The 72,089-nt window shown below is 38.3% G+C and overlaps 4 protein-coding genes and 1 long non-coding RNA gene across 6 annotated transcripts; 4 read left to right on the top strand and 1 right to left on the bottom strand.

Annotated features, from left to right (window-relative positions):
* Window positions 1–2,411: 2,411 nt before the first annotated feature.
* On the top strand, window positions 2,412–3,508 carry LOC119998565 (ubiquitin-like-specific protease 1A). Its single transcript, XM_038845913.1, has 4 exons — window positions 2,412–2,441; window positions 2,516–2,611; window positions 2,909–3,285; window positions 3,373–3,508. The coding sequence occupies exons 1-4, from the start codon at window positions 2,412–2,414 to the stop codon at window positions 3,506–3,508; spliced, it is 639 nt and encodes a 212-aa protein (XP_038701841.1).
* Window positions 3,509–32,808: 29,300 nt separating this feature from the next.
* Window positions 32,809–33,693, top strand: LOC119998566. Its single transcript, XM_038845914.1, has 2 exons — window positions 32,809–32,829; window positions 32,959–33,693. The coding sequence occupies exon 2, from the start codon at window positions 32,977–32,979 to the stop codon at window positions 33,691–33,693; it is 717 nt and encodes a 238-aa protein (XP_038701842.1). The 5' UTR covers window positions 32,809–32,829; window positions 32,959–32,976.
* Window positions 33,691–34,462, top strand: LOC119998424. The gene is made up of 2 exons (XM_038845754.1): window positions 33,691–34,044; window positions 34,164–34,462. The coding sequence occupies exons 1-2, from the start codon at window positions 33,709–33,711 to the stop codon at window positions 34,167–34,169; spliced, it is 342 nt and encodes a 113-aa protein (XP_038701682.1). The 5' UTR covers window positions 33,691–33,708; the 3' UTR covers window positions 34,170–34,462.
* Window positions 34,463–36,284: 1,822 nt separating this feature from the next.
* LOC119998425 lies at window positions 36,285–45,026 on the bottom strand. Of its 2 annotated transcripts, none has more exons than XR_005468244.1 (2): window positions 44,728–45,026; window positions 36,285–36,554 (listed from the first exon to the last, which is right to left on the bottom strand). XR_005468244.1 is itself a non-coding variant. In XM_038845755.1 (2 exons), the coding sequence occupies exons 1-2, from the start codon at window positions 37,032–37,034 to the stop codon at window positions 36,451–36,453; spliced, it is 306 nt and encodes a 101-aa protein (XP_038701683.1). In that variant the 5' UTR covers window positions 37,035–37,066; the 3' UTR covers window positions 36,285–36,450. The 2 variants fall into 2 exon arrangements, 1 of the variants encoding a protein (XP_038701683.1); XM_038845755.1 differs by lacking the exon at window positions 44,728–45,026 and adding an exon at window positions 36,833–37,066.
* Window positions 45,027–45,633: 607 nt separating this feature from the next.
* Window positions 45,634–47,615, top strand: LOC119999031. The gene is made up of 4 exons (XR_005468334.1): window positions 45,634–45,758; window positions 45,851–46,014; window positions 46,116–46,178; window positions 47,392–47,615. It is a non-coding gene; the product is annotated as an uncharacterized LOC119999031 (long non-coding RNA).
* Window positions 47,616–72,089: the final 24,474 nt, after the last annotated feature.

Consider the following 72,089-nt stretch of genomic DNA (forward strand, 5'->3'; position numbering starts at 1 on the left):
ATGGATGTGATGTTCGATTGTTCAAGATATGTTCGTAGATCCGTAGTTTTTGTTCTCTCTTGTGATTTTGTGATAGTTATGCTTTGGGTATCTATAAATGAGTATGCTATTACTGTGATTGATAGACTTAGAGTCTGAATCTTATTCGATAACTAAGTTAAGCCCCTAGCGAAACATTAATTCATAATATATGGTATGTTGTGTTATAAGCATTTCATCGATGGTTTAGAGGTCTGATTCGGCATGTTTGTATGAAATTAGTATGGTGGACATCCATGGGAAGGACTAGAAAACTTTAAAAATTATAAACAAAATATTTTTTCAGAACTACTAAACTTGCGTCAGGTATAAGTTTCACCAAACACCTAAAAAACTTATTCACAGTTTATAGTCTGACTTATTTTTCACAGTTTATAAGGTATCTTATTTTGACAACTACCAAACTGAGTCAATGTAAGAATGCTTTTTTCTAACGACCAATAAAGTTAAGTTCACGATTTAGTTTCTATGGCATGCTTCTATTGACTCTAAATAATAAATATTGACGAAGAAGAAGAGAAGTTCATAAATACCCCGCGTTAAACACAGACTATGCATCAACAAATTTTGCTGCTTTCCTACCATGAATCCAATCAATTATCATTAGCCCAATGTGGGCTTGAGCCAAGGGTTTTTGGAAAAGTAGCACCTCTCAATAACACATTTGGAAAACTAACCCACTTTTTTAAAGACATGAAATCCAACACTTTCTCCAAATGAATTGACACAAATACCCTCAAGACATTGGAACAACATCGTTTTGGTTCAAAGGCCGGCCTTCACTTCCCGCGACATCCTTCACCTTCTTCTTTCTTTTTTCACGTTCTTTTTCGACGATTTCCGATAGTCTCCATTCTCGAATACACTGTCATATACGATTTCTGCCACATTCGACCTGGTACAGCATGGGTATGTTATGTATTATTTAATGTTGTATTTGTGGTTCGTTCCAGTAAACAGTGATCACGGTTTGTGTTTTTTATTTTAGCAGTGGTGGGTGCTTAGGGTTTTAGTTTTTCCTGCTATAGGGTTTCCATATTTCATTAGTGTTTATGGGTTTAGGGTTCCAGTATGTTGTTAGTGGATTTGGGTATGATAGGTTGGTGTTCGAGTTTTATGGGTTGATGTTCTGAGTTTTATTGGTTGATGTTCGAGTTTTCTGGGTTGACTGTTCGGGTAAATAGATTATCCTGTTCGAGTATTTTAGTTTGATTATTTGAGTAAATATGGTTTGATTGTTCGAGTAAATATGGTTTGATGTTCGAGTATTTGAGTTTGACTGTTCGAGTAAATATGATTTCCTGTTCGAGTATTTTAGTTTGACTGTTCGAGTAAATATGATTTCCTGTTTGAGTATTTTAGTTTGACTGTTCGAGTAAATATGGGTTCCTGTTCGAGTATTATTAATTTTGTGTTTTAATTAATTATCTCATGTAGACTATCTGATAAGTGAGGAGCAACATTTCCCCGCCCGGGTAACCACCTTTTCAAACATATCAGTTGTTACCACTTCAATTAAATTGAAGTTGAATGAGGAGCAACTTGAGGTTTTTAGGCAATCATGCTTTGGCATGATGCTTGATGTACATGACATCAGTTGTTCTTCACAACTGATACACCAGCTTCTACTACGTCAAATTGTTTCTCCCCAGGGTGATTTTGGAGAAAGATTGCATTTCAATATTGGTGGAAAGAAGTGCACATTTGGTATTGAAGATTTTGCGATTATCACCGGACTATTATGTACTGAATCTATGCCCGATGTGTCAAGTCTGGTTGATACATCTGTTAATAGGCTAAAATCCCTTTATTTTGAAGAAAAATGTGGAAAGGATGACGAGGGTGAAAAGGATGATGAGGGAAAGGATGATGAGGGTGAAAAGAATGATGAGGGAAAGGATGATGAGGATAAAAAAGAGGATCAGGAGGGAACGCATGATACAGATAAAGAGGAGGAGGATAATGAGGGAAAGACAGTTTCCCCTGTTAGACATGACGATGATGTTGAGGATGCAGCCGTAGTTGCTGGATTGATGGATCTCACAGAACAAGTGTTTGAACAGCCAATGATAGACAAAAGTTCAATTGGAGTTGAAGAGATTCCAAAAGCCAACTACACATTTACACGGAGAACAAAAAGAGGTTCCACATCGAGACGTGCAAATATATATAATCCAATGCGAAAAGAGTGTCAATCACAAGAGAGAAGCACCAACAAAAATATTGATGGTCCTTGGCCAATCAATTTAAAGAGGTCGTATTCGAATCTTTGGAGACAATGATTGGAAGCATGGGTAAGAAACAGGGATGAGGATACATGTTATTTGGTTGTTGGTGGAACGAAGTTATACAAAAATTGGTTTATCACCGCAATGACACCCGATTACTGGTTGACAAACCAGGTAACATATATATAACCATATGAAAAAAAAAATTTATTCCTAATAGTTACTTATAGTTATCTTTGATTATGTAGCATATGGACGTGGCAATGTACCTCCTCATGAAGACGATCAAGCAATACCCTGCCATATTCAATAAGAAGGTTGTGCTACTGGACACTATATTCACTGTAAGTATTTATAGGTGTGTTCGTGTATGTTTGTTTGATGTTCGAGTTGTTGAACTTGATGTTCGAGTATTTTAGATCACATGTTCGAGTTTTTTAAGTTACATGTTCGAGTATTTTAGATCACATGTTCGAGTATTTTAGTCAGATGTTCGAGTATTTTAGTTCACATGTTCGAGTATTTTAGTCAGATGTTCGAGTATTTTAGCCAGATGTTCGAGTATTTTTATTTCACATGTTCGAGTATTTTAGTTCACGTGTTCGAGTATTTGAGAAAAAATAATATAGTACATTTTACAGGTATCAGTTGAATCCCACTTTAATGAGTTCATTAAAGATCCTCATAATGTTGGAGAATGGGACAAACATGAAGTCTTTGAGCACTATATTTCTGGAAAAAACCCTAAAGGGTCCATACCATTGAATGGTGTAGATTACATTTACTTTCCCATGAATTGGAGAAATATCCATTGGGTTGCAATTGAGGTTGAAGTTGGCAACAAATGGATCAATGTATATGATCAAAAAATTTCAATCACCAACAAGGAGGATTGCAATAATCATATGAAACCCTTGAGGACTATGTTGCCATACATCCTTCGTATGGGTGGGATTGATGCAGGAGTCGCCCCATGGCCTGCTCATAGATTGCAAGATGTTCCTCAGCAAGAGACCGGGTAAATGTTTCCAGTGTTAGATAAATTTTTCATGGTGGTTAACGTTTATATATTTTTGTAACATATATGCTATCTTATTTTTTGCAGGGGAGATTGTGGGATGTTCACAATAAAATTTATAGAGGTATTAAGTGCAGGAATGCCAATACAACTTATTAATCAGAAAGACATGACGTTTTACAGGAAGAAATTCACAGTCGAGTCATACGGACAACATTTTTAACATACTTTTGTAAATACTTATTTCTATCCTATTAAATTGTATATAACTCAATGTAATACAAATATTGGTTCGAGTAATACAAGGTACATTTGTTCGAGTAATTATCTTGTATGATCGAGTAATATACTATAAGGTATATTTGTTCGAGTACTTTTCTTATTTGATCGAGTAATATAATATTCACATGTTCGAGTAACCGATTAAATGATCGGGTAATTGGTGTGTTGGTTCGACTAAATGAATAAATGTTGTTCGAGCATTTGTTGAGTTTATTCGAGTATTTAGGTGTACCATTTAGCGTATTTGTTGGGTCTATTTGAGTAATTGGTGGCCCATTTCAAGTATTTGTTGAGTCTATTCGAGTAAATGCTGGCCCATTTCGAGTATTTGTTGATTCTATTCGAGTAATTGGTGGCCCATTTCGAGTAATTGTAGAGTCTATTCGAGTATTCAATCATTAATGTAGAGTCTATTCGTGTAATACATTTAACCGTTTCGAGTAATACATTTAACTATTCGAGTAATACATTGATTCTGTTCGAGTAATACAGTTAACTGATTAATGAATTTATCAAAACTCATAACATTAATGATTTAATCTTCAAAGCATGTTACATCTATGATGTTGGAGTCAATGCGATTGGCTCTTTGCATGTTTGACGATTATGACCTCGCTGTCGACATCGGGAACATATCCTCACTGCTACAGTTTCACCAGAGGATGGGATCCTTCGTTGCCTTGGCCTCCCCCCTTGACGTCTAGTCACCGGCTGGAGCAATACGTTGTCCTCGCTAACTTTGCGTTGATCCTCAATAGTTACTGGCTATATAAGTTCAGCGTAAGCTAACATTAGGGCCTCATTCGTATAGTACGGAGAACACAAGGAATTAAAAGATATGTTCCGAACTCGACATGCAGCCAATGCGTGTACACAAGGAAGTTGGTCAAGATCAAACACCCGGCATGAACAGGTCTTGTTTTGCAGATCAACCTGTCCATCTTGATCACCATCTCGTACATAGTACTCACTATGGCTTATCGGTTGAACATTTAGTCACTGTGACCTATTGCTTCTCTTTCTAACTTCCTTGTCACACTTGCAACATAGGTAAGACGTGACAGATGCTGTGTTATTATGACGATCACTGAACCATTCCTGCAGTTTGGCACGCAACTGTTCAACTAGCATTGTAATCGGCAAAACGCGTGGGAGACATTTGATTTCTATGCTTATCTTTAATGGTTATTAGTTGAGATTTAATGTTTAATATTAATTATGACGTTTCGATTTCTGAGAAGCATTAAATACAGTGGAGTTAATACTTAGGATTATTCCTATATATATAGCACTATCTATGGGAAAGATATACATCAACCGAAAAGAGAAATCTCCTTTTTGTATAATATGACATCCTCTCGGAGTGTTGTCAACACCTTGAGGAAGGAACTGGAGGAGGCATATGAAGACCTGGAAGATCACGAAGCTAAGATTGCAGAGCTTACTAAAGCTCTCCAATCTGCTGGGAGTTCATTGTTTCAGCTCCATGAGCTAGCTGAGAAGAGAGCTATGGAGCAGGACACCCATAAACTCCAGGACTCCCTCCTTGATCTATCTGTTTTGATCAAGGAGGTTTTAGATAAAATAAATGAAAAATTGAACATCTGGAGTTAGGTTGTAAAAAAAATTTTATAAATAAAATTTCTATTTCCGTTACATTATTTGATTCATTTAATATCTGTTGAAATATTTAATCTGTTGAAATATTTACAATTACACGAATACTCGAACACATATCAATAATACTCGAACATATATCCAATAATACTCGAATAGATATCACATAAAACTCGAACACATATCCAATAATACTCGAACAGATATAAGTAAATACTCGAACATATGTAACAAAAGACTCGAACATATATCCAATAATACTCGAACATATGTAACAAAATACTCGAACATATATCACATAAAACTCCAATAGATTAAATAATAATACTCGAACATATATCAAATAATACTCGAAGAGATATAAGTAAATACTCGAACATATATCCAATAATACACGAACATATGTAACAAAATACTCGAACACATATGCAAAATACTCGAACATATGTAACAAAATACTCGAACACATATCCAAAATACTCGAACATATATCACATATTACTCGAATCATTTAAGTTCAAATTTAATTCCTAGAATTTTAAGAGTTCGAGTAGTAACCGTTTTAGCTTCCCCACGTTCTTTTAAAATAACTACCCACTTATTAGAACGTTGTTCCTTCAACTATAAATAGGACATAGGAAGAAACTATTTAAGGTCATCCTTTATCCTCTTAAATCAAAGATCACCCATCTCGATCTAAAATGAGTTCTTCTCATCCAACTCCTTCAAATAGAGCAATAAATGAAGAGGAAGGCCCAATTCCTCTAAAGAGAGCAAAGACTGAAGACCCGTCTTCTTCAAAGAAGACAGGGATCCAAGAGAAAGGTTCCACTTCGACGAACAACGAGGAGCCTCAAGACCCTATCGTCGACATATTCACTGTATCTGAGGAGTTATATAGAGAAAACCCTGAGAACTACATTGAAGGGTTGAAAGAACTACTGAAGGAAGCCAAAAGCAACCTTCAGAACGAATATGAATGTAATCAGTCCTACAAGAACGTGCTCCGTTCAGCGAGGGATGCATTGATCAGAATTCGTGATAATGCATGGGGTCACGCTCGCGGCCAAAATGTTTATCGGCTACAAGAGTCCCTTTTGGACCTTGCAGCCCATGTTGGAACTGCAATGAATGCCATAAACGATGTAATCCTTACATGGGCACGTTAGAGTTTATTTCATTTAATGTCAATTTTTATCAAATATTTCCTTTATCATTCTATGAAGTCAACAATACTCGAACATCAATAAACAAAAACTCGAACAACTATCGGTAAATACTCGAACAGATCTCAACAAATACTCGAACAGATCCACAAAAATACTCGAACATATCTCAACAAATACTCGAACAGATTTACAAAAATACTCGAACATCAATAAACAAAAACTCGAACATCTATCAGTAAATACTTGAACAGATCTAAACAAATACTCGAACAGATCTCTCGGTAAATACTCGAATAGATCTACAAAAATACTCGAACATCAATAAACAAAAACTCGAACAACTATCGGTAAATACTCGAACAAATCTCAACAAATACTCGAAGAAGAACATAAACTGAATCAAATGAATATGGTGTGTCTACTATTGAATGCAAGGTAAGAGAGTTCTAACGAAGCCTATATACCATGCGAACTTAAAAATCACTCACTTGGGGTTATAATGTCGATATAGAGCAAGAATGACGACAGTGATGGGAACGCCGATAAGGCTGAAGAATGCCCAAGCTATAATGAAACGCACCCTAAACTCCAGACCTCTTGAAGAAACACCAGAAGATTTGGTGCGGCAAAGAAACACCGGTAAATGTCAGGAATGGAGTTTCGGTAAATCGGGTTTTGGTTTTTCTCGATGGGTTACGGATATCTCTGTCTGCTGTGGCATGTGAGGGGCATTGATGTGTATTGTGGTATGTGATAAGGGTATTTCAGTCAGAAAAAAGCAAAAAAGTGTTAGATTTCATGTTTTTAAAAAAGTGGGTTAGTTTTCAAAATTGGGTTTTAAAAAGTGTTACATTTCCAAAAAACCCTTGAGCCAACAATTTACATCGGCCCAATATATACAATATATGGATAAGAGAAATAATCGTATCTAGAGAAATAATTCATGTGGAAGTTGGAGACTAAGTTCTAGATGAGTTAGAACTCTTCTAAGAGTTCTAGTAGGACTCTCAATCTCCACACTATAAATAGGGGGTTGCAAAGGGCTAAAAATTACACACATAAATATTCGACAACTCTTAGTCTTTTACTCTTCTCCTACTATTATTCTGTTCTTGGTGAAACGAAAGCTTAATCTTGCAAATCAAGAAGGTTGTTGTGCTATGAATATTTCGGATCCAATCTAATACCATATCCGAGACCTGGGCGATCCTGTTATACAAGAAGATCAATTCCGCCGGTGGATTTCTTGTATTGGTAGTATGGTATTCTTTATTATATTCTACAATATTCAAATTGGGTAATTGACAATGGTGCATTAGAACATATATAGTTTGGATGCTAGATCATTGTCATAAATATGAAAAAGTGCATACCTCTTTTGTGCTGATGGAACTATACATGAAATTAGCAACAGAGGTGATGTCAAACTGAGAGATAATTTGACTTTAATAGGAGTATTACTGGTGAAAGACTTCAATTTTAATTTAATCTCATCAAGCAAGATGTTGATAAACAAAAATTATGCACTGGTTTTCACCCATAATTCTAGTCAATCGTAGGATATAACCACTCTTAAGAGAATTGGGATGGAACCATGCATTATGGCACAAAAGATTAGGGCACCCCTCAGCTAAAGTCTTTGAAATGCTAGGGAATGAATTTTTAGAAGATTGTCATGAATGTAATGTTTGTAAGTTAGCTAAGATGAACAGAAAATCCTTCTCTGTTGGTAAAACTAAAAACTTAGCTATTTTTAAACTCCTCCATATTGATATCTGGGGTCCTAACAATATTGTATATATCAATTGATGGATATAAATTTTTTATAATAATAGTGGATAATTTTTGTAGAATTACTTGGATCTTCTTGATGAAATATAAGGGGTCCTCATAATATTGTATATATCAATTGATGGATATAAATACTTTATAATAATAGTGGATGATTTTTGTAGAACTACTTGGATCTTCTTGATGAAATGTATATTTAAAGTGGGAAAACATATTGAATGTTTCAACAACTATGTTAAAAACTAATTAAATACAATCATCAAAGTGATTAGGTCAGATAATGAACTAGAATTCAATACAAATGAATTATACAATAAGGACTTATACATCAAAGAACTTGCCCATATACTCCTCAACAAAATGGCATTGTTGAGAGAAAATATCAATATATTTTAAATGTTGGTAGAGCAATTAGAATCCAATCTAGAATTCCATAACAGTATTGGAGCTTCTGTATACAGACTGCAGTCTCCTTGATAAATAGGCTCCCTTTCAGAATTTAAGACAAAACAAGCCCCTTTCATATTCCAGATGATAAACAACCTAATTATGACATCCTAAAGGTATTTCGATGCTTCTGTTATGCTAAAATGCTTAGACAACATTAATCCAAGTTTGACAGTAGAGCTAAGACTTGTATTTTCTTAGGATATCTTGCCAATGTCAAGGGGTATGGACTGTTAGAGTTGGATTCAAATGAGATCTTTATATCTACGGATGTAATACTCAATGAAGACTGAATCCCTTTTAAGGAAAATAGTTCCCAGACTCAACATTAAGAGTTCAGGACCAAGGAAATGCCATGATAGTTAAGAAAAAAGACTGATAAAACTGATACATAAAATGTTGTGCAGAGATAAAAATATGTCCAAGAAAACCCCTGTTTACTTGAACCAATATGAGTGCAGTACTATTATGAACTCTAAGCCAAAACAAATTGACTGCATACCACCATATTTGCGTTATGTGAAATTTGAGGATTTCTTAGCTACCATAACCTCTCACCATGAACCCAAAAATTACATAGAGGCTTTTGAGAAACCTCATTAGTGTGAAGCCATGAAAAAAGAGATTGCTCCTTTAAATGATAACAATACTTGGACTGTAGTTCCATTAGTTAAGGGAAGCAAAATAATAGGCTCTAAATGGATATAGAAAATAAAGTTTAATCTAGATGGATCTGGTGAAATATATAAAGTAAGATTTGTAGCTCAAGGCTACAGTCAAACCTTCAGTTTTGATTACCAAGAGACCTTTGTTCCTGTGGTCAAAATGGTGATAGTTAGAACCTCTTGGCTTTAGCAGCTGCTAACAAGTGGATTGTTCACCATTTGGATGTGCAAAATGCATTTCTCAATGAAGATTTGAATGGGGATGTTACATGGGAGTGCCAAATTGTTAAAAATTCACACCCCCATTCATATCATCTATATTGTCCGTTTTGGTCTATACATTGGGCCCACACGGCTTCGTTTCTCCCTAGCTAGCAAGTGGGCCCATATCTTTTTCAATGTGGGACTTCTAACATTCTCCCGCACTTGTTAGCTCGGTTATGCGAGACCAACAAGTGAACTGGACGGGTTAGGGTCCATATGTGGTACCCTTCACCATATAGGTAGTCCATATCCGAAAGGCCTACAGGTGATCCAAACGCCATCGGATGGAGGCCCTAAGGATTGAGGAACCTGGCTCCGATACCATGTTGAAAATCCACACCCCTATTCATATCAACTATATTGTCCGTTTTGGGATGTCCGATTCTCGTGGATACGTCGGGTCCGCATGGCTTTGTTTCTCCCTAGCTAGAAAGTGGACCAAGGCCCAACTCACTTAACTAGGGAAAAGGCCTAGTTGATATGTTACGAAGTGGATTTGTCTTATAAAGAATGAAATGTCCGACATCTTTAACAATGTGGGACTTCTAACACAAATAGTTATGAAGCACATAAGCATATCGTGCATGAAAATTAAACAAATATCTCTATGGCCTTAAACAAGCTTCTAGATAATGGAACATGAAATGCGAATAAGCCTTACTTAAGTTTGATTTTAAACAATCTAAATGTGATTATTCTTTATTTATCTATACTATAGATTCTCAAAGGTTTATGTTTAGAATTTAGGGTGTAAAGTTTATGATTTAAAATTTAGGGTGTAGGATTTAAGGAATCACTTAGGTAATAGCGTAGTTGGTGAATCTCTCTAGGACCATACCATATGGACTTGAGAAAGTCTTGAGTTCGATTCCCAGTGGAAGCAACCGTGTAGCCATACGTTGAGCTTTGACCTAACTTATCTTGTCGTCAGGTGAGAAACTTTTATGCGCGCAAGCCTGATGGTCTCCATTTAGGACTATAATAGGAGTGTTTTTTTATTCCGGTGTCAGTCTCCTATCTCCTACTTTTCTAATTTGACACAATAAATTCTAAGTCCTTTTCTAGGAAGGCGACCTCAAATTAGAAGTTTATGTTCTCAGACTACACACAACTTGTTTGGTGACAAGTCAGATTTGGTGCAATCTCATATCAAAGTCTTTGGACTAATAGCAAGTCCTGGCACATGATGCAATTACAGCGTGATGGTGATATTCAAACCTGTTGATCCGCAAGCGAATACCAGGGTAAACCCACTCAATTTCGTTGATCCAATGGATGCCGAAATCAAGCCCTCAATTCTCGTTGAATTCTAGGAATGCCCAAGAATTGGATAGAAAAACTTGTATATCAAGTCTTATTATTTCATTCAAAAACTGCCTCTACCTTCTGGAGGCTACATGCATAAATACTTGAGCATATGAGGTTTTTTGGAAACAAGATAATAATGAGCCAATAATGGCCAACAATAAAGGAATAATAAAATGCTAAATTAACGAAAGAGACGTAATGTAAATATTCTTGATCCCGTGATTCCATTAATAGCCTTGCAGTCTGCTGAATTGAAGGGATAGCTGATCCCATTCTTACTTCATGTGCCTGTCATATCTCTCCATGAATGCGTGGGCCATATGGGCTGCATCATCCTCCCCTGGTGAGACAAAATTCGACCCAGAATTGGAACTATGTTCTCCTTCAGATGAATCATCTTCACTGGGCCATAAGTGCTTGACATTGAAGACATCAGAAGTGCGAAGGTGGCTTGGTAACTTGAGGCAATAGGCATTAGAATTTATCTTCTCAAGGACTTCAAGGTGGCCAACTTTGCGTGCTGATAATTTGTTATACTCGCCTGGGGAAAAGCGGTCCTTTGTTAAAACAGCACACACGAAATCTCCAACTTCATAACTCACCAGACGTCGCTTACGGTCAGCCATTTGCTTATACTTTGTAGTGGACTCAAGCAGCCGTTGTTGTGTACTCTGATGCAACTGTTTTAACTCAGTAATAAAATCTTTAGCTCGACCATGTGGACGCTTCTGATCTGGGACAGCAGCTAAGTCCATTGGAGCTCGGGGAACCATGCCATAGACAATATAAAAGGGCCTATACCCAGTGCTGTGATTAACAGAGTGATTATAGGCAAATTCAGCTGGACTTAACTTCTGTTCCCAAACCTTCAGATTATCGCCGACAAGACATCGTAACAAATTTCCTAACGAACGATTGAGCACTTCCGTCTGCCCATCCGTTTGGGGATGGTAGGCACTACTAAAATTCAAATCAGTATTGGCGAGGCGCCAAGTGTTGCTCCAAAAGTGGCTCAAGAAGCGCGTATCTCTGTCAGACACAATTGAAAGGGGTAACCCATGCAAACGGTATATTTCGCGAAAGAATATACTTGCGACGCTGCTCGCATCAGTTGTCTTCTTAAAAGGGAGGAAGTGTGCCATTTTCGAGAAGCGATCAACAACAACAAATATGGCATCATATCCTCGTTGGGTTCGAGGTCAGCCTAACACAAAATCCATACTTATGTCGGTCCATGGTTGCGATGGGATTGGAAGGGGCATGTATAGGCCAGCATTAGTAGGCGTACTGATGGAAACCAAGTTTATTGAATCTTCAAGATTTGGTTACATTAAGACCCTAGTAATAAATCTAGCCACTCATGGAAGCAAAATACATCATTAAACAAAGGAAATCAACCATAGAAACTAGGATAGAAAAGGAGAGAGAAAACCCCCTTGTAGACCCTCTTCTTCTCCAAGCTTCAATGGTGGCTCCAAGCTCTCCAATGGTGGTAGAATGAAAAACCATCCAAGAACTCCCCCAAAACCCTATTTTTTTGCCCTTTTATACTTCCTCAAACTCTTATGTCGTTTTCAAAACAAGTTGGGGTCGTTTTGGCTTAAAAACAAGTGAATTCGGAACTTTTTCGCGAAACTGCGCGTGCTGTGAATAGTACCTCCGATCGATCGGAACAGTGTTCCGATCGATCGGAAATACAATCTGTCTCCATGAATTCAATGCTGTTTTGGCAGGTCCGATCGATCGGGAATGGCTCCGATCGATCTGAAATCGGTTCTGGAGTAAAAATCTTCATTTTGCACTCTTTTCCTTCCTTTCTTGCCTTGATACCTACAATATGCAAATATAACTTTCTTAGGCAATATCAACTCTTAATCAACTCAAAATGGGATGAACTTATGTGTAAAGGATGTGCAAATGTATGTATATATTTGGCACATCACGTACCCTTTGAAACTTGGCAGACATGGCATCCCTCCACAAAGTGGTTAATCTCGCGTCGCATACTAGGCCAATAGTAGGAGGTGGCAACAAGGTGATATGTCTTATCGCGGCCCACGTGGCCTTCTTGATGAGCTTCTCGAATAATGAGTTCGCGAAGGCTGGATGCCGGTATACAGAGTTGAGCACCCTTGAATAAAAATCCATCTTGCAAGTAAAATGCCAAAGGTTCATGGGCTGCTATTTGAAGGAGGATTGGTGCAAAAAATGGATCCTTGCTAAGCAAATCTCTGATGGAGTCAAACCCCACTACTTTGTTTTGCATTATCGACAATAAACAAGACCGGCGACTTAATGCATCCGCAACACGGTTTTGCACTCCTGACTTATACTTGACTACAAAGGTAAACTGTTGCAAGTAGTTGGCCCAAGCAGCATGGCGAGAGGATAACTTAGACTAGCTATTTATGTGCTTCAATGCCTCATGATCAGATTAAAGTATAAATTCATTATGAACTAAGTAACAGTACCAGTGTTGCAAAGCCCGGACTATAGCGTAGAACTCAGTATCATATACATTATAGTTGAGCTTAGCTCCCCCTAATTTTTCACTGAAGAAGGCCACGGCTCTACTATCTTGACTCAATACGGCACCGATGCCAACCTTCGAGGCATCACAATGCAACTCAAATGGCCTCGCGAAGTCCGGAAGCACAAGAACTGGAGCACTAGTTAAAGCTTGCTTTACCTCCTCAAATGCATTTGTAGCTTCTGGAGTCTATGTGAATTTACCACCCTTCATGCAATCCGTGATCGGTGCCACCAGTGTACTAAATCCAGCAATAAAGTGGCGATAAAAGGAAGCGAGTCCATGGAAGCTACGCACTTCAAAGAGTGTCTTGGGTGTTGGCCAATTGTGAATGGCCTCTACCTTGGACTCATCTACTGTAATTCCCTCCGCTGAAATATTGTATCCCAAAAACAAAACTCGGGGAACCATGAAAGCACATTTATTAGCTGTAGCATATAACTTTTCTTTACGCAAAACAGTTAGGATTTCACGAAGGTGTTGAACATGCAAGGTAGGGTTAGCACTATAAACCAAGATGTCATCAAAATAAACCACAACTGATTTACCGATGTATGGCCGTAGGATTTGATTCATAAAGCGCATGAACGTGCTGGGCGCATTGGAAAGCCCAAAAGGCATGACTAACCATTCGTACAGTCCCTCACGGGTTTTGAAGGCCGTCTTCCACTCATCCCCTGGGCGAATAGGGATTTGGTGATATCCACTCTTCAGATCAAGTTTGCTAAACAAAATAGCGCCACTCCATTGATCTAATAGGTCATCAAGTCGAGGAATAGGAAATCGATACCTGACCGTGATTTTGTTGATGGCCCTGCTGTCCACACACATTCTCCATGTTCCATCTTTTTTTGGAGTGAGTAGTGCTGGTACAGAACAAGGACTAAGACTCTCTTTGATATGTCCTTTCTCCAATAGCTCTTCCACTTGGCACCGTAACTCCTCATGCTCCATTGGACTCATTCGATAAATAAGGTCAATATGATGCTGAACACTCATTAATGGGGGCAGAGTATCAGGTAGAGCGTTAGGAAACACATCATGGAACTCGGCTAATAATTTTTGTACTGGTTCAGGTGGATCTTGTGTAGTGTAGACCACTTCTTTTGTAATCAACATGTAGAGTACATTGTTTTCTTGAAACTCACTTTCGAACTGGGCCATAGATAGTAAGTTAGGTCCCTGTATGGTTGTGGGTGCCGCTGGTGGTGCATCTTCATTATTGGAAATTAACACAATCTTCGTAGCTTCAAACATAAAAGAGTAAGTATTCTTCCTCCCATCATGTAGGACGCAGCGATCGAACTGCCACAGTTGACCAAGGAGTAAGTGGCACGCATCCATAATGATTACATCACACCACACTCTATCCCGATATTTTCTTCCAATAGAAAATGACACGCGACATCTCTTCGTAACTGTGACTTCACTCCCCTCCTTCAACCAATTGATTTTGTATGGCTTCGAGTGTTCCTCCACTTGGAAATTTAGCTTTTGTACTGCCACATCTGAGATGACATTTTCGCAGCTACTAGAGTCAATGATCAAACTGCAAACTTTGCCTCCAATGGTACATGTGGATTGGAAAATATTATTGGGTGTTGGCCACTTCTTTCGAAGCACGGGGTGGGTAGCACGCCCGTTTGATGACCAACAATGGTCCCTGATCTCCTTTGACCATCTCCTCAACTGGCCATTATAATCCTTTGGGTCGGGATCATACCGTGGTTCTTGGGACTCCAAAAATTCTTCCAACTCCACAAGCAATCCTTTTCTAGTTCGTTTTGGACAGTCCGCCATACGATGACCCACTTCCCCAAGCAGTTGCCTTTACGGCTCAACTGCTTCTCCAATTGTTTGGCTCGTTGGAAAGCTTTAGAGACTGTATATAGATCAAACAAATTAACCACATCCTGGAGTTGAATAGGCAATCCACCAATGTAACGAGAGACCAATTGTTCTTCCATCTCGGCCAGATCATTACGAGCCACCAACTGATAGAATTCTTTGGTATAGTCATCCACTGAGTGAGACCCCACCGTTAGATTTGCAATTGTTGATAAAGAGTCCGGGTATAATTGTGTGGCAAGAAAGTGCCACGCATATATTTCTTGAGCTTCTCCCATGATACTATTTTGCCTTTGCCCTGCCGCTTCCTACTCAATTTGAGCTGCTGCCACCAAGCAGAGGAATGGCCCTTAAATCGAGTTCATATGAATGCCACCTTCTTATCTTCTGGAACCTCCTTAAAGTCCAGGACTTATTCCACCGCGTTGATCCAATTCAAAAATTCCTCTGCCTATAAACCTCCATCCAATTCAGGGATATCAATCTTCAACCCTGTAATATCCTGACCCAATTATACATTGTTTATGATATTTTCGCACGTTAATCGAGGTGGAGTGAACCTCGATGATCGTGAATTGGGATTTGGAGAGAATAGAAATTAAAATAAGTAAAGGTATGAAAATATTTTTCATAAATGGGGATCTAAAAAAAAATTTTGGCACAAAAATTACTAAAATCAGATTTAAATTGGATTTATTATGAATTTTTGAAGTTAATTGGAACATTTTAGTTAGGGGTGTTTTTAAAAGATGGGTGTTTTTGAAAGTAAAAGATTGTATTTTAGTCAGGGCGAGTTAACTCGGTTGACTGGTGTGTTGATCGGTATGACCCAGTTTAACCCATTTCACCCGGTTTGACCCATTTCACCCGGTTTGACCTGGTTTGACACTGGTTGACCTGGTTTACCACTGTTGACCGTTGACCATAGTTGACCGAATGTATTTTAACTGTATTTTCGTATATTGTGTTTTTCAATGTAGACGATGATCCCGGTTGAGATTCGGAGCGGGTTGACTTTCGGAGTTAGGGGTTTATTGGGGACGCGGGTGTGGTATTTGCTTTCCGATTTTGTGGTATGGGTTTCTATGTCTCTCGCGTGTGATTCTAGAGTTCCGGTTTCACGGACTCTTATTATATTATGGTTCTGTCGGCTTCCGGGGGTGGAAATAAGACATGTTTGTATGATTTATACGTATTCTCTGTTGATTATCATTGTTGGTAAGTTTTTAGGAGTGAGGTGATTGGAGGTGGTTGATGTAGACTGTGGGGCCCATATAGGAGCCCAATATATTGGATTATGATGGATTATACAATAAACTGGGTACGTACCTGTAGACCGTCTAAGGTGAGGTGCATCACAGGGAACGCTTTCTGGTGTAGGCTATGCTATCGGGATATCAATCCTCATCCAGTTTCGGTGTGGACTTGGACTAGGAGACACCCTATGAGGATTAGGGTGGGTCCAGGGGTGGATTATGAATTATGGATTATGGATTACCGGAGACTGGTGTTTGTGATTACGGTGTTCTATAGCCTTATCGGCTGTCATGTTACTTGGTTGGAATACTGATAGTTACATATTTATTGTACTTCATATTATGCATCATATTCCTAGATTTCTTATTTCTGGATATCGGTGTTCCCTTTCTATGCCCTACTGAGCTTCTCGGCTCACTCCTCTTCTTGTTTCCCTTTCAGGTGAGTTGGATTTAGGTGACGATGGTCAGCGGCGGGACGCATGCGCTGATGTGTAGCTTCGAGTTGTTTCTTTAGCGAGTTTTGAGGATTTTGGGTATTGTATTTGTATATGTGTTACGTATTTACTCAGTTTGATCTCGGGTCCTCTTATTTCCACTGTTGTTTAGATACTCTGATGGTTTTGGTGGGTGGGTGTATGTATGGTATTTTGGATAGACTGTTTCCCTATATGTTTCAGGAGTGGTTTTCATTTTATATACTTTTTATTAGGTTTATATATTGGATTAAGGCTTGGTTCGGGGGATGAGATCCCTTGCTGGTCACGTTCTTATGGGAATATGTACACTTCGGTATACCTTAGGAGAGAGGGGCTTGACAGTTTGGTATCGGAGCTGTAGGTTTAGATACTTACAGTGGTTAAACTACCTAAGTTATGTCGTTGGCTACACATCATGCGCTTCCCGGCTGACCTGGCGAGTTTTTATCTTTGTGTTTCTTTCTTTTAGATTTATGTATACGTGTGTTACATTTTGTAGATATGGTTGACACGTAATACTCGGGTGTGAGGACATGGACGGGGTAGGGGACTACATGAGGTGGATGAGCCTCAGGGGGTAGATGAGACGGGTATGCCCGAGGTGGTTCCATTAGAGCGTGGGCGAGGTCGGAGAGGTAGGGGTGCGAGACTTGGTAGAGGTGTGAGATGTGGAAGGGGCGGGGGCAGGCGAGGAGCTTATGTAGCTCCAGTAGATGATATTGGGGAGGACAAGGAGGTGCCACTGGTACAGCAAGCACCACAGGGGGTAGAGGCGGTAGTGACTACTTTACGACATGAGGTCCGGGATGTTATTGAGTTGGTGTGAGCTCTTATGCAGACAGTTACAGGACTTGTGACACAGATTTCCGCTCCAGCCCCAGCTGCATTACATGCTCCTGTTGAGGTTCCAGCACAGGTTTCGGTTTTGGGTGGGTTACAGGGAGGTGCAGGACAGATTCTGGAGGCACAGGCAGCTCCTTTGGCAATTAATACTTCGATCAAGGAGCTAGCTGAGTTACGAAAGATGAATCCTCCGGTTTATAGAGGAGTGATAGATCCAGTGGCAACAGAGGAGTGGTTTCGCCAGTTACGCAAGAAGATGACTTCCTTGCAGATTCCTAAGGAGAGGAAGGCTTTATTAGCTGCAGAGTTCTTAGAGGGTGATGTTTTTACATGGTGGGAGGTGATGACAGTTAGTTGGGGCAGGGAGGGAATGCCATGGGAATAGTTTGAGACAGTTTTTCTAGCACAATATGTACCACATACAGTGCGTGTAGCTAAAGCTAAGGAGTTCCTTGAGTTGATTCAGTCTCCGGATATGACAATGACTCATTATTAGGCTCGCTTTAAGGAGTTAGGGCGATATGGGGAGGAGTACATTTCCACAGAGGAAAAGAAGATACTGAGATTTCGGAGAGGATTATCACCGAAGATTTCACCTCACTTGGCGGCTCAGACTATCACCACCTATCGCGAGCGTATTGATAAGGCACTCGAAGTTAAGAGGAAATTAGTGGAGATTAAGGATTATTGGGAGATTCATAAGAGGAAGCTTGAGAGTTCTACATCTACTATTAGTGAGAGTAGTCAGCGTTGACATAGGACTGATACCCGTGCGCAGCAGCAGAGTCAGGGGTAGAGTTCTCAGAGTCAGCGACAGAGTTATCGGGGACGTAGGCAGGGACAGCAGGGTCCTAGACAGGGTCAACAGGGGCAGAGATAGGGTCAGCTGGGACAGGCTTCGAGACAGGAGCAGCAGCCTAAGCATTGCTATGCATGTGGTCAAGTGGGCCATATACGTTGGGATTGTCCTATGGCAAACAACCCGTTATGTTTCCAGTGTGGCTTGCCAGGACATACTCGGAGAGATTGCCCACAGGGTGGAGGACCTGCTCCGCCAGTACCTCTAGGTCAGAGAGCTCCAGCACCAACACCAACACCAGCACCAGCACTTATTCTAGCACCGAGAGGTCCTGCAAGACGGGGTAGACCATCAGCTCAGCAGTAGCAACAGGTCCATAGAGGTGGAGTGTATGCACTCGGGCCTGATGCAGTACCAGCAGAGCGAGATCATTTGGGAGGTAGGTTTCTCTTATTTATTTCTACATTATTTGCTGAGGCATTAGGTTTAGGGATTACGGGAGTGGCGAGGAGATTTATAGTTGATTTGCCCCTAGGATGAAGTACTGTGATTAGTGGTATCTGTAGGGACTGTGTATTTAGTTTCGCAGACCATGAGTTTAGAGCGGATTTGTTTGTGATGTCATTTATTGATTTTGATGTTATTCTCGGATTGGATTGGTTGACTGAGTATGAGGCGATTATAGAGTGTGTTGAGAGGAGGATTACACTGACCACACCTACGACGAGGGTTAGATTTCGTGGGACGAGACTTCTTCCGTGTCCACATTTTCTAGATAATCCTCAGTACACCGATTGTGTTATAGCTGGTTTGATTACCTCAAAATCTAGGGAGGAGTCTTCTGCGTCTATACCTGTTATGGAGCATTATATGGATGTTTTTCCTGATGATTTACCGGGGTTACCACCGCAGAGAGAGATTGATTTTGTGATTGAGTTATATCCAGGTACAGATCCTATTTCTATACCACCGTATAGGATGGCACCAGCAGAGCTGAAGGAGTTAGACACTCAGTTGACAGGTTTACAGAAGTTGGGTTTTATCAGACCGAGCACTTCACCTTGGGGAGCACCTGTTCTATTTGTGAAAAATAAGGATGGTACGATGCGGATGGGTGTGGACTACCGACAGCTAAATCTGGTGATAGTGAAGAATAAATATCCATTGTCGAGGATTAATGATCTGTTTGATCAGTTGAGGGGTAGTCATTATTACTCCAAGATTGATCTCAGGTCGGGATATCACCAGCTGAGGATTCGGGAGAAGGATTTTCCGAAGATAGCTTTTTGCACACGGTTTGGTCATTATGAGTACTTGGTTATGCCATTTGGGCTAACCATTGCACCCGTAACGTTTATGGATTTGATGCATAGGGTATTCAGGCCGTATCTGGATCAGTTTGTGATTGTGTTCATTGAGGACATATTGATTTATTCAAACTGAGGAGGAGCATGTTAGACATTTGGGGATTGTGCTGCAGATGCTCAGGGAGCATAGATTGTATGCCAAGCTGAGTAAGTGTGAGTTTTGGGTGACTCAGGTGAAATTTTTAAGGCATGTGATTTCCCATGAGGGAATAGCAGTGGATCCAGCTAAGGTAGAGGCAGTGATAGCATGGAGGAGACCGAAGAATGAAGGAGAGATTCATAGTTTCTTGGGGTTAGCAAGGTATTATCGGCGTTTTATTCAGGGGTTCTCATGGATTGCAGCGCCAATGACACAGTTGACCTGAAAGAATGTTCCGTTTGTATGGTCAGACGAGTGTGAGCAAGCTTTTCAGGAGTTCAAGACACGACTCACGTCGCCACCAGTGTTGGTGATACCAGACAGAGATATTGGCTATCAGGTATATTGTGATGCTTCAGGAGTTGGATTGGGTTGTGTGCTGATGCAGCAGGACAGAGTGGTTGAGTATGCTTCACGTCTACTGAAGCCGCATGAGAGGAATTATCCAGTGCATGGTTTGCAGTTAGCTGCTGTTGTGTTCGCACTAAATCAGTGGAGATATTATCTTTATGGAGAGAGATTTGAGATATTCTCAGATCATAGGAGTCTTCGGTATTTGTTTACTCAGAGAGATCTGAACCAGAGACAGCGTAGATAGATGGAGTACCTGGAGGACTTTGATTTTACTTTACAGTATCATCCAGGCAAGGCCAATGTGGTGACTGATGCCTTGAGTAGGAGATTGGTTGTAGCTCGGTTGGCTATCCGTGAATTTGAGTTAGTGGATACGCATAGTCAATACCGACTGGACATGGAGGAGCGTGGAGACTCATTGAGTTTACGGAGTTTGATTGCTCGTCCGACAATTGTATAGTAGGTGTTGGATGCATTATTTGATGACGTTGAGGATATAGAGGGATGGATCAGAGGCACCGACGGTGGAGTTAGATTTCGGGGCCAGTTAGTGGTCCCAGAGGATACCGAGTTACGGGAGGAGATACTTCGGGAGGCACACCATTCATATTTTGCGATGCATCCTGCTGATACCAAGATGTATCGAGATTTACGGAGACAGTATTGGTGGAGTGGCATGAAGAGAGATGTTGCACGGACCGTGACTCGATGTCTTACCTATCAACAGGTAAAGGCAGAGCATCGACGACCCACAGGATTGTTACAGCCACTTCCACTACCTGAGTGGAAGTGGGAGCATCTTATTATGGATTTTGTGATGGGTTAACCTATGACTTCACGGAGGCATGATGCGGTTTGGGTTACTGTTGATTGGTTGACAAAGACAGCTCGATTTATGCCTATTCGTCAGACAGATCCGATAGAGTCGTTGACTAGATTGTATGTATGGGAGATAGTCCGACGGCATGGCGTACCATTGAGTATTGTGTCTGATTGGGATCCCAAATTTACTTCACGATTTTGGGGCAGTTTTCAGGATGTTCTACGGACGAAACTGAACTTCGGTACAGCTTTTCATCCTTAGACTGATGGGCAGAGTGAGCGTACCATTCAGATTCTGGAGGATATGCTTCGGACTTGGGTGGTAGATTTTCGAAGTGATTGGGAGACTCATATTCCTTTGGTTGAGTTTGTGTACAATAATAGCTACCAGAGTAATATTCATATGGCACCGTATGAGGCATTATATAGGAAACCTTATAGATCACCATTGTGTTGGTCTGAGGTTGGAGACAGACCATTATTGGGTCCAGAGATGGTGCAGCAGACTACTAGAGTTTCAGGTGGGGGATCACATGTTTCTGAGGGTTAGTCTGAAGGAGGGGTACAGAGGTATGGGAGAGCGGGGAAATTAGCTCCGAGGTTTATAGGACCATTTGAGATTTTGGAGAGAGTGGGGACAGTAGCTTATCGATTAGCTTTACCCCCACAGTTGTCAGGGTACATGGTGTATTTCATGTGTCTATGTTACGGAGATACCATAGAGATCCTTCTCATATATTAGACTGGTCTACCATAGAGATTGGTGAGGATGCTACTTTTGAGACACGTCCTATCAAGATTGCGGATAGACAAGAGAGATGATTACGATCAAAGGCCATACCCTTAGTCAAGGTGATATGGCAGCACTATGGAGCCGAGGAGGCGACCTAGGAGTAAGAGTCTGACATACGAGCTAGATATTCAGAGTTATTCACTACCTATGTATGATTTTAATTTCGAAGACGAAATTTTCTTAAAGGGGGGAGGATGTAATATCTTGACCCGATTATACACTGTTTATGGTATAATCGAGGTGGAGTGAACCTCGGTGATCGTGAATCGGGATTTGGGGAGAATAAAAATTAAATTACAGAAAAGTATGAAAATATTTTTCATACATAGAGGATTTTAAAAGAACATTTTTGGCGCAAGAATTACTCAAATCGGATTTAAATTGGATTTAATATAAATTTTTAATGTTAATTGGAACATTTTACTAAGGGGTGTTTTTGAAAGTAAAAGATTGTATAAAAGAAATAATTAAAAATAATTAAAAAATAAAAAATTGTAACTAAGCCCTCTTCCTACGATTTTCTCTCTCTCTCTCCTTTTTCTCTCTCTTCTCCACGGTCACCAACTATTTTGACGATACGAGTGTAACCCAACTTGAATCACGTCGAACGGAGCTTCAGTTTGGGAGAAATCTGAGATTGAAGTTCCGGCTACCGTGCACTTTCTTTGGTCAATCCGGCAGATTCTGACGACGGTTTGGCTTGTTTCAGGTACCTATGAGTTCATCTCATCAAGCTCTTCAATTTGATATAAAATTTGGCAGGTTTGGGTGGCCGGATCACCGGCGGTGGTGTTGAGTGGGTTTCGGCCGAGTTGACCGAGTCAGGCCGAGTTGACTCGGTTGACTGGTGTGTTGAGCGGTTTAACCCGGTTTGACCTGGTTTGACATTAGTTGACCTGGTTTACCGCGGTCGACCATTGACCGTTGACTTTGACCGTTAACCATAGTTGACCGAACGTATTTTAATTATATTTTCGTATATTGTGTTTTTCGATGTAGACATTGATCCCGGTTGAGATTCGGAGCGGGTTGGCTTTCGGAGTAAGGGGTTTATCGGGGACGCGGGTGTGGTATTTGCTTTCCGATTTCCAGGTGGGCGTTTCTATGTCTCTCGCGTGTGATTCTAAAGTTCCGATTTCACGGACTCTTGTTATATTATGGTTCTGTCGATTTTCGGGGGTGGAAATACGATCTGTTTGTTTGATTTATACGTATTCTTTGTTGATTGTCATTGTTGGTATGTTTTTGGGAGTGGGGTGATTGGAGGTGGTTGATGTACACTGTGGGGCCCATATAGGAGCCAATCTGTTGGATATGGATTTATGATAGATTATACAATAAACTGGGTACGTACCTTTAGACCGTCTGAGGTGAGGTGCATCATAGGGGACGCTCTCTGGTGTAGGCTATGCTATCGGGATATCCGATCCTCATCCAGTTTCGGTGTGGACCTAGACTGGGAGATACCCTATGAAGATTAGGGTGGGTCTAGGGGTGGATTATGGATTATGGATTATCGGAGACTGTTGTTTGTGGTTACGGTGTTGTATAGCCTTATCGGCTGTCATGTTACTTGGTTGGATTACTGATAGTTACATATTTATTGTACTTCATATTATGCATCATATTCCTGGATTTCTTATTTATGGATATCGGTGTTCCCTTTCTATGCCCTACTGAGCTTCTTGGCTCACCCCTCTTCTTGTTTCCCTTCCAGGTGAGTTGGATTTAGGTGACGATGGTCAGCGGCGGGACACATAAGCTGATGTGTAGCTTCGAGTTGTTTCTTAGCGAGTTTTATGGATTTTGGGTATTGTATTTGTATATGTGTTACGTATTTACTCAGTTTGATCTCAGGAAGATATGTCTTCTTATTTCCGCTGTTGTTTAGATACTCCGATGGTTTTGGTTGGTGTATGTATGGTATTTTGGAGAGACTGTTGCGCAAGAAATACTTAAATCGGATTTAAATTGGATTTATTATGAATTTTTGTACTTAATTGGAACATTTTAGTTAGGGGTGTTTTTGAAAGATGTGTGTTTTTGAAAGTAAAAGATAGCATAAAAGAAAATGAAAATAATTAAAAAATAAAAAAATATTGCAAAAATACCCTCTTGTTTAGCGATTTTCTCTCTCTCTCCCCTCTTTCTCTCTCTTAAACGGGTTCAACGGTGATTTCGTGATTCCGACGACGGTGGTGTTCGTGGTTGGTACCAAAAGAAGCGTATTGACGAGATGAGTGTAACCCAACTTGAATCACGTCGAACGGAGCTCCGGTTTGGGAGAAATTTAAGATTGAAGTTCCGGCCACCGTGAACTTCCTTTAGTCAATCCGGCGGATTCCAGCAACGGTTTGTCTTGTTTCAGGTACCTATGAGTTCATCTGATCGAGCTCTTCAATTTGATGTAAGATTTGGCAGGTTTGGGTGGTCGGATCGTCGACGGTGGTGTTGAGTGGGTTTCGACTGAGTTGACCGAGTCAGGCCGAGTTGACTCGGTTGACTGGTGTGTTGATCGGTCTGACCCGATTTAACCCATTTCACCCGGTTTTGACCCATTTCACCCTGTTTGACCTGATTTGACACTGGTTGACCCGCTTTACCACTGTTGATCGTTGACTTTGACCGTTCACCATGGTTGACCGAATGTATTTTAACTGTATTTTCGTATATTGTGTTTTTCGATGTAAACGGTGATCTCGGTTAAGATTCGGAGCGTGTTGACTTTCGGAGTTAGGGGTTTGTCGGGGACGCGGGTGTGGTATTTGCTTTTCGATTTTCAAGTAGGGGTTTCTATGTCTTTCTCGTGTGATTCTAGAGTTTTGGTTTCACGGACTCTTGCTATATTATGGTTCTGTCGGTTTCCGAGGGTGGAAATACGACCTGTTTGTATGATTTATACGTATTCTCTGTTGATTATCATTGTTGGTATGTTTTTATAAGTGAGGTGATTGGAGGTCGTTGATGTAGACTGTGGGGCCCATATAGGAGCCCAAATATGATGGATTATACAATAAACTGGTATGTACCTGTAGACCGTCTGAGGTGAGGTGCATCACAAGGGACACTCTCTGGTGTAGGCTATGCTATCGGGATATCCGATCCTCATCCAGTTTCGGTGTGGACCTGGACTGGGAGACACCCTACGGGGATTAGGGTGGGTCCAGGGGTGGATTATGGATTATCGGAGATTGGTGTTTGTGATTACGACGTTGTATAGCCTTATCGGCTGTCATGTTACTTGGTTGGATTACTGATAGTTACATATTTATTGTACTTCATATTATGCATCATATTCCTGGATTTCTTATTTTTGGATATCGGTGTTCCCTTTCTACGCCCTACTGAGCTTCTTGGCTCACCCCTCTTCTTATTTCCCTTTCAGGTGAGTTGGATTTAGGTGACGATGGTCAGCGGTGGGACACATGAGCTGATGTGTAGCTTGGAGTTGTTTCTTAGCGAGTTTTATGGATTTTGGGTATTGTATTTGTATATGTTTTATGTATTTACTCAGTTTGATCTCAGGAAGATATGTCTTCTTATTTCCGCTGTTGTTTAGATACTCCGATGGTTTTGGTGGGTGTATGTATGGTATTTTGGAGAGACTGTTGCACAAGAATTACTTTAATCGGATTTGAATTGGATTTATTATGAATTCTTGTAGTTAATTGGAACATTTTAGTTAGGGGTGTTTTTGAAAGATGGGTGTTTTTGAAAGTAAAAGATTGCATAAAAGAAAATTAAAAAAATAAAAAAAAAAAAAAATATTGCAAAAATACCCTCTTGTTTAGAGATTTTTTCTATCTCTCCCCTCTTTCTCTCTCTTAAACGGGTTCAACGGTGATTTTGTGATTCCGGTGACGGTGGTGTTCGTGGTTGGTACCAAAAAAAGCATATTGACGAGACGAGTGTAACCCAACTTGAATCACGTCGAACGGAGCTTCGGTTTGGGAGAAATCTGAGATTGAAGTTCCGGCCACCGTGAACTTCCTTTAGTCGATCCGGCCGATTCCAGCAACGGTTTGTCTTGTTTCAGGTACCTATGAGTTCATCTCATCGAGCTCTTCAATTTGATGTAAGATTTGGCAGGTTTGGGTGGTCGGATCGTCGGCGGTGGTGTTGAGTGGGTTTCGGTTGAGTTGACCGAGTCAGGGCGAGTTGACTCGGTTGACTGGTGTGTTGATCGGTCTGACCCGATTTAACCCATTTCACCCGGTTTTGACCCATTTTACCCTGTTTGACCTGGTTTGACACTAGTTGACCCGGTTTACCACTGTTGACCGTTGACTTTGACCGTTCACCATGGTTGACCGGACATATTTTAACTGTATTTTCGTATATTGTGTTTTTCGATGTGGACGGTGATCTCGGTTGAGATTCGGAGTGCGTTGACTTTCGGAGTTAGGGGTTTATCGGGGACGCGGGTGTGGTATTGTCTTTTCGATTTTCAGGTAGGGGTTTCTATGTCTTTCTCGTGTGATTCTAGAGTTTCGGTTTCACGGACTCTTGTTATATTATGGTTCTGTCGGTTTCCGGGGGTGGAAATACGACCTGTTTGTATGATTTATACGTATTCTCTGTTGATTATCATTGTTGGTATGTTTTTATAAGTGAGGTGATTGGAGGTCGTTGATGTAGACTGTGGGGCCCATATAGAAGCCCAAATATATTGGATTATGATGGATTATACAATAAACTGGGTATGTACCTGTAGACCGTCTGAGGTGAGGTGCATCACAAGGGACACTCTCTGGTGTAGGCTATGCTATCGGGATATCCGATCCTCATCCAGTTTCGGTGTGGACCTGGACTGGGAGACACCCTACGGGGATTAGGTCGGGTCCAGGGGTGGATTATAGATTATGGATTATCGGAGATTGGTGTTTGTGATTACGGCGTTATATTGCCTTATCGGCTGTCATGTCACTTGGTTGGATTGCTGATAGTTACATATTTATTGTACTTCATATTATGCATCATATTCCTGGATTTCTTATTTTTGGATATCGGTGTTCCCTTTCTACGCCCTACTGAGCTTCTTGGCTCACCCCTCTTCTTGTTTCTCTTTCAGGTGAGTTGGATTTAGGTGACGATGGTCAGCGGCGGGACGCATGAGCTGATGTGTAGCTTCAAGTTGTTTCTTTAGCGAGTTTTGAGGATTTTGGGTATTGTATTTGTATATGTGTTACGTATTTACTCAGTTTCATCTCGGGGTCTTCTTATTTCCGCTGTTGTTTAGATACTCCGATGATTTTGGTGGCTGTATGTATAGTATTTTGGAGAGATTGTTTCTTTATATGTTTCAGGAGTTGTTTTCATTTTATATACTTTTTATTAGGTTTATATATTGGATTAAGGCTTGGTTCGGTGGATGGGGTCCCCTGCCAGTCACGTTCTTATGGGAATAGGTACATTTCGGTATACCTTAGGAGAGAGGGGCGTGACACACCCATTCTCCCACCTCCGTGATTCATATTGATTGACAAGACGATGGTCTCGAGGTCGGGGTGGAACAAGCGGATTGTGCCAGTCACCATCTTCCTCTGACGCTCTGTCGTCGGATGATGGTACATCATCACCTCGTGGTGCTGGCTAACGCGGACCCTCATTCTGTTGAACCAGCACGGCTGCCAGCTACCTTGACAACTCCTCGATCTATTGTTGCATCCGAGCAATGTCATCGTGGTGATAGATATCTGCCACAGGTACCTCAGCTCCATATGTCTCCTAGGTGCCATCAGCAAGAACCGCTCCTAAACCTCTGATACCAACTAATGCAATTACAGCGTGATGGTGATATTCAAACCTGTTGATCCGCAAGCGAATACCAGGGTAAACCCACTCAATTTCGTTGATCCAATGGATGCCAAAATCAAGCCCTCAATTCTTGTTGAATTCTAGGAATGCTCAAGAATTGGATAGCAAAACTTGTATATCAAGTCTTATTATTTCATTCAAAAACTGCCTCTACCTTCTGGAGGCTACATGCATAAATACTCGAGCATATGAGGTTTAAACAACCCTTTTGGAAACAAAATAATAATGAGCCAATAATGGCCAACAATAAAGGAATAATAAAATGCTAAATTAACGAAAGAGACGTAATGTAAATATTCTTGATCCCGTGATTCCAATAATAGCCTTGCAGTCTGGTGAATTGAAGGGATAGATGATCCCATTCTTACTTCATGTGCCTGTCATATCTCTCCATGAATGCGTGGGCCATATGGGCTGCATCAGCACACCTGTTCACACACATCATCAACAAGCCAAACACTCATTTCTACAAGGGTCAAAAGCGGTTGATATGTTGTCGAGCGCATAAGAGAGCAAGCACAAGATAATGGAAGGGAGGATTTAAACGCCTGACCTCATGAATGTGTTTTGATCAGATTTACGAGTCTAACGGTATAATGTTTTTGTCCAACAAAAATTAAATTTATTGCAAGAGAAACGCAGAATGTTTCGGGTTTATATTCAACAGTTCATAATTTTCATGTTCAATTTGATTTTTGTTTGAGACAAAAAAAATGTATCGTTGGGCTCGTAAAAAATTCACAGCAGGTCCCAGCCACTCATTATCCTGGTAACCCAGCTGGTTATATTTGACAAGCACAAGCACTAACCAAATTTTGGTCTTATGTACAGGACCCATATTTACTCGATATAGTCATCAACAAAAACAAATTAAGCTCCATCACTCAATTCTAACCACTCTTATCTCTTTATAGATTTTTATAGATAGAGAGACTGTAGATCGCGAGAGTGGCCCTCCTCCATCAAAGTTCAACTGATTAACTCTTCAAAATGAAGATGATCTCAAACTCTAATGTTGTCATAGAGACGATGGTGGTGGTGATAATGATAACAAGCCAATTATTATTGGTTCCGGTGTCGGACGCACTCACGTGCGACCCCACGGCGTTGAGCTCGTGTGCGCCGGCGACAATATTGGGAGCTAAACCGACGAGCACATGCTGCAGCTAGCTGAGGGAGCAAAAGGCATGCATTTGTGCATATTTCAGGAATCCTAGTCTTAGTCCATTTGTTAATTCTCCTAATTCTAGAAAGGTTTCTACCACTTGTGGTGTCCCCTTCGGTAAGGACCCTGACTGTTAGATTACTTATACATGTATCTATATACATATGAGTCATATGACTATATATATGTCTGTGATTGTCATGATCAATTAACATATATAATTTAGTTAATAAGCTCTTCTGATTTGAAGGTAATACTAAATTTCGCTAGCCCGGATTATCGATCGATTGATCGCTTGACATGTTTATGGTAAATCCATATACCCTCATACATATTAATAATATTGTTCACTTTGGATTGTCCGCTTCTCGAGAATAATATAAGTTTATGTTCTCTACCTCTTTACTTATTATTCAAAACAAAGTTGTATAGCGAAATTCAATTCAAGAATTTTTTTTTAATAAACAAGAAATTATTGTTTTCTGTTTCATAATATAAACCAAAAGCTGGAAATAAAATTATGTATGTTCAATAAAATATGTCTGGCATTTTTGTTAGAAATCTCATCCCACTCACACCAACTATATTGTCCGCTTTGAGGTTTCAGTTCCCATAGATACATCATATTAGCCTTACAAGTTTGTTCATCCCAAACCCAGCAAATGGGCTAAGCCCAACTCACCAGAAAGCCCGGGACCTGCTGTAATAAAATTACAACAGGTCCCGCTGTAATACCCTTTATGGGTAATAAAAAGTTTTATTTTTATTTTTAAAAATCATAAATATATAGTATTTTTCATAACGAATCCAATGGTATATTTTTTGTTTGAAACAAAAATCAAATTCATCTTGATCAAAACATCGAATATTTTGAGTTTATATTCGATGGTCTAGAATTGTCGTGTCTTTTTCATATTGAATTTGATTTTTGTTTCGAACAAAAAATATATCATTGTGTTCGTTGCGATAAACACTACATATTTATGATTTTAAAAAATAAAAATATTTAATGCCCAAAAAGAGCATTACAGCGGGACCTGCAGGTCCCGGGCACCCCAACTCACCAAGCTTAGAGCACTTGAAATGGTGTTATTTTGTCTAGGCCAACAAATATGTATGGGGTTTTGTGTTTTGCTGATGTGGTTGTATTAGGTTTTGTGATTTGCTAATGTGGCTGTATTGGGAAATGTGTTTTGCTGGTGGTTGTATTGAAAAATTGTCTTTTGGTGTAGTTTTATTGTGGACAATATGGAGGGAATGGGAATTTGTTGGCCTCCATGTTGGGTGGGAAGGAAAAATGTATAGGAATTTGTATTTTACTGATATGGCTATATTGAGAGATGTGTTTTGTTGAAGTGGTTGTATTGAGATACGTGTTTAGCTTGACTTTTTATGTAATAGAGATGGGACCCAATCTTGATTTTTACTGACCCAGCAAATTGTTCCCATTGCAATTGCTCCTAGGAATTGAGTTAGTGGAGTTGGGGAGGATTTATCCTTATAAAAGATATTATATCCACACATCTTTTTGATGTGGGATTCTAACAACTTTTCATGGGTTAATACCACTTTTGCACACTGAAAGATAGTCATTGTTTCAATTTCACTACACCAGAATAGGTTTTTACTGGCGTTTATTTTTATTCTTTTACGGCGATTGTGATAGCCGTGAAAAGTTTTATCGGGGAATAACCTTTCGTCGGTGAAGGCTTGGTCGGTAAAGGTTTTACCGACGATTCCTCTGATTGCTGGTAAAAACCTTTAGGGTTTACCTTTGGAATCGCCGACATAAGTTAAATCATTTCCCGGCATTTTCAATTGCCACCAAGTGTCAACTCAATTATGCATGTATTCAAGAGTTTTACCGACCATTGCAATTGTCGTTAAGACTTGGACAATTTCTAGCATTTTTTATTGCCAGCAAATGTTAGTTTAGTCTATGTGTGACTATGAGCTTTATCGACTATTGCAATTGTTGTTAAAACTACAACCATTTACCAACATTTGTTTCAGGCAACATTTGCCGTTGAATGTCTAGCGGGACTAATTGCATATAGCTAATATAAGAAACCTTTAACAACCATTTTAATTACCGCTAAAAAATATAGTTATTTTTATATTGTAATTGTTGGAAATTTTTGTAAACATTTATCTATATTACTAAAATCATTAAATTTGAGTCTCATTTGCATGCTATGAAAGGAATCAATTCTATGTAAAATAAAAAATAATTTTATAATAAACAATAATAATTCATGACATCAAGTAATTAACCATACAAAATAACTCTAACATTGAGTAGCCAAATATTATAAAAAAAATTCAAAATAGAATCATCTTCGCAGGTGCTTAGTCTCGTAATAAGTATCTTTCCGAAGCATCCCAAATAGAACACAAAACATTGCAAAGTCTTCACAACTGAAAGTTATCATTTGTAATTTAACCTGAAAATAACACAAAAATATGTGATTACAAAATCATAACCATGCCCACAAATCCAGACCTGCAAAATATGTAATAGCACAAAAATGCATACCTTGAATAAAACCATAACCATGCCCACATATCTAGTACCCTATAAAATATGTAATAGCACAAAAATGCAGACCTTGAATAAAACCATAACCATGCCCAAAGTACCAAAGTCCAGACCCTGCAAACATGGTGCCAAAGCACCACCACACCACTACTACCTCCAAAATTTATAGCACAAACATGAATCCACAAACCATGTTTTTCGTTCTAAAAAACCACCAACACATGAGAACTCTAATAATTGCAAGCATAAATGGTTAAATATAACGCAGAACATCCATGTATTAAGTAAGAAAAATAGTCTTTTCAAGCACTATTAACATCAATAGCAACGTCGTATACTTCTCAATCCTAATAGAGTTAATAATATCTTAAATTCTTCAATAATAAAGGACAATATTTAAGAAAATAGCACCCAAATATATTCTTACCTCATTCTTTATCAATAGGACTGAATGCATCAGGAACCTAATATAAAAGCAATAGATATAATTTTGTCACATATACAGATGCATGTTACGTAAAAACTAATATACCAAGCTCCATAAAAGAACAATTTACCTCTCTATTCGATTTATCAGTCTCTATTCATTTCATCAGCATGTCTTTGTTCCATCAATTTACGGTCCTTATGGGTTTCAATAAATATTTGAGCTCGTGATGGCTCTACCCCATCCTTAGCCTGGTAAGAATCATTCAAAATTTATAGCACTGCGTTTCTTACATAATGCAAAAAAAAATATAGAGTATGATAAATCACTTAATATCTAGGAAGCACTGACTCGGCAGAATCAGTGCTGAGTCCGCGTCCCCTCCGTATTGAGTTCGCCCGCGCGTTGGACTCGCCGAAATGCGGCTTCGACGCGCGTTGACCGCGTCTCCACAGTTGGATCAGCAGCGACTCACCTTCAACGCGGGAGAGACGCGGGACTGACTCGTTTTTCACACCAATTTCACAGTTTCACACAAGAAAAGCCCTAACCTTCATCGTGACTTCTCTGCTATCTGCTTCGACTTCTTTGGTGGTCTGGTGTGGCTTCTCTGCTGTGGGTTGACTACGATTTCTGGTTTCCCATCTCCATCCTCTGCTTCGACGTCTCTGATTGGCGCGACTTCGATTGCGGTTTGGCTTCCCATCTTCGATTTCCTCTTCTCTAGTTCGCTCGACTTCTCTGGTTGGCGCGACTTCTCTGGTTGGATTATCTGCTTCGAATTCGACTTCGGTTTTGCTATCTGCTTCGATTTCGACTTCAGGTATCACTTATCACTTATCACTTATCAGATTAAACATCTTCTCTTATCTAGAATTTTCCCATCCACCCTATTCTTCTCCCCTCTCTGCCGACTATGCATAATTTTTTTTTTTTATATTATGCTTTGCAGTTCTGCCTTTTAATTACAATGAGTTCCAGTGGTAATTCTTCAGCCACAGTAGGGAGTAGTACTAATGATACAGATGCTAATTATCCCTTATGGAAGTATGTGACTGTGTTAGAAAGAATTGGGAAAAAGGGAGGAAATGTGAAGTTTGAATGTAAATATTGCCATAAAAGTTATGTGGGATCTTATTCCCGTGTGTTAGCTCATCTACTTAAGATCAAGGGACAAGGAATAGCTACTTGCAATTTTGTGACTCCTCAAGTTAAATTTGAGATGCAAAAATTTACTGACGAAGCTGAACATTTGAAGAGGTCGAAATCTTCGTCTATCCCACTCCCTCCTACTTCAAATCCACATGGTGGAATTTCACATATGGGTGGAAGTTCACTTATACCGGATGTTCAATTGAAAAAAAGAAAGGGTGTTAATGATTCAGCTGTGGCAAGAGCTTTCAATAACGAAGCTCGAGAACAGTTGAGGGCTGAAATTGCTAGGATGTTCTATTCCTCTGGATTGCCATTTCACTTGGCTAGAAATCCTCACTATATAAATTTCTACACATTTGCATCCACCAACAACATTGCTAGCTTTATTCCACCCAGTTATAATACATTGAGGACTACACTACTTCAGAGGGAGAGGGCAAATATTGAAAGGTTGTTAATGCCAATCAAAGATAGTTGGAATGAAAAAGGTGTAAGTATTGTCTCTGATGGATCAGGGGATCCTCAAAGATGACCACTCATCAATATTATGGCGGTCACAGAGAGTTCTCCAATGTTCTTAAGAGCTGTCAATTGTGAAGGTGAAATTAAAGACAGGTTCTTTATTGCCAATTTGTTGAAAGAGGCAATAATGGAAGTTGGATCGAGAAGTGTGGTTCAAGTTGTTACGGATAATGCACCGATATGCAAGTCTGCAGGGTTGATCATTGAGTCACAATTTCCTCACATCTTTTGGACACCTTGTGTAGTGCACACTTTAAATCTTGCTTTGAAGAATATTTGTGCACCCAAGAATACCGAAGCTAACCAAGTTGCTTATCATGAGTGTCGTTGGATTAGTGAACTTGCAGAGGATGCGGTGCTGGTGAAGAATTTTATTGCCAATCATTCTATGAGATTAGCTTTGTTCAATAGATTTGTGCCTTTAAAATTGCTCTCTGTTGCTAAAACCAGATTTGCTACTGTGATTGTGATGTTGAAAAGGTTTAAGCTTATCAAGCGTGGTCTGAAAGAGTTGGTTATCTCTGATGAATGGGAAGCATATAGAGAAGATGATGTTGGAAAGGCTCAAAATGTGAAGGAAATAATTTTGAATGATCTTTGGTGGGACAAAGTTGAGAGAGTCATTTCTTTCACTAATCCAATATATGAGATGCTTCGGTGTGCTGACACAGACAAGCCTACACTTCATTTGATCTATGATATGTGGGATTCCATGATTGAGGGAGTGAAGGCGTCTATATACCGCTTTGAAGGAAAGGAGCTGACCGAAGAATCAAGCTTTTATTCCATTTTTCATTCCATTCTAATTGGTAGATGGAACAAGAGTAATACTCCATTACATTGCTTGGCACATTCTTTAAATCCAAGGTAAATTTCTTTTTTCTAAGATTACGAATTCCATTATTCAAATGTCTTAGATTATATGTGACTTTTTTCATAAATTTCCATTCTATTTTATAGGTATTATAGTAAGGAATGAATTAATGGTGCTCCAAATCGTGTTCCTCCATATAAGGATCAAGAAATTTCAAATGAGAGGAACAAATGCTTGATGAGGTATTTCCCAAATGATGAAAAAAGGACTAAGGTAACCTTGGAATTTGCTAATTTCTTTGCCTTTATGGGTATTTTGTCATCATGTGATTCTATGAAGAATCGAGCATCACTTGATTGGGTATTTTGTCATCATATGATTCTATGAAGAATCGAGCATCACTTGATCCAAAAGCATGGTGGGTTATATATGGGGCTTCCACTCCTAGTTTACAATCACTAGCGCTGTGGTCAACCCTCATCTTCATCTTGTTCAGAGCGAAATTGGAGCACATATTCCTTCATTCATTCGATGAGAAGGAATAAGAGAGTACCACAACGTGCTGAAGATTTAGTGTTTGTACACACTAATCTTCGTCTTTTATCGAGGAAAAGTCATCAATATATGACAGGGGAGTCTAAGATGTGGGATATTGGCGGAGATTCTTTTGATTCTATGGATCGTGCAGGTATCTTGGAGGTGGCTAACCTCTCTCTTGATGAACCTGAAATGGAAGGAGTTCTTTTTACAGAAAATGTTGATCACGTTGATGAAGAAGAAGTTTCTCAACATTAATCCATAACTACTAGTATATTATGTAATTTTCAAGTGTGAACAATACTCTATAATTGATGTAATAATCGACTTTTATTACATTTGAAGTAGTACAATATGTATGAAGTATTTATATTACATCTTACAATTCTATAATATGTATATAAAAATATATATAAATATTTTTTCTTTGCCAAGTCCCCCCGCGCTCACATGCAAGATTCTTTGAGAATTTGCGAATCCCTACGTCCCCGCACCCGCTTCCCGTGTCCCCGCATCCGAGTCGGTGCTTCCTAGCTTAATATCGATCATGCTATATAAGACATAATAACTATCTTAATGTTTATAATTGTACCTTTGATTTATCTGTTGTCCATATTTGGATCAATCCATTCCATTGGTCTCTCGGTATTCAATCTAGCCTGTTATTGCGCATTGCATCCAGAGTTTTGTACTTTTCTAGAAACTCATCCCTTAGCTCACATTTATAACCCTTCCACTTTCTTCCAAGATATTTGATCACCCATTTTAGACCATGGGGAGGGATTGAAAATTTTCCTTGCACAAGACAAATAAAGCTTAGAAACTAGTAGCCATAAACTAAGGAAAAGAATAAAAAATTTAGAAAAAGAACTGGTCTTGAGTGACTTATTTTAGTAGCCTATGTGTCTTGTATTTCCACAAACACAATCACTCAATATAAAAGAAAAGGAGCTGGTCTTGAGTCTCTTGACTGATATGAAGGTTTTTGGCACACCAGTGGCAATCACGATCAGCAGAGAAGTAGATAAGAAAAAAGTAAAGAGACTCACCAGTGGTTTTTGGCACAATCATACCTCTTCTTCTTTTTTTATTTTTATTTTTATTTTTATGGTTCATGATAGTTCAAGCTTCAAAGTACAGACAAATATACCTACTGGAATAAAGTATTCAAATATTGATTCAACTATACAGGAAAATGAAGCAATATATATATATATAGGGAAAAATTAGAACTACTATGGATTCAAATATTCTTGTAGGAGCAAAATTTTGATTTTACCTTGACAAAATTTAGTAGTTTCTTTTTTTCATGTCTTGGAAAAGCCTCCAATGTTCAACAGTTAGAGGAGACATAATTGGTTCCCTTGCAATAATTCCCAAAAAACTAGCAAGTACACGCCCTTCACGTCCAATAGCTCATCCACGCTTGTTAAAGTCCACAAAGACTCTTTCAGATAAAGGCCGGCTAAAGATGTCAGAAAGTAAAGTAGGACCTCTTTTGTTCATCGATGCTGAGTGTTCTTAAATAATATAAAGCACATCAAATAAGATATATATCAGATGATGACAGAAAGTAATTGGAAATCATGCCAGCAAATATATAAACTACTAGCAAAGCTGGAACAGTAAGTCTTTGTGAAACAGAGCATATCCATTAATTGTTTTTTAGTCCACACTTCATTACCAGTCAAAAGATTTCTTTCTAAAACTACTGCATTATATAAAATAATTGAAAACTCAGAAGCATAGTAATGGAACACAATGCATAGTATCAGAACACAATTGAAATCAACGATACCATTACTATTTGTAGGAGACCCATGGATCATTGTGTCTGTAATTGGCTGACTGCGAGAATCATGTTCAGATTGCATAGGAAGATGATCAGTGTTGTGTTCCATGTGCTCTTTGGATAGGATCTGATGCTCACGTTGAACATCCACATTAGATTGTGGCTGCACCTCAATAGTTGTTTTACGCAAACGTCTACATTGCACCATTGCAATCTACTAGACAGTTTTGAAAATTTTAAAGATACAACTAAGCAATGTTAAATAATATGTTTAATCGTAGTATACATCACTATTAAAACTAAAGAACTAAATCAGATTATAAGAAAGTGCAAACACATTGTCTATTATCATTTGATTTAGTAAAAAAAAATACCGGTGATGAATCACAGAGATCCCTGCACTACTTTGTACAAGGTGTTACCTATAAAATAAATTAAAAAGAAAACAAATTGTAGTAACTATACTTCATTCCAGAGCAAAATCAAAACATATCCAGAACAAAGATAAACATTTCCAGAGCAATTTTGTTAATAAAGCGTCAGAGCACAACAAGCAAAAGGAAAGCCCTAAGCAATCCCAAAACTGCGAATCATAGATAAGCTTCACCAAAATCAGGCAGAACAAACGCTTAATTAGTGTTGGAAAAAAATACACATATACATACATATGTATCATTATGCAGCGGAATACCTGTTGTAGCGCAGATTCACGGATCGAGCTGCTTAGTTCCACGTCGCTTACCGTTGGCACGTTAGTGACTAACACGGATCTATGAACACGTCTGGACTCGGGGATCGCTACCAGAGTCCTCCCACTATTCACACCCTAACTAGCCTTGATCACGTAGGCGGAAGATCGGAGTTTGAGAGAGAGAGTGTTTACGTATATTATTTGGTGTGTGAAATACAAAGGACTAACCCTCTATTTATAGGCTCATAAGGGATAAGAATTGATGTCTTCTAATTTGATTAGAAGTCTATCAAATCTTTCAGGATAATACCATTCAAAAATCAAATACTTAATTTGATTAATATCCAACTAGATATTATCCTTAATTATTAATTAAACAAATTAATTGATAATGTGGACGTTTATCCACATCTCCCACTCGTCCACATAGGACTCTTTCTCAAACGTTGTACAGGCAGTAGGGTGTGCGACCAGACGAAGAAGATTCAACACTCGGTTGAACAGTTACACTAAGTTACCACCTAACTAGTGTAACATATCATATAGATATAGTTCGTCTATGCTCTAGACAGTTTGACCACACCAAACCAAACACTTTCAACACTTTTTGAGAATAATCTCTGAACAGTGCTTGATTTCCACACAGGTACAAATACTCATCCATGATCACTTTGTTGCTAAAACAATTTGTGATCGCCCGGGCTATGGATTTTTACTATAAGGTATGTTATCAAACAATCTTCCTTAATGACTCATATCAATTCGTCATTGTTTTAATATTTTCTAGTTGTGCCTCATTCGACCGTAACAATATTCATGGCCGTGTATGACACAGCTAAGAAAACACTTCAAACTCCAACTACATGATATAGTCTTAAGTCATAAGAGTATAAATAATTTTCAAGGCTCACACAGTGACAGATAAGGTGTTTTTCATGTCACTCCTGAAGTGGTCGACTTAGCACATATAAAAACATATTACATGCTATGATGAAGCTCCCACTTGATGGGATGTCACTAGCTTAAACATCATACGGATTTTTCATAGATGCTACACAATCATCCAACTTAAAATGTCAACTTATACATTTTGTCCGGCTTTCGTAAGGCTTATATGTGGTGATTAATCACACATTCGACTATAGAAATAGTCTCATCTCAGACTTACTGAGGCGACGTATAAATTAAGCAACTTATGCAAAAATAAACCACTCATGTCACTACTTAAGTGACAACTAGGCTTCTTGTCTCTTTCTGCCAACCACGCAGGTGATAGAATTATTCCCCGTGTGAGTAAGGAGATCATAGCCTTGTGACATTAAATTGTGCCTAAATTTATGGTGTAATAAACATAAACATATTATGAATAACACTTCATTTTATTTCATAAAAAAAATGAGAATCCAATAAATACCCTTTACATAACTAGAGTCTTCGTAGACCCATTGTTCTAACATGAAAAGAAAACAAATCTCTAGGTATTGCTTTTGTTAATGGGTCAGCTACCATCTCTTTGGTGGGAATGTGTTTAAGGTTAACCTCTTTCTGGTTGACCATAAGTCGGATATTATGATAACGGATATCAATATGCTTTGTCTTCCCATGATACTTGGGATTCTTTGCATACTCCAAGGCGGCCATGCTATCGGAGAAAATCTCGACAGGCTTTTCAATCTGAGAGGTAGCCTCGAGATGTCGTAAAAAACGCCTTAACCAGACGGCCTCCTGGACTACAGCTGAACATGCAACGTATTCAGCTTCCATTGTTGATAGAGCGATGCAGCTCTGCTTTTTGCTACACCAAGATATTGCTCCTCCACCAAGGATAAACACATATCTAGAAGTGGATTTTCTTTCGTCTCTATCACTGGCCCAATCAGCGTCACTGAATCCAGTTAGTTTTAGGTTTCCTCCACCATAGCAGAGGATTAGATATGTGGTTCCACGAAGGTAACGAAATATTCTTTTCACGGCTTCCCAGTGGGTAAGACCTGGATTACTTTGATATCGGCTCACTAGGCCAACTGCAAAACAGATGTCAGGACGAGTACATAACATAGCGTACATCAGACATCCAACTGCACTGGCATAGGGAACCTTGCTCATCCTATTTCTTTCTTCGTATGTCTTAGGGCATTGATCAAGTGATAAATATCGACCTTTTTCAACAGGGGTATCAACGGGCTTTGATTGATGCATGCGGAACTTCTCCAAAATTTTCTTAATATAATTTTCTTGAGACAAACCAAGAATTCTTTTGGATCTATCCCTCATGATCTTGACGCCAAGCACATAGTTAGCCTCACCCATATCCTTCTTTTCAAAAAACGGAGGATAGCCAATCTTTCATGGTATTAATCATCCCCATATTATTCCCAGCAAGTAAAATGTCATCTACGTACAGAGACATGATCAAAAAATCTTCTCCTGTCCTTTTGACATATACACAATGGTCATCTTCAATCATATCCATGCCTGCCAACAAAATTGCTTCATGGAACTTGAGATACCATTGTCTAGATGATTGTTTGAGACCATATATGAATTTTTTAAGACGGCACACTTTGCCTTCTTGTCCTTCTACCACAAAACCAAAAGGTTGATCCATATAGATCTCCTCATCCAGCTTCCCATTTAAGAAAGCTGTCCTAACATCCATCTGGTGTAGCTCCAAATTTAAATGAGCTACTAGTGCTAGGATCGAGCGAATAGAGACAAATCTCACCACAGGAGAAAAAGTCTCTTCGTAGTCTATACCCTCCATTTGGGTATAGCCTTTCGCTACAAGTCGGGCTTTATGCTTGTCAATTGAGCCATCGGCCTTCCTTTTTACTTTTAAGACCCACTTATTGCCAATGGCCTTTCGGCCTGGTGGAAGGTCAACCAAGTCCCAAACTTGGTTCTTTGCCATTGACTCCATCTCATCGTTCATGGCAGCTAACCAATCATTGCAAGCAGGTGATTGAAGTGCTTCTTTGTTTGAAGCTGGCTCATCTACATCTAACATAGAGCATAACAACGCATGTCCTTCAACTCCAAAATGTCGACGAGGAATGTTTCCACGTTGACTCTTCCGCAAGGAGTTTTCATCACTCCCACTATCTATGGCGATTGTCTGAGAAGGACGTTCTAATTCCCTCTCCTCGCCAGAGATAGTAGAAGATTCCTCAGACTGTAACTCATACAATTCTAATTCTTTACGGATATCACCAATGCTTGGGAATTTATTGTCTAAAAATTCCACATCTCTGGATTCTGTCTCTGTCATACCCCCATCAGGATGTTCACCATACATCACATACCCTTTTGAGTGTTCAGGATATCTGATGAACACCTTTTTGTTAGCCTTTGGGCCAAGCTTCCCATACTTATGGGAGGTAGAGTAAACATATCCTGCTGAGCCCCATGGGCGCAGATGATCTAACTCTGGTTTCCTTTTATTCCAGAGTTCATAGGGAGTAGTAGGCACAGACTTACTTGGAACACGATTAAGTATGTATGCTGCCGTAAGCAGTGCATCGCCCCAAAAACTTATTGGGAGATTGGCTTGAGCCATCATTGACCTAGTCATGTCCAACAAAGTCCTGTTTCGACGTTCCGCTACACCATTTTGTTGCAGTGTCCCAGGAATTGTAAGTTGCCTACTAATTCCTTTAGTTTCACATAGAAGTTTAAAGGAATCGGACAGATATTCACGTCCCCTATCAGTTCGGAGAGTTTTCAAATTTCTCTCTTGTTGAGTTTCGACTACCGCAACAAAGCGTTTGAAGCATTCTAATGCTTCATGTCGATGGGTAAGCAGGTACACATACCCGAATCATGAATAATCATCTATAAATGTTATGAAGTACGACGCTCCATGTCGGGCTTTAACATTCATAGGCCCACAGATGTCTGAGTGGACTAACTTCAATGGATGAGAGGCCCTAAGAGCCTTACCAAAAGGCTTTCTTGATGCCTTTCCCATTAGACAATTCTCACACATAGGGAGATTGACTTTTTCAAGCGAGCCCAATAGGCCCGCTTTGGCTAATCTAGCCATTCTTTCTTGACCAATATGGCCAAGTCTAGCATGCCATAACATACCATCTATTTTAGGGAAAGTAACAAGTGTAGAAGAAGAAGAAGCGGCATTATAATAATCCAAATTTAACTTAAAGAAACCATTGACAAGTTGTCCATTAAAGAACAATTTATTATCATAAAACATGTCAACAACATTGTTCTCAAAATGAAAAGAATAACCTAAAGGCAATAAAGCTAGCACAGAGCAAAGGTTACACCAAAAGGTTGGACAATACAGAACATCATGTAGGATTAAATTGCGACCCCCTAACAATCTAAGTTGATAGGAACCGCATCCCAAAATCTCCACTTGTCCATTATTTCCCAGATAGACATACTGAGTTCCAGTTGGGATTCGGTGAAAATCCACAAAGCCCTGTCTGTCACGAACTATGTGTTTGTTCGCTCCTGTATCCAAAATCCAATCAGGAATGGAGTTAGCAACTAATGCATAAGAACAAACATTGACAGAAATCAATTGAGGAACTACCTTCTTAGGCTCAGAACAGTTTCTGGCCAGGTGTCCCTTTTGCCCACAGTTGTAGCACTTCATCTTAGCTACATTCTTCTTGGGCTTTGGCTTCTCAATCTTCTTGCCTTTAGGCCCGTGACCTTTCCATTGCTTCTTTTTCCCTCCTCCTTTTCCCTTATACCCATTTCTGGGTTTGTTGGGAGCGTTGGCCACTAAGGCCACTTTCTTGGTAGTAGCTTTGCAATCAGCTTCTAGCTCAAGGTGACGGGAAATATCATCGAAGGTCTTGATATTCTCTGAGTGAGTCATCAATTGCTTCATGTGGGCCCACTCAGGGTCTGGCAAGGAACGGATCACGGCCAACACCTGTTGCTCATCACTGAGCTCAACACCAGCATTCCTCAAATCCTTAATCATGCCCTTCATTGCACGAAGATGCTCGGGCATTGTGTGATTTGGGAGCAATGTATACTCATTGAATTTGAGGTTCAAGGCACGAAGTCTAGTGGCATTGGTTTGCCCAAACTTTATTTTGAGCTCATTCCACATGGCCTGAGCCGTAGTGCAATCCTCAAAATCACCAATTAGGTCATTTTGCATAGCACTAAGCATTGTGAACCGTGCACAACGATCCTTTTTGACCCAATTGTCATAGGCTTCCTTATCACGGCGGTGCTGGACAGTGTTACCTTCTTCGGGTGGCACCATGGCCATCTCCAAGGTCTCGAGCACTTCTTGCTCGTTGAGAAGATACTGAATCTTCCTCCTCCACACATCATAATTTTCAGATCCAGTTAACTTTTCTCCTTTATTAAGGTCAACAATAACATTTTTCGAGGCCATTACTACAAAAGTAAACGAAGGTTGGATTTTAATAAGGCACAATTTATCAACTTCAAATATAAAAATCAAATAATTTTCCTAAAAATGCGAGATCGAAAAATCATTATGCTCAAGTCATCACCCACAATCAAAGGAAAAATCATTTAACCTTCATATTTCATCAATCAATAATCAAAGAACGAATCTTTATGATCCATCATATTAACAATATAATATGTAAGCAATATTGCACATAAATTTATTATTATAAGCACTAAACTTATAATAGATATATTATGAGGATTATTACACACATAGCACAAATAAAAACTTTGTGAGCTTTCTAAGTTAGGGACTAACAAATTTAGCAACCAGATTATTCCCAGGAAAGAGGGGGCCTTCCGTTTAATACGGCGCACAATTAAGTAACCTCTTTCCTTGACAGAATTTTTCTAGACATTGCTAATAACGTTTTGTCACTAACAAAGATTGCCCAAATAATAAATGCATAACATATATGTAGATCATAATTCAACGAATGAATTTAATCACAATTAAAATCCTAATTATAATCCAACAAATGAATTATTAATCACGCAATAAAAAAAATATGATTTATAATCACAAACACCAAGCACACAATTAATAAAATCATGTGAGTCATCAATTAATTTAAGATATCACAAAAATATCAAAAAAAAATAAAAATAAACATGGATCAACGGGAAAACACATTTGTAATATAAGTTTACTTAAAACATGGATTTAAGTCCAAAAAACATATTTTTAGGATTTCTTATAAAGACATAATCTTTATTCTAGCCCAAATAAACTTTAAAGTCCAAATTAGGACTAAGCCCATTTTTCATATATATATATATATAATACATATATAGCCCATTAGTCTTTGTTCCCTCCTCTCTAAGGACCAAGCAACCATGGGCCTTCGCCCAAGCCACATGGCCCAACTCCCAACTTGGAATGGGTGGGTGAGTAAATAAATTGCAACCATAGGCCTGGCCGCACAGAGCAATGATTACCTCCCGCTCTTAGCAGTGGAAGGATAACGGGCTTGGTGCATCATGGGCTCATCATAACAGCACTGGATCTATTGAGAGCTAAACCAACACTTTTCGTTTTTATAATAAAAAAAAACTCGATTTACACAAAATCATAAGATTAAAATCAATTTAATCAATTGATGATTAAAACCTATAAATACGGGAACTGAATGAACAGGCTCCGATACCAATGTTGGAAAAAAATACACATATACATACATATGTATCATTACGCAGCGGAATACCTGTTGTAGCGCAGATTCACGGATCGAGCTGCTTAGTTCCACGTCGCTTACCGTTGGCACGTTAGTGACTAACACGGATCTATGAACACGTCTGGACTCGGGGATCGCTACCAGAGTCCTCCCACTATTCACACCCTAACTAGCCTTGATCACGTAGGCGGAAGATCGGAGTTTGAGAGAGAGAGCGTTTACGTATATTATTTGGTGTGTGAAATACAAAGGACTAACCCTCTATTTATAGGCTCATAAGGGATAAGAATTGATGTCTTCTAATTTGATTAGAAGTCTATCAAATCTTTCAGGATAATACCATTCAAAAATCAAATACTTAATTTGATTAATATCCAACTAGATATTATCCTTAATTATTAATTAAACAAATTAATTGATAATGTGGACGTTTATCCACAATTTGAAACTCAGATCGAAAATTAATTAGGATTCAACACCCGAATCTAAGCAAGTCGAGCTTGCACAACACCGATCTAGAAAAGGATAAATCAAACTAAAAACTCAAATAACAAAATTGTTGTTGCATGTCTTACCAGAGCTTGCTCAACACCAATCGGATAAAAGAAAACGATGGGCCCTTTGTTGCCTTCGTCACCGCGATCTACAGACGATGTGTGAAGCCAAAGATCTCAAAGCGGGCAGCAAACGACGCCGACAAGACAACGACGTCTGTTTCTTCACCTTCGTCGCCGCAGATGCCTGACGGAGGTGTAAAGTGGAACTATTTTCATGATAGGTAGGTTTGACAAAGGATGACGAGAACCCATTTTGACACACGAGAAATTTGTTTGGGAAATTAGGTTTTGGAAGGAGGTGAAGTTTGTTTAGAAAATTTGTTTTGGAAGCCAAATAAAAAGAGGGAACGAAATATTTAGCGCGCCACTTAGAAAATGAAACAGCATCCTAAACGGTCTGACATGGGTCAAGATAAAGTATCTCAAAATGACACATTATAATGTTATAACGGCGAATGACATAAATGCCGGTAAATAATTGTTGGTAAAAGGTGATTCTGGTGTAGTGTTTGCACATTCTTATTTGAAATGTTTTAATTTAGTCTCTCAAAAATAAAAATGTTTCAAATTGATCATTCAGACAGGTTTTCTCAGTTTGTGGCATTAGAATTGTCTATGTTGTGGGTTGACTACCCAATTCTTGATTCCACGTGTTGTAATATCACGTATTTTTGGGACCCGTTAAAACGGACAAGTGTCCATAGTAGTATTATAATATGCATTGAACCATGTATTCTAAAGGTTTTACTTTTGAAATTCTTTGGAAAAAAAATAAATAAATAAATAAAGAGTTTATATTGTGTGAAAAATAAAATATACAAATATATATGTGGACATGGGAAATTTAGGGATTTGATTTTAAATAGAATGGTAAAAAGGTCAATTCCAACTTAACCCTACTTGTCCATTCTCTTCTTATTCTTCCTTATAACTCCCGAAACCCATTCTCTTCTTACTTCCGAAAAATCACTCTCTTCTTAGTCTCCCTTTTAACTCTAGAAAAACCCACTAAATTGGACTACAAAGAGCAGCCCCTGTTTTACTTGTTGGTAAGCACCTTCCTCTTATTTTTTTTTCCATGTTTTCCTCTATATTTGCTGCTCCATAGCTGGCTCAATCAGCTCCTTCGTGTCCACTACAGATTTGCCAATTAAGAAGAGAATTTTGTGTGAAGTTTGGCTAATTCAAGCCACTAGGTTCGGGCACTTTGTAACCAGTTTTTATCTTCCATTCAAACTACCAAAAATGACTTGAAATAGCCTTTAATTGCTTAGGCAAGAGTCGATCACTCTTCGGCAACTTAAGGTAAAAACTTATATATGAGTGTTAAGTTAAATAAAAATAGGGGTTTTATTAAATTGATACTAGGCTTGATAAATTAAGTCATATTATGTTAATTTTCATAGGATTGGTTCATTGGATAATACTTGACGCGTGTTGCTTAAGCTTGTGAAGTGTGTCTACAAGAGGTAGGGAAACTTCTACCCGCCTTGATAATTCCTTCTATGCCTTGTATTAATTGTAGGGAAACTACCACCCTCTTTAATAATTCTTTGTATATCTTGAATTTAATCCTTGTAGGGAAAACTTCTACGCTCTTTAATAATTTCTTTTATGCCTTGTATTGAATCATTGTAGGAACCTCCTAAATTCTTCAATTCCTTGTTCCTACAATTGTTTGATTGTTGTCCATGGATAATTGTTGGCCTCTATTATTCTTTGTCTTCCTCCATGGACATGTTGTTGTGGCCTAAGCCATTGTTGTGGGCTTAGACCGTCTTGCATCCATCATGTTTGACTATAATTTTTTTTGTAACAAAGATATTGCATAAATATTTTTATTCATATCAAATACTTTTAATGCATTAAAGAGGAAAATTGTCAATTTATTTAAACCCAATATTTTACATATTTTACACCCTTGTGGAGTTAAATGGATGAGGAGTTCGGGAGTGACGTCAGGGCTTCGACCTGGACATTGTGCGACTCCTAGGAGGATCCCGAGTTTATTGGACCGCAAGATTGGATTTTAGAAAATTGTATTGTAAACTGTTTTGGGTACAACTTAGTTGTATTGTTGTTGTTAAAGTCAATTCTTGTAATGATATAAAAAATTATATCATTGGTAAATGTTTTGAACTGTATTGTAATGTGGCATATATTGAGCCAAGTTTTGTGGACAATTGTTGGTTGTGTTGTTCTTGTATCACATTGTTCGGTGTGGGGTGTACAACCCACTACCGGTTTAGGTGTCCGGATATCCTTGTTGTTTGGGAGTACACTTTCCTTAAATGGATCCTCCCTTGTGTGTGATTGTGACCTTACGTGTACTTATATATACTTGGTCAACGAGTGCTTCGGCATTCGGTGTGCCTCAATTGTTCCACATGTTGTTTTAAATATATACAATATTTTAAATGTATATGTATGTTGTAAATTATATTCATTGATGCATATTGGATATTGTATCTTGTAACCATTTATCCATATTCATTGTTGTTATGTGCCATGTTTATACTCTCTTGGCACTTTGAGCGCTATCAATCTTTATAGGGCCCGAATCTAGTACGGTTCCTTCTGGTATTGTATTTCTATACCTCGTTGTTTATCGTTCTATTTTTATTTCCCTACTGGGCCTTTCGCTCATGCCTTCTTTTCTTTCTTTTCCTTTTTCCCCCTCAGGTCAGGAAAATGTTCATGATCGGCTGCCGAAGGCGTGACAGTGTGGTGTAGCCCGTGTTTACTAGATGTCTATTTCCTTACCTTTAGTTAGGATTGTTAAACATTTTAAATTGTTGCACTTTATGTATGACTCAGTCACCTTTGACTTGAGCTATTGTTTTGTTTCCGCTGTGATATTGACCACTGAGGTCTAGCATTCTGATTAAGTGAATTGTTTTGTTGCATCTGTTTGATGTGGACCATTGAGGTCTTAATTACTATAGTAGTATTGAATTATGTTTCTGGAGGCTTAATGCCATTGGAGTCCTCTTTAGGACCATTGTTGTTGTTGTGCAAGTTGGCGTCATTATTCTATAATGTTGCTCCATGTCTGTCTAATTTGTATGTGTATTTTTCATATCTCACGACCCCACCCAAAACAGGGTGTGACACGTGGACATAACCAATTTTTTTAAGAACAAAAAATAAACCTATGGAAAACCTCCCCCTTCCTAAACCGAACAGATTCATGAAGGAAATCGTTACCCTCGAGAGAAAGATTGTGTGCTCTGCATAGATTCATGCAGGAATGGTGTCCAATCTCGGCCAATCGCCACCCGCAACAAGGGTGTAGTGGTCCCCCAATTTCGTCTCTAAACCCTAACCACTACAGCACTGTTGCCACCACCTCTAAGCCTGATTCGTAGTTTGTGAACGATCGTTCACGTCGGTGTTTGATGGGGTGGTGGATTTGGTGCCAATCAAACCCAAGCAATGGTGGATCCAGGAAATGGAATAAGGGGGCATGGGGTTCTTGATTCCTAAATCAAAAATAATTAAAAAATAACATAACAATGCCAACAAAAAGTAGACAGAAAATCATGTATTATAACGATAATGGACTTACAGATTACAAATGACCTCGTCAAGTTTTCATCTTTTGAAAATTTTTCATAATCGTTTCATTATCAATTCCATCAAAAATTTCTCTCTCAATAAAGACAACAAAGCTATCACTCAACCATTCATCACTTATTCGATTGCGCAATTTAGTCTTGATAATGTTCATTGTCAAAAATTCACGCTCGACAGTGCAGTAGCAACTGCAAGATCAATGCCAATGTTAGAAGCATGTTTACCAAAGGATACACTTTATTTCTTCCTGTTTTCGACCATTTTACTAACAAGCTCACCAATTCCATTCAAGTTAGCAAAATCATTGCTAATGCACATATCAACAATATAAGTATCTAGTTGATCACTAAACTTTCACTTGTTAAATTCAAAAAAGTCTCTCGGATAATATTCAACTAGCCAAATTAGACTTTCCTTATCAAAATGAGAGAATGAATTAGACGCATTCAAGCAAGCCACACAGGAGCAATTCAGTATTAGAATCAGAAAATCGAGCATTCAATTCTCCTAGTTGCATGTCCAACATAGTGTAAAAAGTCTCAACCCAATAATGATGTAGGTTTTTCATTTCTTCTTCATAACGTCTTCTTCGCCCTCGAGTTACATATACAACATCCATATAAGGAACATCAACTCCATGTTTTATACAAAAAAAGACATATCTTCAAGTAAAGAATTCCACCCACTCTATCTCAAAACTTGAAACTGATACTTTGATATTTTCACCAAATTCCTTGATCTTTTCTTTGTAGAGCTTGTGATAACTCATTTGTGATTGCTAATATTTTTCTCATCAAAAAGAGATTGAAAACAAATTCAAATGATAAAGTTCTCTCTGCTATACATTGTGCTTCTGTTCGATGACTTGCATTTAAAGCGTCATTTTCAATGATTTCAAGGACATCAATCACTTCACCAAACATATTACACAAACCGAGTAAAGTAATATAATGAGAGCTCCAATGTGTATCACCATAATGTTTGAGGCTAGTTTCTTGATTTAAACCTTGTCCACTTGAAATCTCCCCAATCTCGAGGGCCATGGTAATTGTCTCAACTTGTTTTTCTCTAATCATAGACCGTCGTTTACATGATGAGCCAACCACATTCAGCACCCTAGCAATGAAATCAAATAGTGAAGAAATATGATCATGCTTCCTTGCCACTTCTATTAATGCTAGATGCAATTGGTGAACAAAGCAATGGATATAATATGCACAAGGGTTCTCATTCATTATCAATGTTTTTAATTCATTAAATTGACCACGCATATTACTGGCTCCGTCATAACATTGACCTCGCAATCTAGAAATTCTTAGTCCATATCTACAATAGAAGTCATCAATAGTTGCTTAAGTGTCATGGCATTAGTATCAGTAACATGTTCAACCCCTAAGAAGAGCTCACGCTCCATCACATGTCCATTCCCATTTACATATCTTATCACCACAACCATTTGGTCTTTCATTGCTATGTCACGGGCTTCATCAACCATAAGACAAAAATGTGCATCACCCAGATCACTGACAATTATTTTGATAGTTTCCATTGCACACGCACTTATAACATCCTTTTGAATATCTGGAACTATCAGCTTTTGTTTATGTGGAGCGTTCTCTAAATTTACTGCCTTGACCTCCGTATTAATTCTACCAAAAGCCTTCACAAGTTGGAGAAAATTTCCTGGGCTATCATCTTAACTTTCACTTTCATCATGACCATGGAATGCTAGTCCTTGTAATGAAAGATATTGAGCAACCTCGATTGTAGTATTCGAACACAATCTATATTCAGCTTAAGTTTTATCTCATTGTCTACAAACCAAATTCTCAATATGTTGCTTTTGATTCATAAAAGCTTGACATTTTCCCCAAGCCTTGTTATGAGCATTTTGGGACCCCCCACATGAACATATAGTTTTTCACTTCTCTTCTAATTTGAAAGTCCTTCACTAACAAAATGATCGCCACTTGCTTGATGCCAAATACCTTGTTTGAAAAGATAGCAACATAAATAATATGCAACATCTTTAGATACTTTGTACTCCAACCAAGTAGCAAATTCGGTAAACAACATTAAATCTTCTTTGTTGTGTCCCAAATGTTTCTAGTGGGAAATCGTGGTTATGAGATTGACAAGGACCCCTTTATAAATATGCTCTAGGGATTTCATCTTGTACATTAATATGATAATCTAACATTCGAGGTCGTTGTTCTAGATCTAAAGGGAGATCAATCAAGTTGATTTCTAGGTGCTTTTGCTTGGAAGAATGATCACCACCTTATGGGGGCTCTCCTCAAGTCAATTATGCTCAAGAATTATCAACTAAAAATTATCAATTATTTATCATATATTCTTCAATCTTCATGTTTCAAAAATCAGACGATTCAGACCACATAAAGCATCAAAAATCAGACAATACAAAAGCCAAAAAATAAAAATAAAAGAGGAGAAAAACACCTCCTTTTGGTGGGATGCCGGACGAATGCACAAATGCAATCCTTTGATAGTTTAACTAATACAAGTGAATTATCTATGGATTAAACAAAACAAATCACTAATAAATCAAAATTTTCATAATACAAGACACTCCCACACACATGTGACAGGCCACGGCCGCACAAGTGCACAACACAGTCTTTGAACAACCAATGAATCTCAAAATTAAAAAAAAAATTAAACAACCAAACAAATAGGTAAAGAATAAATAAGATGAATGGCTGAATCATTTGATTCATATGAGACAGAGAACTGAAGCCGCCACAAATCATGATTCAATTTCTGCATAATGGCTTTGAATTCGACTATTAACATAACGGGAAATTTTATCTACATATCACAAAAATACTATCTTTACACCACTTTTTGAACATGATAAGTTTACACCAAAAAGTTATAAGTCTATAAAAAAAAATTATAGCAAAAAGATGACTATACCCTTGATTTGTAAAATATTAAAAATTTTATTGTTAAGTTTACACACATATTGTCTCTCTAAACCATAATTCAATCCCACCCTCTCTTGCCAATCTGCACATTGCCCAGACAATTACTCAGACCGATTATACATTCCAGATTCGTATCTCTCTTAAAATGACTTCTGAAATCTATGTAAACCCATCGATTTGTATGAAAAAAGAAGAAGAGCATTCTGATGAAAATTTAGTGGGGATGGAGAACTCCGATATGTGATGTGTGTAGAATCAATCACATTGTGCTCTAGCTTTTTTGTAATGGATTGCATTAACCATGATTCTTGCTCAATTCCAGAATCCCTTGATTGCCATTTTTTTCCTTTCAGTTTGTCGTGGGACAATTTTTTTTCTCGTGCTTTCAAAATTACCATTCCCTTTTTCTTCTTCTTTTTTCAATTATTTATTTTAAATTATTAGTTTAAGGGTTAATATATCATTGTATATAAGGATACTTACGTAAACTATAAAAAAATTTAAAAGTGATTTAAAGATAGTAGATTAGTGGTGTGTAGATAAAATTTCCTAAACATAATGATAAGATACCCTCTTCTCTATTGAACAAACGGACTCAATAGGAAGAACCTTACGGAATGGAGAAACCCTAAAACAGAAATTGAGGAATTTTTTTTCTAGATCTAAATAAACAAAGGCAAACAAAGTTACATATACTATATCGCAAACCATCCTTAGAAACTACACAAATAGATAACCAAAACAAAGCCCAAGACCAGGCCCAAACCTAGTTAGAGCCCAATGGGCTTCCTAACATTCCCTGGTCCTTGGAAGAACAATCTTGTCCCCAAGATTGTGTGTGGGGAAATAGGTCAAACACCCTTGAAGCCTCTTCCCAGGTCGCATCCTCCATTGGAAGTCCTACCCACTGAACCAAAAGTTCCAGTTTATCCCTTCCTCTGTGTTTAACGCACCTTTGCGCCAGAAAACTCGAAGGTTGGAGTTGAAGCTCTCCTTCTTCATCAAACTTCGGAAGCTCTTTCACGTGAATAACTTTCTTGCCAATAACCTTTTTGAGATAGGAGACATGAAATACTAGATGCACCTGGGATCCCTCAGGTAGTTTAAGTTTATACGCCACCATTCCGATTTTCTTTACAACTTCATAGGGCCCATAATACATGGGAGACAATTTCATGTTAACCCGCCTTTGCACAGTTTGCTGTCTATATGGTTGCAACTTCAGAAAAACCCAATCTCCTACTTCGAAACTCCGTTTTGAGCGATGTTTATCTGCAAGTTGTTTCATCCTATTCCGGGACTCTGTCAAATTCAACTTCAACCGTCGCAGTAGTTGATCTCTTCTCTTCAGTTCACTAGCCACAACCTCTACTTTAGCTATCCCATGTTCATAAGCTAACAAAGTAGGAGGAGGTTTGCCATATATAACTTCATATGGAGTCATCTTGGTGCCACTGTGGTAGGAAGTATTAAACCAATATTCCGCCCACGCCAACCAGCGGATCCACTTCTTAGGGAATTGCCCTGAGAAACATCGTAGATAAGTCTCAAGACAACGGTTCACTACCTCTGATTGTCCATCGGTTTATGGGTGGTATCCCGAACACAGATGCAACTGAGTACCTTGTAAACTGAATAACTTGGACCAGAATTTACTCACAAACACCTTATCTCTGTCACTGACAATAGACTTAGGCACCCAATGAAGCTTGATAACCATGTCAGTAAAGACCTGTGCCACTAATACAGCAGTAAAAGGGTGTTTTAAGGCAGCAAAGTGCGCACCCTTAGATAGCCTATCAACCTCCACCATTATGACTGTATACCCCTGCGAACTAGGTAGTCCTTCAATAAAATCCATGGTAAGTTCAGACCAGATTTCCTCTGGCACAGGCAGAGGTTGAAGCAACCCAGGAGAACTTATAGTTTCATACTTCTGTCTTTGACAAGTGTCACATCAGCAATATAATTTCTTACAAAGGTGCGCACACCCAGCCAGTAGAAAGTTCGAAGAACCCTTTGAATAGTTTTATTATATCCCTCACGACCAGCTGGAGGACTATCATGTAATTCATACAATAACTTCTGCCTCCAAGGAGAATGAGGGCTAAGAACCAACCGACCATTGTATCTCAAAAGCCCGCCTTCTACAGAGTAGTTCTTATCTAAAAATGACGAGTTTGGCAATTTCTTCTTCATTTCGAGCACCCAGGGGTCCTCTGCTAGATCACTCTTCAACTCCTCCAACCATTTAGATTCTACAAAAGATAAGGCATTTATAGTACTTTGAGACCCCTCTATGTGAGATAGCGCATCGGTAACCGAATTTTCCACTCCCCAACGATAGACAATCTCAAAATCATACCCCAACAGCTTTGTTATCCATTTTTGTTGCAGAGGAGTGTGCGCTATAGACCCCAATAAATGTTTAATGCTCTCATGGTCAGTTTTAATAATGAACTTGTGCCCAATTAAATACGAACGCCATTTATTTACTACAAACACCACCGCAAGTAGCTCCTTTTCATATGTAGACAACCCCAAATGCTTGGGAGCCAACTGTTTGCTAGCAAACGCAATAGGTCTAGCACCTTGAGTTAACACAGCACCCAACCCAGACCCACTAGCATCTGTTTCCAGAGCGAAAGGTTTAGTAAAATTTGGTAATATCAATACTGGAGTGTTACTCATAGTGCCTTTCAAGATATTAAACGCATCTTCAACTTCACTCGACCACCTAAAACTTCCTTTCTTCAATAGAGCAGTAAGGGGGGCACTAATTTTTCCATAATCCTTAACAAATTTACGGTAATACCCAGTCAAACCCAAGAAGCCACGTAAAGCTGTTAGGGAAGTTGGGGAAGGCCAGTCTATCATACTCTGAATTTTAGTTGGATCCGCTGCCACTCCTTCTACTATTATTACATGACCCAAGTAGTGTACCCGTGTCACTCCAAAATTGCACTTGGAGGCCTTCACAAATAAATGGTGTTCCTGTAATTTTGAAAACACTAACTCCAAGTGTTGTAAGTGTTGCTCCATAGAAGAGCTATATATTAGTATATCATCTAGGAACACAACCACAAATTGTCTAAGATAGGGCTGAAATACAGCATTCATGAGTTGTTGAAATGTACCCAAGGCGTTAGTTAATCCAAAGGGCATTACCAAAAACTCAAAATGGCCATCGTGAGTTCGAAAAGCTGTTTTAGGAATGTCTGCATCATCAACTCTGATTTGATGATACCCCGCTCGAAGGTCTAACTTGGAAAGCATAGAGGCCCCATGGAGTTCATCTAGTAATTCATCAATGACCGGAATTGGGTATTTATCCTTGACAGTCACATTATTAAGAGCTCGATAATCCACACATAAACGCCATGTCCCATCTTTCTTTCGAACCAAAAGAGCTAGCGAGGAAAAAGGACTGCTAGAGGGACGTATTGTACCAGCCTTTAGTATATCAAACACTAACCGTTCAATTTCTGTCTTCTGAAAATGAGCATATCGGTACGGTCGAACATTCACCCGAGGACACCCTGGCAACAGGGGAATTTTGTGATTCATTGCTCGTAGGAGTGGCAGCTTTGTAGGTTCATCAAATATGGTATGGTAGCGTTGAATAACAGTAGAAATTACAGGTTCAATAATTTTTTTTAACTCCCTAAACTCCACTTCGCCATCAGCTACGATAGTTAGCAATAACGGAGTCACCACGAACCCTAAAGGGTCTGATCCCTTTAAAAGTCTCTCTATACGTTGGGCTTCTATTATCTTAATAGGTTTTGAATTTATACCAAGGATCAACACTTCCATACCTTTAGACACAAATCTCATTTGGCGTTCATCAAAGTCCCATAGCACTTTCCCCAGAGTCTTCAACCAAGCCATTCCTAGTATTGCATCACAACCTCCCAGCTTAAGAATGAAGAAATCAACCTTACCCTGATATTGTTGAATTCGCACGGGAACTGTTGAACAGAATCCTGAGCTTTGCATACTTCCCCCATTTGTAATTTTAACCTCCATATCTGCACAATTTTGTAACGCACATCCAGCCTTTGCCACCAAACGAGGATGTAGGAAATTATGTGTGCTCCCGGAGTCAATTAGAGCCGTGAATGGTTGATTCTTGACATATAAAGTGACTCTCATCGTTTGTGGAGTAGTGGAACCCCCTAAAGTTGCAAGGGAAATTTGGAGTGCTTTTGGCACACAAGTTTCGGACAATTCCTTCAAAGGTGTTAAGGGCTCCTAATCCTCTTTATCTATCAACTCAATTTCTGCTACACTCTCCTGTAACGAAAACAACGTCTTCTGCTTGCATTTATGCCCCGTAACCCATTTCTTATCACAATTGCAACAAAGCTACTTCTTTTTCCTTTCTTCCATCTCCGTAGGAGTCAACAACTTAATTGGTGGTACCGCAGTTGAAGTCTTCCTTCCCTGGAACTTGGAATTAGAACTCACAGGGAACTTCGGCGCCCCTGTCTTACCCCGTCTCGAATTCAGCTTGTCCTCCATCAACCTAGCCAATCCGATCGTCGACACTAGCATAGAAGGTCGCAAAGCCTTAACTTCCATGCGAATTTCATCAATTAGTCCACCCACAAAGTAGCTCACTAAAAAGGACTCAGGCAAACCCTCCATCATATTGGCATATTTCTCCAATTCCCTCTGAAATTCTTTCACTGTGCCGGTTTGTCGCAATTTAGCTAAAATTTCAGCATAATCCTCAAATTGGCTCGGCCCAAAGCGTGTTGAAATAGCATGAGCAAAATGCTTCCAACTTGTCCAAACGACAGTTTTGTTCATCCATTTGAACCATTGTAGTGCCTCTCCTCTGAGGTAAAAGAAAGAGAAACGTATTCGTAGCTCTACAAGAGTTTGATTGAGATCGAAGAACTGTTCGGCGAAATAGACCCAATCTGACCGATCACCACCATCAAACTTTGGAAAGTCCATTTGAGTTCCCTTTCGAAGTATGCCCATCTCCGCACGACGATTCAGCTCCTCTGGAGATGGTCTTGGATCTCTATCTTGTAGATTCTCCTTCTACTTAACCTCTGTCTCCTCAAGTATCCCGTGTGTACTGCCTGAAATGCCATCTAACTTGGCACCCAAACCCGCCACCAACTCGACTATCCTTTGCATCTGCTGCTCCTTCTACAACCTAAATCGAATTGTTGCTCTAGGGTTTGGAACTTTTGTTCCGTCTTCTCCATCACCTTGACTAGCTCTTTTTCCATGACTTCTTTCTGTCTTCGAGTTAAAACCATACACAGCCCTAACCTGTCTTCGATACCAATGATAAGATACCCTCTTCTCTATTGAACAAACAGACTCAATAGGAAGAACCTTACGGAACAGAGAAACCCTAAAACTGAAATTGAGGAATTTTTTTTCTAGATCAAAATAAACAAAGGCAAACGAAGTTACATATACTCCATTGCAAACCATCCGTAGAAACTACACAAACAGATAATCAAAACACAGCCCAAGACCAGGCCCAAACCTAGTAAGAGCCCAATGGGCTTCCTAACAAATTTGTTTTGCCTTTCTCCTCTGGTAAGTGGTATCATATATGGCCCATATAAGCCGATGTGCAATGCTGGGCTTAGTGGGCTAGTGGGCTTTAGCCTTTAGGTGCCAAAAATAACAATTAAATGGGCTTAGTTTTATTATTTCATGAGGGTGGGCTTAGTCTTATTTCTTCATGACGGTGGGCTTGGTTGAATGTAATACAAACTTAGATTGATAAGAGTTCAGAGAGCTAGATCCGGCCACCGTTTGAAAAAGAGCTAGATTCGACAAATACGGTCAACGTCGACGACCATCAATACCCCCAATCAACTCCACAAACCAAGGCAAATCACTCTTGAGATTTTATTGCTTTTCGAGATCTTTTATTTCTTCTAAAATCGGATATGAATCTATAGATATTATATCTGTTTTGGATTTGTTCTAATATGTTATACGTTTCGGAACTTCAAACGGATAATATTTCAGTAAAAACATATAACATTTTAACAAGACATAACATTTTGTAAGACAGATAACATTATGACAGATATCAAATTAATCGAAACAGATAACAAATCACATGTAGTCTGCATATCCCAAATAAAAACCAAAAAACCATGAAAATCACCACAAAACTATCGAAAATAATGATGTGAGGACAGATTAAAGGAAAACAAGAAGATTTACAAGCCCCGTTATGATTATGGTTATGAGTAGATCTAGTTCGAATACAACAAAAATCGGGATGAAAAATCATTACAAAATGTCATAGAACTCTCGAATAAGCCATGAGGGGCGGAAACGAAACTTTTGACGGTGGAGACGAAACAATCGACGGTAGGTTGAGATGAATCACGCGCAAGAGGAGCTCCTTCATGTTTGAGGATGAATATGAGGGTATTTTAGACAATAAAATAATATATTTTAACTTTTGTCCTTTATGGAATAGTGTTTGAAACTTGATGGACCTTATGGATCAAAACTTATTGGAGTGTTTTTATTGGAACAAAACTGTTAATGGAGGGAGTTGCCTCTAATTTTCCCTTAGTTTTAATTAGAGTCAATTTTGCTATGTTATTATATTTTCTTAAAAAATATTTTTCGTCAGTCCATGCTAGAATAAAAGGTTGACTTTATATGCCACAGAGAGAGTTTGATTGCCTCAAACTGGGAAAACCTACCCGAGTGACCAATTTAAAATTTTTTTATCTTTGAGCGACTAAACTAAAACATTTTAAATATTAGTGTACAAATTGAAACATTTTAAATAACAGTGTACAAATTGAAACAACCACTATCTTTGAATGTGTAAAAGTGATATTAACCCATTTTCTACCATAAGTCTTCATTTAATTTGAGATGAATCTTTTAGATATTATTATTGGATGGTCGACATTATATAAATTTTACAAACTAAAAGAAATTAAGATTGAATTAAACAATTGTTTACATAGACGATCCAAGTATCTAGTTGTAATCAAGAAGAGACACAACAAGATTTACAAGAGCACAATATTTCGCTCGAGCACAAAATTCATTGGACTCTATTGTGCACCATTTCGCTCGAGCGACCACTGCATTCGCTTGAGCGACACGTCCTCTGATTGATGTTCCACCATTTTCGCTCAACGCATAACCAATTGTTCTAGCGATACTTCCTCTATTTGATGTTGCATGATGCTCAACCAGATTCCCTCCAGCGCAAAACCACTCGAGTGACCCTTCATCTGTCAAAGATTCAACAGCTACAACATTGAGTCATTCTCCATAATTAATTTATAAAGGCTACCAATAAGTTTAGGGATGATTAATTATCTCTATTAAAAATAGTATTTTGGCATTAGACTTAGTTTTCATATTAAGAATGACTTTTAGAATTTGATTTATAAATCATATGTTGAGAACGTGTGTGCTCACACGTCTAGTTAATCAATAATTATGAAAATTATGCGGAATGATAAACAAGAACCAAGCACCACAATTTTACAAGCAAACCCAACAGGGAGAAAACCTCGAATCTATGTAACGACCAACCTTTGAAGCCATCCACCATAATGAATTAACATTGGTGGGGGCTAGTTGCACTCCACGTTTTCCCACTCACACCCCAAAACTAAGAAACCCCATTTAAATTTAACATGGTCTGAATACACCCCTTTTTTATGTTTTGTCAACAAAACCGAACACGCTCCATATAGGTTTCTTGTCAAAAAACAGAGTACAAAACACTTCATTCTTTGGAGTTGCATCTGAAACACTTAATCCATGAAATCAACAATATCTTCAATGCCCAATTTTGCAAATCCATTATTTCACACCAAATCTGACTTGAGATACCACTTGGAGATCTCTCTTGAATCCATAACCAGCTCTCCTCTCTCTCAAACACCTGAGAACTCGACGCAACACATGTTGTCCTGAACTTAATTATGATATGCTAATAGTCAAAGATGTTCTCGTCGGTGAAGTCACCAAAGTCCGGATCGATGTGGTAATCTTTGTCACCCATCAGCGTTGACAAAACAGAGAAGCAGAGGTGAGAGACGAAACAGAGAGGGAGAGGGAAGAAAAGAGGGGAAGGAGGGAATGAGTGACACTTTGGTGTGCTAGGGTGTTTTATAGCCTAGGGTTTTTTTGTGTATTTTGGGGTGCGAATGAGAATCCATGGAGTGCAACTAGCCCCCACCATTAATATTTCAAAGGATTTAACTTAACCTCACTTGACACATTTGTACATCTTAGATCCAGCGTATGCTTCGACATAGTAGGAGTCCACCTAAGTTACAATTGCTTTGAAGTCCATCAAAGACTTGTGTTGTGTAGACCTTCGCTTGGAATCAACCTACATGAACCAACTCTCCACCATGAGCTCTTCACGATTATAATCTCCACCAGTTGTACATCAAAATCCACCAAGGATTTTCACTTAACGGTCTTGCAAGGAATCCAACGAGCTCAAACAAACCTTGGAGTCCACCAAAGATCTTCGAGTGAACGTCTTCTAGTATGGAGTCCACCAAAAAATGTAACAAGTATTTTGCTGTTTTTCACATATATGTGAACATTCTCTTACTCACCTATACATTTGATCTAATACTCAATAATAAGAGAGGGTACAATATGAAACAAAAACTTGAAGCTCAATCAATGATCTTATATTTTTCCTCAATAGCTTTGCACTTGATCTTGATGAGATACTCTTGATTTTATACAAAGACTTGTCTCAATGATAAGAGGAAAACAAATAATATGATAAGACTAAATCACTCTTATCATTTAGTTTGATTGATCTCTTGGTGATTATCTTTTATCATTTTTCCAAATGATAAGTACTTATGAGATATAAGAAGTTTATCATAAGGAGAGATAAAAAAACAAAGAGATTTATCTCAATTGTAATAAATAAATATATCCAAGATTTATCCACACAATTAACACAAAGATAACATAACTTTATCCAACCAAAAAATTTAGATATCAAATATCAGATAAATCTATCCAATCCAGTTGTCTAAGATAAATCGATCATCCTTTGGTGAGACATTAATAACAACCATTTAACTAAGAGATAAGATGATGAAAATAATGTGATAATGATCAAGTCTATCTTATCACTTAGCTTGTTAAATCACTTAAATAGATATTTATCTAAATTCAGTTATCAAGTGATAGATTATAGAATAAATTTATCTAGGATAAATCTATTTCCTATCATTACCACTTAAAGAGATTTTAACAAACATAAATAGATGACACTATCTCAATAAACATATGTTTCATGGTTTATCCAAATGACTAAGATAAGGTCTATTTGATTTATCCACACACGATAATTTAAACAACATATAATATTATGAATATACTTAAGTAAAGTATGTAGTCGATTGTAAATCTATATTGGATGGATTTATTTGATAAGTTTGGAATAGTTAAAATCCTTGTGGAAGTTATTAAATGAAACAACACAATCGGTTGTGATGTTTCATACCAATAGATACATGCAACTTACAAATCAATTTGAAAAGGCGTCATAACTGTTTACAAACAACTCTTGGATATAAGTATATATCTAATCAAAAGTTTTTAGTTATCTATCTGTCTTCCTCCAAATATATCTTCTCAGTGAGTTGCTTTGTTAAATCCTATAAGACTGATATTGTTAAGAGTGTAAGGCAATATTTGTCTTAAGGACAGTGATTATTTCACGCCTCAAAGCAGTGTTTAATTCAAATTTTTTATTCAATCTTAAGACAAATATTGATGGAGAATCCTACGACCCGATCATCCTTGAGTTTTATTCATCCAGAACATGTGAAGCTGGATCGCTTTAATGGCACCAATTACACCCACTAGCAAGATACGATGATGTTTCTCCTTACTAATTTGAAGATTTCGTACATATTGGATCTAGGACTTCAACCATTCCCTGAACCATCCGAGAATGACACCGATCATATTAAGGCCGATCGCAATAAGAGAAAAGAAGATGAGTTGATGTGTCATGAACACACTTTAAATTCTCTATCCGATCGGCTCTATGATGTCTACACACCGATGAAGTCACCAAAATAAATTTGGCATGCCTTGGAGTCCAAGTACAAAACTGAGAAGATTGGCATAGATAAGTTTCTTATTATGAAGTATTTTGATTTTAAGATGATTGATACGCTCTCTGTCTTGGACCAAGTTCATGATCTACAAATTCTTGTTAGCAATCTTCGTGATTTGAGTGTGAAATTCCTGAAGAAGTTCTCAAAGTTGGGGCGATAATTGTAAAATTATCACCTTCTTGGAATGATTACAAGAAGAAATTATTGAATCAAACCGCAGAGATGTCTTTGGAAAAACTTGGAAACCATCTTCATATTGAAGAAGAAAATCAAATTCGAGATGGGGTTGGACCAAATTCGTTTGCTACTGTGAATATTGTTGATCAAAGTGAGACCATAAAAGTGCTAGTTGGTTAACTCACAATGAATAGCCACATAGTATGTGTGTATTATTTCTGGTTCATATTAATGGAGTTTTGGTTTAAGCTATGCTACTATAAACTTCATTGAACTTTGAAATAAGTACACTAAAATGGTTTAATTTTATACCATTTATGCATACTATCATGGTGGGAAGATTATCTGTAATAAATTTACAATCGAGTGGGGGATTGTTACAAATATACTTAAGTCAAGTATGGAGTCGATTTTAAATCTTTATTGGATAGATGGATTTATTTGATAAGTTTGGAATAGTTAAAATCCTTGTAGAAGTTATTAAACGAAACAACACAACCGGTGGTGATGTTTCATACCAATAGACACGTGCAAGTTACAAATCAATTTGAAAAGGTGTCATAACTGTTTACAAACAACTCTTGGATATATATATATATATATATCTAATCAAAAGTTTTTAGTTATCTATCTGTCTTCCTCCAAATATATCTTCTTGGTGAGTTGCTTTGTTGAATCCTATAAGACTGATATTGTTAAGAGTGTAAGGCAATATCTATCTTAAGGACAATGATTATTTCACGCCTCAAAGCAGTGTTTAATTCAAGTTTTTTCTTCATATAAGAGATAAGTAAAATCCAATCCATGTGACTAAATAATCACGTATGAAACAACCATGCCTTTTTTTAATTCTGCCCTCAAGCTAGAATACAAGGGGGGACAGAGCACTCCTTGGTCGATTGATGACTTTTCTTCCTCCAAACAACCTTTCCCTCTTGAATTTGATCCCAAAGAGTGTTCATATATGTATTCCTTGGTCAGGCTCTAGAAAGGTGTGATGTAGCTCAATAATCTTATACTTAGAAAATCTTTGACATGTTTGACATTTATTAACTTGTTCATTGTTTCCTTCTTTCCAGACAAGGTGAGCATGGATGACTACGTCAACATGTTCAATGCTGACATTGCAAGTGCCAAGAAGTGAGGCATTGGAAAAACGAGGAAGAAGAAGCCTATTGTCAAGCATTCCAGGAAGAACACCTCATGGGAGAATTAGGCTGCAAACATGGTGCTAAATGCACCAACTGAGGTAAGGACCATCATTCAGGTGACTGGGATGCCTCCCGAGGACCTGCTTGTACATTAACCAGACTTGAGTGTTCTTGTGAGTAATTCTACCAATAATGCTAATGTGGCAAGGTGGATGGTGCCCAAGATCCCACCTCCGACCGACTTCTGGCACTACGATGTTTTTTCCTTTTCCAATAAGGTGTATGAGCTCAACGTTGCTGCCATGAAGTTATATTTTCCACATTCCTCGGTCACTTTTGTCTGCTCGGTCGATCCTTTTGACTTACAAGTTTTTCTAACAAATTTTTCTTATTTTTTGTAGGTCATCTTGGTTCTTGCCACTATTCCTAGTGGCTTAGCCAACTTGACCACTAATGAGACGGCCACACTGTAGAGATTGCAAGGGCAAAAGCTAAGGCCGAGGAGGAGCTAAAGAAGGTTCGAGAAGAGCTCTGGCCTCTCGAAAGGCAGCTACAATCAAGGTAGAGGCTCACGCGGAGAAGTACAGAAGACAAACTACTCGACTCAATGGGGAGATTGTCCGAATTACCAATGAAGCAGACATCAAGAAAGCCAAGAAATTTGAGAATGGCAGGCAGCTGGCTTCCAAGCTTTTAAAGATTCTGATGAGGGGCATTTGAATGTGACGAGGCGGAGAAAAATGTTAGTGATGACGAGGACTCTGAAGCAGAGTTTGAAGAGTACCCAAATGAAGAAAAAAGGTCTTTCTCAGTCGATTGACCTAATTGTCCTCACTTCGAATGAAGATCCTCCTCAAGACATTCAACATCGTCAGGTGAATTTGGCTATGTCCTCAATCAGTTCCCCTACCATCCAAGAAGAGGCCTTTACTGCCTGTATCACCGAGCTGAGCAACCAAGGGAATGCCGAGAAAGATCCATTGGCCGATGGAGATAATTATGCAATTATTGTCTAATCCACAACATTTGAGCACAACAACTCCCATTTCTCAAGTCTTTCCTCGTAGGACAATGCTAAATCTCCTCATTTTTTGACCCCAAGAAACTCCTAAATCTATATGGCATTAAAATAGTCATTGACTAAAAACACACATGTAGGGCTCACTTTACATCCAACACTCCACATTAAATGGAGGTCTTTTGAGGATCATTTTTTGAGAGCCTCAAACATTATTCTTTCGAGTATACCCTATTAGATATATATCTTCAAGTCAAATTCTTCACATCTTTTCAAATATGCAAATGCTTAAGTTCTACATTGCAATTAAAAACATATGCTCCCCGTTAATTTAAGCATACAGATCTCTTCCCAAATATGGCAAATGCACTCCGTTTAAAATATGGTATAGATTCCAACAGTGGCGTACCTGAGTCTACGGAGGACCTGGGCGAACTCTAAACAAGGGGCCCTCTAAATTTTTTTTGTGGCGATTATCATATAGTTAAAGTCTAACTCCAAAAAAAAAATATTACTTAAATATAACTCGTCTAGCATTTTGAGATGCAAAATCACTAATTACATTAGTATAATCAACATTTTCCGCCAAATCACTCTCAATAGACAACATAGCTAACCCATTTAACCTTTCTTGCGACATGGTGGACCGAAGATATGATTTTATCAATTTCAACTTTGAAAAACTTCTCTCTGCGGAGGCTACCGTTACCGGAATAGTTAACAATATTCTATATGCAATCCATGTATTTGGAAAACCACCATCAAGCATTTGCAAATGATTTAATATTTCAATAGGTTTTTTTACTTCTTCAGGCAAGGTGTTACACAAAACTTTTAATTCTAAAGCTAAATCTCTTGCATCAATATCATAAAGATTATCACACTTCAAAAAATTCTCAAGTTTAGTGCAATACGATATCAAACTTTCATTATCAATAGAATGTAACTTCTTCAAATCAAACAAAAATCCAAAAGTCTCTCCATATAATTGAAGTTGTTCAAACCTACTTCTAAAAGAAGAAATAGATTTATCCACTATGTATAGAAAGTAATCAACTCTAAATGACTCCTCAACTGAATGTATTAAATCTTCATTGTTAGTTTCATCAAATAGTCTTTTTCTTCGAATTAGTCGTTTTGTTTTAAAAACAAGTTCAATATCCATTGCACTAGCTATTTCTTTAGCTTCAATTATGGCTTCCACAAATCCTATCTCTCTATATTGTTCAAAAAATAAGATGAGTCCTCTTAGCTTTTCTACGGCAATCTTAATATCCATATCTTCAGCTTGAAGGGTTTTACTAATGGTATTTACAGCAAATAATAAATTATACCATATTATCAAGCTAATCAAGAACTCAAAACTCTCAATTTCATTTGTTGCTAAGGATTGGGCTTCACTCTTTGTCTTTGGATCTTCACTAGTATTAACTAAGTCAATTAAAGCATCTCTAACTTGTGAAGTTTGATATCGTATTGCTTTAACACTCTCAACACGACTTTCCCAACGTGTTTGAGAAAAAGGCTTAAGTGTTAGATTTCCAACATAAGACATCAAAACATTCCACCGTTTTGTAGACGATGCAAACAATGAATATATGCGCTGAACAACTCCAAAAAAAAGATATGGCTCTTTCACAAGAGTTACCCATATCACAAAGTACAAGATTAAGACTATGACAACCACAAGGTGTGTAAAATGCTCTAGGATTCTCCATAAGCAACCTATTTTGAACACCTTTGTGTTTTCCTTTCATATTTGATCCATTATCATATCCTTGCCCTCTTATGTCACCAACATCAAGATCAAGGGTATTTAAAATATCTTTGAGCACATTAAAAAGTCCTAGCCCCGATGTATCATCTACCTTTAAAAATTGTATAAAAAATTCCTCCACTTTTATTGGTTCAGCGGAAACATCCACACATCGCAATATAAGAGACATTTGTTCTTCATGACTTATATCAGGAGTACAATCAAGTATAACAGAAAAATATTTTGCCTTTTTTACTCTTCCTATAATTGCACTTTTAATTTCATTAGCTAAGAGTAGGATCAACTCATTTTGTATTTTTGGACTGAGATAATGATAATGAATTGATTTATTTTTAACTCGTTGAATATGTTCTTGCATGATTGGATCAAACTCTGCAATCATCTCAATAAAACCTAAAAAGTTTCCATTTCTCCCTTCATAAAGCTTCTCCCTATGACCACGAAATGCTAAATTGTTTCTTGCAAGAGTTTTTACAAGGGCTATTATTCTTTTTAACACTTGTTTCCAATGCTCTTTCTCCCTATCTATTTGTTATTGTACACTCTTATCAATTGTTTCAAGTTTTCTCAACCTAACTTGCAATTCTATCCATTTGGTCATGCAAACTAGGTGTTCACTACTAGTTTCATGAGCTCTAAGTCGTTCACTAAGATGTTTCCAATCATTAAATCCATCCGTTGTCATTCGGGAAGTGTTATGATCTTGCTTGAATAACTTACAACAAAAGCAAAACACTTTGTCCTAAACAGAATATACAAGCCATTTCCTCTCTTGTTTCTCTCCATTCAATAACACTCGTTCATAATGATTAGATGAAAAATGCCTACCAAGGTGATCAACACCAAAATCAATATCAAGAATTCTAATTGGACCTTTTTCTATTAATAGGTCCCTAAACTTCTGATTAATATTATCCCAATTTCCTGGATAGTAAATGTTTAATGGCCCAAATTCTTTATCACCTATTGGAAGAATTTCTTCTTCCTCATATTGATCACCATCATCACCTACTCTAATTTCTTCTTCTTTATCACCAATTGGTTCTTCTTCTTTATCACTCAGGACTGATGGATTTGTTTCTTCTTCAACATTAGATGTTGAGCCACCTCTTTGTTTACTAGGCAAAAATCTATCAAGAGATCCTGCTAAAGATCGAACCAATTCTTCTTCTCTCTTTTTTTGTTTTCTTTTTTCAAAACCTGACTTGTATTTTCTAGGTATCATTATGATCAAATTTATAAATTATCAAAAATCTCAATCACAATACAAAAAATAAAATAAATGAAAGGAGCAGCAATAGTTATATTCAATCACTTATCACTGAGCCTATTAACTATTAAGTGGAACAAAATCACCCGGTAAGGCTATAAAACCAGTCAACCAGATGCTGTCGAGCTGCAGAGTGCAGGAGAGGAGGAAAATCTCAAAATCCAAAACTGAATGCAGAGCAGACGAGCAGAACGACCAGAACCCATAAGAGATTACAAAATAACCAAAGAGAATTAGAGATTGCAAAAACCAAACTGACCAAAGAAATCATAAAGATAAGAAAACAAAAACCCTAGAAAATCAAAAACTCAAAGAAATAATTACCTGCAAGTGCAACTCTCAAGACTCAAATCTCATGCCTCTTCAAGTTCTAAAATCCCAAATGAAAACCAAATAACGTTGAAAGTTGAAACAGGAACTCAGAAGTTGGAAGTCAAAGTTGAAACTTGGAAGTTGGAAGTCAAAAGTCACTGAAGCAGCGTCAAGAAGATGGAAGAATTGAGAAGAAAAGGGAATAAAGAATGAGACTTTTTAATATTCTTTTACTTTAATAGGTTGGGCCTCTCAAATTTTCCTTACTAATTTTTTAGTTGGGCCTCTCAAAATTTCACTTTCTTGATGGGCTTTATAAACTAACACATAAGGTTTTAAAATGGGCTAAGAGTGTAAGAGGATAAATGGACTACATATAACTTAACTAATACCCTAAACAATTGGGGGCCCTAAAAATTTGGGGGCCCTGGGCGACGGCCCAGCTCGCCCAGGCCCAGGGCCGCCTCTGGATTCCAATTTAAAGCACATAAATACGACCTGTAAGGAAACATTTCATCAATTACAGCTTACATTTTATGCAACCAATCACATGTCATCAATTCACATTTTGTTTTCTTAATCATGCATTCCACACTCATGTAAGCACATTATTTCACTATTTGATCATATAACCTATGTAGAATCAATTGTAGGACCTAAGGTATATATATTGTCTTCTTCTTTTTTTTTCCATATAAGCACTCCGCCATATGTGGAAAAAAAAATGTCACCAATTGCAGCTTGTCCTCTATCATAGGATGGGCATAAGTTACAAGGTTGCATGGGGTAGGTGACCCTGCATACTTGATGCTAAAGGAAGATTGTTGATTGGGTAATCCCTGAGGTTGATTTTAGGGATTAGGGCTAAAGCTAATGATGATGGTGGGGCGAAAGAGGAACAGGGGCTGCAAGTTGCTTGAAAGTTGATAATGTGGACACGGTGTCCAGTCATGAGCATGATATGAATAGTAAAGATAGAGTGTATAGTTGTCATACCTGAGACGGGTCGTGGGCCTATGCACAGTCCATGGGCAATGTAATGGACGTGTACAAAGCATGGGTTTTGGGCCTCGTTAGTCAAAGAGTAGACTAGGCCTTGAGCTGTACTTGAGGAAAATCAGCCTAAAACATTTTTGGCCACTACAATTTCTTGTTATTGTGTTCACGCCTTCTTCCTACATCCATTCGTTTTTGTAAGAGTATTTGATGATTTCCAGGGACAATTAGTTTTACTTGGATGTGATCCAATACATAATCTTATGCATCAATTACATGGAAACAACGGGAAAGCACTTTGGCGTGCAATATATTGGCTAGTTTGGACTGTACATAAGCCCTTTGTTCATTATAACTAAAACAAGAAGAAGAATAACAAGGAATTAGTGAAAATAATTTAAAGCTTAAGGCTCTGTTTGGTATCACTCTTGTTTTTTGTTTTGATTTTCAAAAAATAAAAAACAAAAATAAAAAGTAGTGTGTTCGTATTTGTTGTTTTGGTTTTTGTGAAAACATACAACAGGTTGTATAAAACAAGTATTATCCCTTAGGTCGATCCCAGGTTGGTCCTAGGCCGGTCTTCGAACCTGGTCATTGTTCGGTTTCGGGTCCAAGTAATTCTTCAAGCTTCGCGCTCGGGTCGATCCCGAGCCCATGTCATTGTTCAAGCTTTGAGCATCTTGAATCAAAATTATGTTTTCATTTTCTGTTTTTTATTTTTATTTTCATAATTTTTGGAAGGGCAAAAAGTAACTTTCGTCTCTCAACTATTGGCCGGGTTTTATTTTTGTCTCTAAGCTCTTTTTTTCCCTTTTTAGTGCCCCAACTATTAGAAAAACCCCTTTTGTCCTCCAAGTGGGATTGACGTCAGAAAAATCTAACGTGGCGTCTATGTGGCTGATTGGAGACATACTATGTGGCCAACTATTGAACATTTGAACGATGTCCCTAAAGTATTTAAGTTAGCGACCTTTCATCCCCAAACTTTCAAAGAAAGTTCTAATTTGTCCCTGTGCATAACATCAAAGACCTGCAAATCAATGCACAATTTGTAGTGTACTTTAAAACAAATGTCATTGCAATTCAAATTCCACAAGTAACGAGCTCCAGTAGCACATAACATCAAAAGTAGAAATAGTGCAAACATTACACACCATAACAAAAGTCACTACAAATCCACTTAACAACAACATGAAGTGAAGTCAATAGCTGCTTCGAACTACAACATAAAAACACTACAAATCCAAGACCCTCCAATGCTGCAAAGTTCCTCACTTGTTCACAGATTATTGAGTGCCAGTGCCAGTTGTGGAGCTCAAAGACGATCCAGTAGCGTTGCCCTTCTCATATGCGGCAGTAGAACCCTGTGACAAGTATATGAGTCAATTGTATAATTCAATCAAAAGTGCTTAAATGCATAACAATTGCATACAATAATACCTGTTTTGTTGTTGCCGAGACCATACTTTCTGAATAACTTGGACCTTGAATAACACTTATAGCCCCAATAAGTGGATCCTTGATGATGTAGGTGTTAGGGCCATAGTATTTGGTTGCCCTTGTTTGAGGCCTAAAAACAGGAATTTTTGGTAAAGCATGTTGCGTCTTGCTCCTTCCAGTAGGCCTCACAAAGTATCCAATTTTACCATCACCACTAACAATGCTAAATGGCCTCCACTGTTCACTAGTTTGCCTTGTAAGTGGTTTATTTGGTCTAACTCCTGCCATTGGATGCATTACTGACCCAAGCCTCACACTCTTTCCAGCACCAGTACCTCCCACTGGTGGTACACCTTCCCTAGGCCTCACACTCTTTCCAGCACCAATAACAACCACTGGAGGTAAACCTACCCTATGCCTCACACTCTTTTCAGCACCAGTAACAACCACTGTAGGTATACCTACTGATGTGCATATATTTTACCACATTTTTCTGCTAAGTTCTTTATGTTCTCAGTAATTTTTTTATGGAATTGGGTTGATGCTATTCATGTTCCTTGTATTTTTATTGTAGGAGGAGTTGGAGCAAAGATACGGGTCAAATAGAGGAGTAATTGCAATTGGAATCATATATAGGACCACTAGAGTACCAATGGCCGCTCGGGCGGCCCAGCATGTATATTCTGCAACAGAAGCTTATATTTTACTCGATTGAGCGGCCATTACCGCTCGAGCGGGACCCGACGGGGCTATTTTCCGAGATTGACTAAAATTAGGTTTCTTTGGACTCCTAAGTTGGGTATAAAAAAGAGGCCACGAGTTTAGGGTTGGAGACACTCTTTTCTTGGGTTTTTAGGCAGCAAAACTCCGTCTCTTCAAGTTTTTGCAAGGATTCAAGGATTTGAAGGCTTGCCATCCAACAACAATTCCATCAAATCAAGGGGATTTTCTTCAACTTTTTCCATGATTTCTCTTCTTAGATTTATTTTTGATACTTGGAAGATGAGTTGTAACTAAACATCTTTGCTAGGGCTTGATGTAGCCTAATATGAATATTGCAAGTATTTCAATTTAATGGATGCATAATTTTGGTTCAATGATTCTTATCTTTAATTGTCATGCTTATAGTCTATTGTTTATTTGATTGCTTGATCACCAATTGAATGCTCAATTAGGCTCATCTAGCTAGGACTAAGGAACGAACCAAATTCACGTGTCTTAGTGGAACTGGAATTATAGAAATCAATTGTCGACTGCCATGAACAAAGTTTAGGGGATTGATTGGTTATTATAGTTTTTTAGATCGTAATAAGTTATTAACCTTGGGTTAACGACTGCGAACCGAACAAGATTAATCCATTGTTAATAATATTTGTTGGCACCGCGAATGAATGAACCAACATATTTAAGAAACAATCTACCCTTGAATTGGAACCATAATTGTGTGTTTGTTAATTGAATGTTTGTGATAGGATTACTAGGTGAAATCATTGCCCTAGTGTTCTTCTCATATTGATATCACAAAAATCTGAATTTTAATTCCTCTGTTAGTTTAGTTTAATTACATCACACATATTCTCATTCATTGTTTTATCTTAGTCATTCATCAAGTTAGGTATATTAATTAGATTAACTAGTCTCCATGGGATTGACCTCGTACTTGCATACACTGTGCTATTCGTAGACTCTTATGCACTTACGAGAATTTATTACATCACCTACCCTAGGCCTCACACTATTTACAGCTGTATTAACTCCCACTAGAGGTACACCTGTAATAGGATTCACAATTTCAGGCACAACTTCACAACAAAACTAGATGTCTTTGAATTGTGCCTATCACCAGCACATTTGTTGCACCTCATCTTCATGCCAACCTTGGATGCTTTCTCATTCAATGGTTCACCAGCTCCTCTTCTCCTATTCTTTTTAGGCCTGCCTATAGCCTTCTGCACAAATGAGGGTAGAATGTCATCATGGTGTGTTTTTGGCCATCTCTCTGGTAGTTCTATTGGGTATATCAGATAAGAATATCATAGACTAAATGCATCCCTTTTGAAACAATAAGGCACAAACTCCTCAATCTTCCTCCTTCTACTATAGATGTAGCTAACAGCATGCCTACATGGTATTCTTGTTAGCTCCCATTTCCTATAACTACAATATATGGCATCAAGATCAACCACAAACTTTTGTTGAATGCAAATGACCTCAAATTTCATATCTCCTGCGCATTTTGGCAACTACTTCCTACATTTCTTATGCTAAATCTCCAATTTCTTCTTTATCTTTGGTAGGACATTGCCTTGATACCTATTGATTTTGACTGCGAATTGCAGTGTAAGGTTGTCAAAGGTTAGGGGTTGAACAGTTATTGAAACATTATGGTTAAGAGTGGAAATAATGAAAATTTTAATATATATATGTGTATATATATATAACTAAACATCGACCTAGAAAACCTAAAATTATTTTCCTCTCTCCTCTACTTGCTCTTTCTAGCCCTCACGGGTTCACCATCTTCAATATGCCGTATTGGTGAATACGGTGGACGTCGGGCTACCGAGTCACCACTATGGTGA

This window comes from Tripterygium wilfordii, chromosome 5 (assembly GCF_013401445.1).
Source record: "Tripterygium wilfordii isolate XIE 37 chromosome 5, ASM1340144v1, whole genome shotgun sequence".
NCBI lineage: Eukaryota > Viridiplantae > Streptophyta > Magnoliopsida > Celastrales > Celastraceae > Tripterygium > Tripterygium wilfordii.

Excerpts from the sequence above, each read along its gene's own strand:
- LOC119998565 (XM_038845913.1), top strand. The coding sequence starts at position 2,412 with ATGACACCCGATTACTGGTTGACAAACCAG. Across the intron at positions 2,612-2,908 it reads TACTGGACACTATATTCACT|GTATCAGTTGAATCCCACTT; the intron begins GTAAGTATTTAT and ends TACATTTTACAG. Across the intron at positions 3,286-3,372 it reads GTTCCTCAGCAAGAGACCGG|GGGAGATTGTGGGATGTTCA; the intron begins GTAAATGTTTCC and ends TATTTTTTGCAG.
- LOC119998566 (XM_038845914.1), top strand. The coding sequence starts at position 32,977 with ATGAGTTCCAGTGGTAATTCTTCAGCCACAGTAGGGAGTAGTACTAAT.
- LOC119998424 (XM_038845754.1), top strand. The coding sequence starts at position 33,709 with ATGGCGGTCACAGAGAGTTCTCCAATGTTCTTAAGAGCTGTCAATTGT.
- LOC119998425 (XM_038845755.1), bottom strand. The coding sequence starts at position 37,034 with ATGGTGCAATGTAGACGTTTGCGTAAAACAACTATTGAGGTGCAGCCA. Across the intron at positions 36,555-36,832 it reads GTCTCCTACAAATAGTAATG|AACACTCAGCATCGATGAAC; the intron begins GTATCGTTGATT and ends ATATTATTTAAG.